Source organism: Passer domesticus, chromosome 3, assembly GCF_036417665.1.
Source record: "Passer domesticus isolate bPasDom1 chromosome 3, bPasDom1.hap1, whole genome shotgun sequence".
Lineage (NCBI taxonomy): Eukaryota > Metazoa > Chordata > Aves > Passeriformes > Passeridae > Passer > Passer domesticus.
This window is the reverse complement of record NC_087476.1, coordinates 33,649,138-33,721,226: the sequence shown is the minus strand read 5'-3', so window position 1 is coordinate 33,721,226 and position 72,089 is coordinate 33,649,138. Positions and strand designations below refer to the sequence as shown.

At 38.3% G+C, this 72,089-nt stretch overlaps 3 long non-coding RNA genes across 4 annotated transcripts; all 3 read right to left on the bottom strand.

Annotated features, from left to right (window-relative positions):
* Positions 1-25,503: 25,503 nt before the first annotated feature.
* LOC135298002 (uncharacterized) lies at positions 25,504-53,884 on the bottom strand. 2 transcript variants are annotated; one of them, XR_010359960.1, is made up of 5 exons: positions 53,464-53,884; positions 52,268-52,355; positions 29,702-29,911; positions 28,297-28,386; positions 25,504-25,956 (listed from the first exon to the last, which is right to left on the bottom strand). It is a non-coding gene; the product is annotated as an uncharacterized LOC135298002 (long non-coding RNA). The 2 variants fall into 2 exon arrangements; XR_010359961.1 differs by having other exon boundaries at positions 29,702-29,908.
* On the bottom strand, positions 34,048-37,298 carry LOC135298003 (uncharacterized). Its single transcript, XR_010359962.1, has 2 exons — positions 37,189-37,298; positions 34,048-35,394 (listed from the first exon to the last, which is right to left on the bottom strand). It is a non-coding gene; the product is annotated as an uncharacterized LOC135298003 (long non-coding RNA).
* Positions 53,885-64,011: 10,127 nt separating the features above from the next.
* On the bottom strand, positions 64,012-70,941 carry LOC135296317 (uncharacterized). The gene is made up of 3 exons (XR_010358386.1): positions 69,115-70,941; positions 66,342-66,493; positions 64,012-65,294 (listed from the first exon to the last, which is right to left on the bottom strand). It is a non-coding gene; the product is annotated as an uncharacterized LOC135296317 (long non-coding RNA).
* Positions 70,942-72,089: the final 1,148 nt, after the last annotated feature.

The following is a 72,089-nucleotide window of genomic DNA, read 5'->3' as shown; positions in this document are numbered from 1 at the left end:
AATCTGTCTCCTCACAGTTGTCTCTGGCCCCTCACCATCTCTTTAACAGACTGCTGCAGCCAGGTCTGCCTGTATTTGAAATGTGTGAGTCTCTCACTTCTCCCACATCACTGGCTCCAGTGCATGGCTTCTGCTAAACTTAATAATTGGAATATCATAGGTTCCTGAGTGAATTAATCAATGCAAAAAATAAAGTAGATTAGTCTCTATTCAAGAATACAACGGAGGAAACATAACTTTCCAAAACTGGATTGTGGTCTCCAGCCCACAGCCAGAAAAGAGGAGGGTGCCAGGAAGAACCCTCTCAATCACATCAGGACTCACCACAAAGTGCAGGACTATTTGTGCTTTTCACAGACAAAGAGTTAGAAGAAACACACTAAACTGAGAAGGAAGAGGCAAAATTATCATTTAGAGGGGGAAGGGAAGTGCTTCTGTGTGAACTTTACCTTCAAAACAATGTGTCCGTAAGCACAAAAAGCCACTCTCATCAGATGATAAAAACTTCACAAATCTCTAGAAGCACGAATCTAGTTTTGCTCACTTCTGTGTGAAGTGAGCAATGTACAAATGCAATTTTAATGAAAGCACAGCACAGTTCTACATGTAACATAGTCTTGAGCTGCTGTTAATCTTTAGGGATATAAAAGTGAAACATATGTTTTCCCATAAAGAAATTGCCACAGAAATACTGAGCACCTCAGCAGCTGGATTAAGACACAATGAGCAGTGTGTCTACATTGCAAAAAGAGAGAATATCACCTTCCAATAATATTTACATAAAATCCCATAACATCTTTAACTAAAAGCTGAGAAAATAATACCTGAGATTTTCTAGTGCCATTTTTAAGAGCAATTTAATTTAGCTTCATTTATGTTCATGTTCCTTTTGGAATTTATTTTGACAATATGCAAGTGATTGCATTTCGTGTTCATGGAAAATGGATTTCAAAATAATTTCAAAAGCCACATTTAAATGTAAGGTTAGAAGGCATTGAGACTGGAAGTCTGTGCCTATTTGTATATCAGGGAACAGGACAAATACCTTATGTCTTATCAGCACTGCCATGTAATTTAAGCAGCATCATTTCAGTTTGTAAAGTTATGGTCCATCAGTAAAGTAACATAGTAGGGATCATTATAGAATAGACTTGAATTACAGATAATTTAGAGAGAAATCTGTTCACCTAAAACAAAGCTAGATTCTTTAGAAACACTTAATCAAAAAATTATTCATTTGCTTCCTCTGAGAATGGAATATGGTCAAATCCAGCTATACTTCCCTGTGTAATATAAATATCTATAAACATTGAATTAAATGTCAGCTAGAAGAAATCCCTCTTGCATTAAACTGATATAGAAGCTTGATATAAACTCTTGTTTAAAACAGTTTATTTTTAATAAGACAAAACCTTAAATCTGGACTGACGTCTCAGATTTAGGCAGGGGATTTCTGCAAATCCGAATGTTAGTTCAGTGCCATAGTCATTTTTATTTGGCATCAGACCAGCTCTTGTTTCTACTATTTTTGAAATCACAGGCAAAACCACAGGCAACTGGATCTCTCCTAGGAAAGAATTGGATAAACAGCAAAAAGACTATAATATTCTTCCATCTTTTAGTCACAAAAGAGTATTATTTTAATTTCTGTTCTCCTCATTTTCACTGTTCAATGGTTAAAGTACTTGAAATAAAAATAAATGAAATATATGTTTTTACTACTTAAAGATAGTATTGTTCTAAATACTCAACATATTGTAACAATATCAGAACTGTTGATAAAAAGCCAAATAAAGCAGCACCCCTCTTGTCGCTTTTAAAGATGAAGAAAATGCTCTTTGAAAGAGGGTAATATTGGGAAGAATCCCTCATTAAGCAAGTGTCAGAGGAAAATTCTGAGACAATTGGAGTTGAAAATGTAGCTAAGGGAACATGCTTGTCATAGTCTCCTAAACTGTTTTTCACTCAATTATGTTCCCATACCCCAATCACTGCTTTTAATCCAAAGTGTGTTAACACTCTTTTTGCAAATAATTATGGTCCTCACATCTTTCAGCTCTACTAAATTAATAAAATACCTTGTAGGAGTATGAATGACTGAGTAAACTGGACTTAGTCTGGAAAAGAGAGCTAGGGAGGTGGGGGATGGATAGAACTCTCCAAAATTATGATGATACAGGCAAGGTGGATAGGGCTTGACTATTCCTTCTGTTTTGCAATAGAAAAAAAAATACAGCATAGGAAAGAAAAGAAGAAGTGAGATTCAAGGAGGAAAAAAAGTCTGACACCAGACACCTGGCCATAAGAACTCTTTGCCAAAGGATGCTGTGGGTGCAAAGTTTAGGGACAGCAGAGGACAGTCTGAAGAAACAGATGGAAAAGACATTCACTGATGGTCACTGAAGCCCCAAAAAACACATATAGCTCAGGAAATTCACAGAACCAAAAATAACTGAAGTTTAGGAGAGAATTATTTGATACTTTTCTTTACCCTCCACTTGCACAGCTGGAGTCTGCTGCTGGCAATATTTACTGGGCTACCTGTACAGTTACTGACATGGTATGGGCCTGACTATTTTCTCTATGAGTAATGGTATGTTTATTGATAATGAGTGGCTTTATTTACTTTGTCCACAACATTTTTTAAACTTAATTTTTTGCAGATTAAAAAAAAAAACCAAAAAAAAAAACTCTAGATTTCAAGGCATTCATTTGGATGTGAAATTATATTTAAAACATGGCATGATCCACAGAACTAGGGTCCAGAAATGTAAAATTTGCATTTGTTTTTAAATGAATGTATGAATGCATGAATGAATAGTTTACATTAACTGCTTCTTCAAATCTAACCAGGGCACAAAGTAAATTTTACAAGGTTAAGCAGAATAATCCTGTGCTTTGAACAGATTCTGAAGTCAGACTCTTAAGGGACTATGCTGGTTTTAAAACCAGCAGGGAAATTAAACTCCAATTAAGCCCCCACCCTTCCCCTGTCCCTTCCAGTTAGGGAGGGACAATAACTGAGAGATTATGAGTTGAAAGAACAATTTCCTAATAGCACAGATCAATGAATGAACTCACAAGGTCTCCAGACAAAGTCAATATGGCAGCCATTCCTGTACCTACACCACCTGGTATTCAGAAAATTGAGAATTTCCAGTTCTGGCATTCCTTGTTTCCAGATGAATCCTGCTCCCCAGCAATGATGTACAGGTACAAACAACTTGGTCACACCCACACAGCACTAAAAACTCCACACAGTTTCCCTGTAACCAGGACAGAGACTTATTTCCATTGATCCATTGAAACAAGAAATCCTATGAAAATGTTGATGCCTATCACTTAGTGAAAATCAGAAATAAACTGCTTGATACTTGAAACTTAAAAACTGACCTCCAAAGAATTTCCAGTATTAATAACACCTGAAAAGTACCTTATATGAGTCTCACCAAATACAGATGGATAAAAATAATAATTGACACATTCTAAAGGTCATGCCCAAATATCCACATCTAACTTTTTATCAATCTTCTGTGTTGGATCACATAGCTTGATCACATATGAAGACTGGTAGGGTGTCCAAATGAGGAATGGTCTTTTCAACCTCTCTCAAGCTGCTGCTGTTCACACTGACTCATTAACTTGAAAAGCTACTGACATCTCTCTGCCTGGTGTTTCCATTGCTGGTGCTAAAACACATTAAAATAAAGTTGCTTTGTTTTGATTTCTGACTATTAAAGTCTCATTGAGACTATAGACCTGATTAACCTGTCAAGAAGTGCCAAGCTGGCATGATTATAAATAGCCTCAGACCAATGATTTAAACACTAAAGTATATCTAGATCCATCACAAAACAAAGGAAATTTCCCCTGGGTAAATCAGAGCTAAACCTGTCAAGTGGTCAGATTCCTTCTTATCAACTCATGTCCCCTATTTTTGCTTTCCAAATTCATAGATTTCTCCTTCGTATACATCTGCCACCATGCCATTCACCTTTGTGCCTTACACCCCAGGTTTGTCTTGTAGTTTCTGTAGCCTAGACTGGGTGAAAAAAAAGTCTTGGAAAGAGTGGAAATTTCTCCATTGTTCAGGTGTTCATCCCTTCGAATGAATGCAATAATGATCCCACTTTATACAACAATGATCCCACATTTCCAATTATAAATGATGTGCTACATCATCAGAGCTACATGTAGATTTAAGTAATTGTTTCTACATGTATTAGAAACTGTGCTATAGTCCCTGATCTTTTATTATTACTACAGTATGCTCACATCTCTGCTATATTATCCACTAGCTATACGCCTTTGTCGATATATATATTTGGAACTTATTGGATTTGACATTTACAACAAAGTGTTAGATTATAAAGGAAATGCCCAAAAGCAGAACTTGAGCAGTATTTAGTTATCTGAATCTCAAACCACTGTTATAAAAACTTCTGCTCAGGCAGTGATTCTACTAACTATGCCAGTCCTTTAGATGCATACACTTGATAGCTCTCCTTCCCTTTGAGAGTGATTTCTTAGCTCATACCCATGCTCAGATCTACCAAAGTGTGAGCAACCTACGACTTACCTCCTTAGCCAGTCACTATTCAAAGACCAGGCCTCCTTTTGCATGAGTGGGACCTTGTCTCATAGGGGCAGACCCTAAAATTCTGTGAGGAACTCCTCTTTGTTTTGCAATAGGACTTTAGGAGGAGATTGGTGGATGTGAAGCAACTTAATATTTTAGCTTAGTAATTACAGTACCCATACAGGAAAAAAATGCCTGGTGGGATTCAGATCTCCATGCCTTAAGTCATTATTTTGAAAGCAGAGCACTATCTGGGTTTTTCCTGTAAAAGCTGGTGCACTTTGAAGATCAGATGTTGATAAATAGAGAGGACTGTTAAAATCAGTGGTCACAGCCATTTCTTTTGGGAAGGTATGTGGATTTCTGGTCTTTGTTCCCATTGCTCTTTTAGTCCTATTTTTCAAAACTGCCTAATATGAAATACCTTAAAAGCCTTAAATTCTAAAACCAGGATCTAGGTTTCATCAATCCAGCCTTGATGCCCCATGCTGCATTGTGTCTTTTTAGCCCAATCAGTCTTGAAAGTAGTCAGAACTACCTTAATAATTCAGCTTGAGGAAAAGGCATAATTTCTGGAGATAAAAAGAGTGAATTCTTCTACACTCTGTTAGCAGTGATGTAGTTGTCTAATGTTTGAGGTGTCTGAAATCTCTCTGCTTTCCAAGGGTGTTAAGTTCAAAGTGGCTGTGGGAGAATGCACATGCACATATCTGAAAAAGGTCAGTGTCACTCTTCTTGATGAATCTCCCAAAGCTTCCCCCTTGTCTTTATTTCTGTTTCCATCTACTCCTACCAGAGGAATCAAGTTCCTAAATGGAAAAAGGATGCCTGCTCTTCTGGGGCTGGCAGGTGGTGGCTGTCCACTCCTGCAGCCTGCAGGCCTGTGTGCCCAGGAGGTGCCAGCACCTCCCCACAGCCCTCAGTGGGATACTTGATCCATATTTGCCCACATCACCAGTACCTGGGTTCCCCACTGGATGATTTCAGAAATCTTTCTGCTCAAGATGGTGACGTCTTAAACATCTCCAGCGCTCTGGCTGGAAGTGAATCTTCTCAAGTGGACATTATTTGGCTTTTAAACTTTTGTTGCATGTTCACGGGGGTTGTGCACAGAACCAAAATAATGTTAACTTTATGGGACAGATTTTTTTAGATTTATACAATAGTTTGTTTCTATTCTTAAGAGGCTTGAAGAATACTTGTAACCACAATAAGTGGTTTACCTCATTGATTAAAGAAAGAGAGCCAGGAAAAGATTCAAGTCTGATGTTAAGATTGAAGATGCATTTTAGTCTGTCTTATCCCAACTGAGTAAGAACTCAGAGGACAGAAACCAGAAGCATGTAACCAGAATCATCACAAAAAAGTCTCATATGAGGTACTGGGTACAGTCATAAACCCTATTGTCCACAAATGTCCTTTCCTGTTGCATTGTGGCTGATGAGCAGCTTATCCATTTGACATATTATGAGCAGGTGCAAGATGGCTTTAACTTACATTGCAAACATTTGGCTGTTTTTAGCACTGAATAAAAAAGCCCCAAGGCATGCTATCTCATCTCTGCAAACATGGGTTTATTCCATTAGGGTCAGGGATAAGTTCCATTACACTAACAGATCATTCCGTTTAAGCTGATTGTACTGTAATACATAGCTGTAAATACATATTTCAAAAAGAAATAACATTCCAAAAGGTACGGTCTCTTAAAGACACCCTAAAGACAGAAATTCATCTTTCCTTTGGCAATATCATCTGATGGTCAGCTGATATCCATTGTCAAGCTGAAATGTCAAAGCATAATTGTTCATTTGTGCACAGTTTCTTATTAATGACAGCAGAGTCAGAAACTACTGCAGGATATGTCCAAAGAATTATGAAGAGATACAAAGTTCAAGGCAAACATTCCACTTCTGATCTTCACCATTAAAACTTACTAAAGCAATTACCTTGATAAAATTTAAAATTACAAGTAAAAATTTAAAAAGGGGAACCAAAACCCAGCTTTGAGCTGAATGTCACACATAGTGTTTACTATCTTATAATGACATTTCCTTAATTTTTTTGAAGACTAACTGGGAGATAACTTAGATCAGAGCCTCCAGACCCAGTTGTAAAACAAGTCAAATGTATTTAGGATTATATATATTCTAAGGAGCATATGATCTATTAGTTAAGCATTTCAGTTTCTTATGCTTAATCTTTGATATTCCTACACAATTATAAATATTTAAACATTCATTTATGTAAATAGATCAATATCATTCCTGTGATATCCTCTCCTGAGGCGCTTGCTGTATGGGCTGCATTAAAATACTTTCAAGGCTACATCTTTGAAAGAGCACATTCTATGAACTGACATCTAGGTCAAAGCCAAAAGAAGATTGTTACAAAGAAAACAAACCAATCATTTCAATCACTGAAAAAGGAAGGAGCAGACCTAAGTATCTGGCCTTCATGGGGAGCTGACAGGAATTGCATTATGTTACATCACAAATTGCAGTGCTAGGAAGGGGAAAGATGCCTGAAAATTCTTCTCCCATTATGGGCCACCTCGCTTGTGCAAGAAGGGGAGCTGCATGTAGATGGAAGTAAGGAAACAAAGAAGCTTTTCTCCTTCCAAAAATACATTCTGCAAGAAAATACCAGCTGAGGTCCTGTGTAATTAAATCTCATAGAGGAAAATCACAGTATTATTTCTGTTTACTCTAACTCATCACCCTATTCAACACAGTGAGTCAGATTCCCAATCTGCATAAATCAGAGAAAGTCGATGTTCTATTGATTCACACAAGCTTATTTTCTAATCCAGTAGTATTTCAGACCATATAACTACGATTTAAAATAGAGCATGATCTGTTATATATTCCTAAAAGGAAAAGAAGGCAAGGCAATACAATGAATCAGAGTAAACTGAAATATGTGTAACCACATAACCACACTAGCCAAAAGTAACACTTCATTATTGCAGTTGGCGTTACATTTATTGAGTTTGTTCTCTTTCCTGTTTCTTTTTAAATTTTTCAATAATATGACAATAAGGTTCTCTTGGAGAATCAGGCATGCAGAGAACATAAGCCTTCCCACATGTCCCAGTCTGGAACACAACACATTTTGATACAAAAACCCCAGCTGCAAAATTTGAGGGAAGTAGAGCTAAGACTTCTGAATTCTTTCCTCTTGTGTCTCTTTCTGTCAATACAAATCCAAAACTATAAAAAATTTTAATGCTTTGAAATACCTACAGCTGTGTATAATTAGTCCATTTGGGTTTAATACATTCTCTTTCCTTAGTTCCATGCTTTTTAATATTCAAGTTAAAACAACATTCTGTTGAAAAATATGGGTTTCACTGAGAAAGCTGGTTAAAATGTACACGTGAAATTGAGTACCAAAATATGGATTCATCCAGAAGAATATGTCTGAATAATAGTAGGGAATTATTTACTAAATGGAAAGAAAATATTGTCAATTTTCCCCAAGCTATATTGCCTGCCTGTTACTTTTTAATGTGTTTGACCCAAAAATGTAATCATAAGCTCTTAAAAATATATAAACCTATAGATATTCCATAAAATAATCCATTATCATGGGATAACTTTTATCTGTCCTACTGAGACTGTGTTAAAAACTCACATTGCAAATAATGGAGTAACTTCATATTGTGAGGGTCCAATTTTCTGAAGGCTAAATGAAATAGGGCACACTACACAAAGCAAGAAATTGTATTAAGCCAAGGCTCTGCAGGTAGCACAATGAAAGATAAAGAACCAATGATCTAATAAAAGAAACTTCGGAGCAGAGTAATGAAGTGAATGGTATCAAATAAGATACCAGGTGGAATTTGTCCAAAAATTCAGGAAAAGACCTTGTATGTGGAACTGGTGAACTAGTAACCACAGCATGTAACCTATAGCTTAAATCACTAGAAGAATCAAAGCAGAAATAGCAACAACAATCCTTTAAAAAACTTAGGCATGATCCTGGAAACTATGAGCCAGCCAGATAAGTTAGGTAAACTGGTAAAAAAAATTATAAACCAATAAATAATAGCAATAGTAGCTCATTAGATCTATTCAGTCTTTAACCTCTAGAAGAAAATAATACCTAACAGGGCATCTTTGAAGGAGCCACGAGAAAAACATTGATAAAACCCCTTGGATAACATAAAATTATCTGTAAAGACCTTCATTAAACTATTAAAAATATGCAGCTGCTGTTGGATAAGAACTAAGGTGAGTCTCAAATTAAAAAATAGATTTGGAATAAGTAATTTAATATTGCAGGCAAATCTGCGGAGGTATCTGTGATGATACTACTTGTGGCTATAGTGAGGTGCAGATACTGCTGGTGAGTCACCAGTGGGGGAGTCAAACCTGAAGAATTTTGCAAACCACTGAAAAATGTACAATATTGCCAATATAAATGATAAATGGCAGATGACATTCAGTGTTGGTGTACATGGAGTCATGGATAAGGCAGAAAAGTCACCTCAAACTACATACACATTGATGGACTCTTATTTAACAGCTCCAGTCAGCAGAAGTATCTTTGAGACACCATCCACAGCTCTCTGAACATCCTGCCTCAGCAGTGATCAGAAAATTAAAAAAGAAAAGTTAGATTATTGGAGAGGAATGAAGAATAAAGCATAGGATGCTAGCTTCACTATACATATCCATGTCTGGCCAACCTCTGAGCGATGCATGCAGTTATAATGGTCCAGTTTCAAAAGGGGTCTAACACAATAGAAAGACTTTTAAAATGGTGACAAAAATGACCTGAGGAATAAAGCACTTCCTGTTCAAAGAGATAAAACGCAGATTAGTACTCAGACTGGAAAAGTAACCATTTGGGGCAGAGGAGGAGTGTAATGCAGTCATAAAGGAAAGGAAGGCAGTTGACCAGGGAATCATGATTCATTATTTCTCATGGTCACATCTGGCCCACTGATTGCTCACTGAGATTGTTGTGTAGTAAGAGAAAGGGGGAACAAAAGGAATGGAAAGAATGGATGGTGAGATGTTACTTAGTCTTCTCCCAGATTTTATTCTCCTTCCTTGATGGAGCCGGTGTTGCGGGCTTGATTGATCTTCAGTTTGATCTGAGCAGGCAGTATTTACAGCCTTATATTCCATGTGTCCCAGCAATTCCAGAAGGTAGCTGGATATAGCAACAAAGAAGAATATGTAAATCTGCTTTCAGAAAAGTCTGGAAACAAACAGGTTAAATTCTGTTGCAGCTTTCATCTTTATAACAAAACCCTTCCCCGTCACAGAATTATTTATTCAACAGTACATTTTGTCACATTGTCTTTTTCCTATATTGTACATGTGAATGTAATTTTCACCCTCAGTGCATTTATAATGTAATTTTTCTAATGAATATTTTTGTGTATTTGATTAATAGTGTTCCATCATCTGTCTTAAAAATTGTGTCAAGATCATTAAAATACCAAAATGGAAAACGGAAATTGGATTGTTGTTTGTCTTCTGTCCTAAAAATGAAATATCCATTCCACTACATAATCATTTCCACAAAATAAATTTACTATGTTTTATATTCCCATAGTACTACTATTGCAATCTTAAATTCTGTTAGTTCAGTTAATGTCATGTATTCTTCGAACTGTAAATTATTGTCACATTTTGTGGTTGTATTGCACCACTCTGCAAAAGCATTTTTCTGACAAGTGCCAAAACTCTTCCTACCCCTAAAAAGGATTACCAGTGGACTATATAATCTTAAGGAGAGCTAATGTTAAAAGCCACCCTTTTCAATGATATACCAAAAAGACATATTTGGACATCACTGTGCCTCCAATTTAAAACATTTTTCTAAATCTGTGTGACCAAGATGTTCCAAAGGATTTATCCTGAACTTTGAATACATAAGAACAAAAGTAATTCAGTTGCTCCAGTAGATGCAACCATACACCCTGTGCTAGGCTGCAGAATCCCACCAACAGCATTGAAATTTGGAAAATTTCTCTATTTGCATTGGAATATGCTTTCAGATACAACCATAAACAAATAGAGCAAATCAGAAATGTCCCTGGAATTAGCTGTCATCCTGCAACATATTTAAGCATGACCTCAGTTTTATAATGCAAATAATCCCCTTTTTACAAAAGACAATGCATGTATATAATACGAGAGTTGTGTTTGTGTGTTTTGATGCTCTGGAACATCACCAAATAACAGTTAGTGGAACTATGTATGATTTTAGGTTTTAGGATTTTAGGTAAAAGGATTGCATTTAAGTCAGTAATTAAATTAATTGTTGAACAGAAATATTAACTGTAGTGTTTTGCCTCCAAATTATATCATGCATTCCGACTAAACATTGAAAAAGTGTGGAAAACCATGATGGGGTGGTAAATGTGCATTACTTTCTTAAACATGTAAGTGGAACTGCTATTCTGTTAACCCCTTCAAGGAGACACAAACTAGCTTGTGCCTTTGCCTTGAGTAGGGTAACAGAAATATTAATGCAACTAACACTGCAAGTGGAAAATATTTTCCACATGTTTGAAATGAGGTAGAATAATAAAGTCAACATTTCTTTAAATGCCTCAGCAGAACTCCTGCTGTGGGACATTATAATCTGGTGAAAGAGTTCATTTTCTCCACCTTCTCTTAATTAAATTCTGATAATAATGGTCAAAGCAAGTGACAGTAGAATTTATTCATCACCAGACAAAAGCATAACTAGAGGTATTGTGCCTGATGGTATATAATACATGGGCTTAGCTTTTCTCAGTTTTGTTTCCCTTTGTCATTTTCAGTATTAAAGAACAATAAAATCCAATAATGTGTTCTTTCGTCTTAGCACTTTCACTGCAGGAAAAGAACAATTCCTGAATAACATTTTCAAGCGAGTGAACTTGCCTCAGAAAAGAAAGAAATAAAAAGTCTTAAATCAATGAGGTTATAAAAGTAAATTTAATCCATTCTTAATGGCCCATGGACATGGTTCACTAAGGTTCCTGCCAGCAATTTTCTGCTGTTCCTTTGGAAAAAGAAAGGTAATTAATGAAACAAGTTGAAACTTGTTGTGTAATCCTCTCTTGAAAGTTGTATTCGTACATTTTTCAATAAGAATCAGCAGCTGATTAAAAATGTACATGTCTGAATGCTTAATGCTGTTGGAACAGAAACTGCTGCTGGATATTAGGTTTATTAATACTGCATTAGACTTTTTTCTTTCTTTTCCTTTTTTCTCTCCCACTTGTGATAGAACATGATCTGTTTCAGTGAAGACACCCTTGGATAAACTAAAGGTCCTTAGAAAACAAATGTGTCTCAGTGAAATCTATTAAATGTAATTACAGACAGAGGGTTTAGATCTAGTTTGGATCCAAGTTTTCAAAGAATAGAAATCTCTCTTCTGGGAGACATGGACATGAATCCTTCAATCCAAGGAAACAACTGATGCCAGAGATCCCACTTGAATTGCAGGTATATTGGTTGAAAAGTCACAGTAACTCAATATATGCCCACTGTCCCCTGCCAGGTTACCCACAGAATTTTGAAAAATGGCAGCCCCTCTGCCTCCTCCACTCATGGGGAGGGGGAGACACATCTGGAAGTGCAGAAAAGCACTGAGTGCAAAGCTGAGACCTGTGCTTCTGATGCCTCAGCTCCTCATCCTGCTGCCTGGATAAGCCAAGCCTTGGCATTGCCCTCTCTCCTGCCACACTTAAAAGAGCAAAAACAATTTCTTTTTTGAAAGAAATTTGACATTATCTACCCACAGAAGACAAGCATAGCCTCTTGATTCAAAAGGAACAGACCTATCACCAACACCTCTGAGTCATATTTTTAGAGCCTTGGAGTAGAGGAAGAATTTAATATGTGCAGGATCTGAGTCCCTGTATGTTTGTAATCTAATATTGTAATTAAGCCCCTTGGGAGCCAGAGAGCTGTGCTAATAGTTCTACAGGGAGACTGAGCTATGTACATTTTGTTTGCTTGTTAAATTAAATAAATACAATGCCAGCAAAAAGAGACATTATTTCAGTAATGTTTTTCCTTGTATCCCACTGTCTTAAACATCCTTAAAATGAGAAGATTGGTGCTGACAGAACTATGGCAGGAACATTTTAAAAGGACAGAAATGCAAACACAGGTTGAGAATTGACATATATGACTCAAGCTGACTTTTTTCCACCTTTTCTAGTGCTAGGAAGTACTTGTTTCTAGCACCAGCTGCCTTGTCAAAACCTTCTGCAAAATTCTTCTCTCTGATCCATTCAGCTTCCTTCTCAGGATTCAGTTCTTGATTTCCACAATGCACTGTTTTATTTTACATGAAAGACTTAATGGGGGAAAAGAATTCAGAAATCCCTTCCAAAGTACTTGAGGCTGTTGATCATCTGTGAAGATTCATATATTCCAGGTCATCATTAAATCTTGTACCAAGAGTTTCTGGAAACATGAAAAAGCCAAAAACTCAGCAGGGATTTTTTCCCTCTGCCCCCCTGCTCCCAGAACCTACTCACTCTGCACTAGAATAATTTCCCTCCTTCTTTTAATGACCTCAGCATAAGTGCCATGGATACGTAAACCTCTCTGTCAATGCTGGTATAAGCAGTAGCACAATATTGACAAGGAGAGACATATAGAATTGATTTAGGGCTTGGTTTTGCAGCTGCACAAGTTTGAAACTACCACAGCCATAAAGAGGGAGTGGCTACAAATTCAGGCCCAAAGAAAGCAGTAGCACAGACATGCAGCCAAATTCTCCCTCCTCCCCATGACCTGACCTGACCCTGTTCAGGGGATCCAGGCAGAAGAAACAAATGGTGGCTGGAAGGAGAATTACTGGAGATGGAGTTTGTCAGCCACCTCCCTATGACACCAGTAGCACCACAGACTATAAGGACAGAACCAAAGACTGAAGAGACAGCTGGGTAATGGAATAAACTTTTACTCCAGCTTTGGTAATTATGAGGCATTAGAAATTTAGGTCATGTCCTTTTTCTCTCTCTCACCTCCAGTCATTTCTTGTTTGTCTCTTTCTGCAGTTATTTTATAGTCCAGTTAAGATTCTGGAATGTACAAATTTCAAAGGGCATCAAATATAAGACTAATAAAAACACAACAAATGCACTGAGAATTCATAGAGTGTGACTCCTTTAAGGTTTTTTCTTCATGTATTGCAAACATGCTGTGGTAATTTCAGGGCTTGGACAAACAGGGATTCATGTTAGAAAAGGTTCTGTATTGTTGCTGAGTTTAGATTCTGTTATGACTCCAGTGTTGATACTGGTAATGTACAGGGTTGTCACAATGCAGATAAAGCATTGCAAAATTCATCGTGCACCTTTTTTGGCTTACAAAATTGACCCTGGTTTTTTTCAAAATGTTAATAGAGCTCTGCAATGAAACTCATAGCTGTGCTTCAAACATGCCAGGACATGGTGTGTTATAGAGAGTGGTGCTTGTGTGTAAAACTTCAACCCAGAGATTTACTCACTGTCTTCCACAAGATTCATAATTTTCAACATTCTGTCAGTTCTCTGTGTTCATCCCTCTGCTGAAAACTGCAGCTTAACTCCTATCAAGCACATCCTCCCTAAAGTATATCAAGACATCCTCAAATATTTCAATCTGGATTTTCTCCCCTTTGCTGTACCCCTTAATAGGAATAAAGAATGTTAAAAAGCACTGATCAAAAGCAGAAAGTCCTCTGTAAACCCAGCATTACTGCCTTCTCTAGACGTCTTCATGAAGAGATTTCTGCCAGTCTGACCTCTTAAGAGAACTCAATAGCAACACCCTGTAATAGGGTAGTTTATATTTAGCAAGGCTGTACATGTAATTGGACTGCTTTGCTGTGTGTCATAGATCTTCAAGAAGCAAAACCAAAAAAAAAAAGGCTTCTAGGGAAAATATCCTGGGTTGTTGCAGCAAGACAGATATAATAATGATAAATTAAATACATGGTTGAAAAATGTAGCAAATTTAATTTCACTTTCTAACTGAATTTTTTTCAACTGGTTTACAGTATTTTTTAAAAAATATTTCTGTGATCAAATTTCATCCTATCAGTTGTGAATAAACTATCTGTAATTTTTTCACATTCACCTGAGCTGTTCTGTTGGTCACTCAAAATCCACAGAGCTTCACAGATTTACGTCTGCTGAGAATTTAGCAGATTGTTTAATTTGAGTTTCCTGACAGATGGCCTAAAATCCCTCTTTTAATAAATAAACTACTTCCATTTCTGCCCAGAACTAATTTATTTTTCTCATGAAGTAAATTTGATTTCCAGATTAACCAATGCTTGCTCACAGGCTTAACTTCACAAGCATTTATACAAATATTTTTATAAAAGTTCTTCAAAAGCAAAGCTGTTTATATCAAAGAATGGCCAAAGTGGAGATTTCCATAGCAGCTTTTCAACCAATCATAAGTCATTTTCTTACTGTACACAAATTTCAATCCCCTCTGTGCTCAGCTGGTGGCTTTCCATGGACTTCAGGGGGAACTGAAGTGGATTATATGAGTCTAGTCACAACAAACTGTAAAATCTCAGGAGACCATGCACTTTTTTCTTGAGGGCTTTTGTCTATATTTTTTATATACCATGTTCATACCTGAATTGCCAGTGGGTTCAGCTCACCTCTGAGGCAGCTGTTTCTCCTTTGCATTAGGTAATTCCATATCCAGACATTAGAATTTGAATTTGCCCAGCTGTGGCCACCCTAGCACAGTTGGGTCTTCCACCCCTTTCATGGAGGAGGAAAATCGAGGGGCTCCCAGGAAGGACTGCACACCACTTCCCTGGCACCAGACTCCAGGTGCTGGCTTTCCACGCTGCCTCCAGCCTCCCATAGCTCCCCTCTGCCCACCCCTCCACCCCAGCCTTGTGGAATGACTCCAAGCTGGTTTTTCCTGCTTTAAGCCATGGCTCTTTGCTACCATCCCAGACAGAAGTTCTGTACTAAGCAGGTGTCTGGAGCCTGGTGTGGCTCCTGCAGGCCATGCAGTGGCTGTCCCCAGGCACGGAGCTGTGGCCACACTGCTCTGACCTGGGCAGTGGCCAGCACCTCACTGCAAACGCACACGTCCCTTCCCTTGCCCGGGCGACAGCAGAAAAGCAGAGATGAACACAGATTATTCTCTTTTTAGGCCTTTTTTTTTGAGGATTTACTTTTCACCTGAAATTGTGATCAGTACCAGCTGTCATCCTATGCGATGCAGAAAGAATTTCCTCCCATCCAGCCAAGTGATGCATGTCAATATGTTCTTAACAGCAGTCTGTTTTGCATTAAATATTCAAAGAGGTGTAAAGCTGAAAGGAATGAATAAAGACAGGAAAGCACTGTATTTGTAGGTCTGAATACGTCTTTAATTGAACAAACTATATAAGACAACAGTTTTTTACTGTCATAAATTAATTATTTACTCTTATTTACACAGGTTAACTATAATTAAATTATGTCTGTTTTGAATTTTTTTTTCTGTAGCAGGCCTTAATTTAATTTAATGCTGTGTTTTAATTTAAAACTGCTTTAATGTAATAGAAAACAAGTTGGCATGACAAATAAAGAGCTAATGTGCAGATATGATTCATTTGCTCATAAATCAGTTAATCTCTTTTAATGGAACTCCTTTAAATAATGCCTTTTTTCAATCAGCTGTATTTCTGCTCTTTATACGCCTGTTGTTAAGGAACCAGCATTTTCCCAATGACGCACCAATACTGGCAGGAAGCACATCCTAAGTGTATTTTGTGACTCATTTCAATTTTCCCTTTGGTGCATTCACAGTTTGCTCATTAACATCAGCATTGGTGGCTAATGGATACTCAGTAGGAAGTTGGGTTTTTTCATGAATGTTTAATGGAGCAACAGAAGTGAAGGTGAGGAAGGATTTCGCTGGTGACAAAGTGAGATTGTGGCTGGACAGTGGCCATGACCCAGTGGATGAGCACCACTGCCTCTCATGCCAGGAGCCCCACCATGGCTGGTACCTGCCATGCTCCCCACCTCTCCCCTGTACACAGCTCATGTGCCTCACCAGCAAAAAAAGGGGAAGGATCTATAGGCTGAGGGAAAATTATATCTTTATATACTGGTTCTTGTCATTGCTTCACAATTGAGTTCTCTGAATGCCATGGTTGCTATAAACCTGAATACAGAACACACTTGGTTCTGTAATTTGCTATACTGTGCTCAGTTCATTTTTTCATTAGCTTTTTTTAAAAGACACTATTTTTTGTCTAACCTGTTCAACACAGAAACCTCTAATCATTTTTTGCCCAGGTCTTCTGTTTCTGTTTGAGACAAAATGCAGGGGGAAAAAAAATCGTTCCCTTCCTCCCATACACACACACAAAAAAAAAAAAAAAAAACAAAAACAAAAAAAAAAAAAAAACAATCTGAAGGTGTAGCTCATTCTTTGTCAAGAATTCCCCTTAGGTGAACGGGTCATAGTGTTCAGCAATGAATGAGTTCAGGATTCTGACAGATTCTACCTCTTGAAAAGCCTCTTAAAGACAAACATTTTCTCTATCTTTCTTCAGCTGGAGTCCTGAACAGCATCCATAATCTGTTTGCATGAATTGGACTGCTGCTACAAGTATGATCATTTCCCCTACTCAGAACACTCCATTAGGGCATTCCAGTGACCCAAATACATGTCCATAGGCTCAGGTTCCTGCAGAGCATGCAGCACATGAAAACACACATAAAATATATAGTGAGTGGCCCAGGAGGAAGCCTGAAGCTCAGAGGGGGAGATGTCAAAGGCAGACTCAGGAAACCTCTGAAGTGTCCCTTTGTGCACACCAGGAGCCATACACAACCAGGCCAGCAAGTTTACCAGAATTCTCAAGAAAAGCAGAGGTTTACATTACAGTTAGCATTATTGATTTTGTCATACCAGGAGCAATAACAAAGTCAGTATGTAGTTCAAAGGAGCACAGTGGTCTTTATTATGCTCTCATATGGTTTTCCTAGCCTCAAGTTGTTTCCTCAGCTTTAAAAACAGTGATGTCACCGCAGGGAGCAAAAAGGAGTGCATTATACTGGGTAGCAGGAGAAAAAAACCTCTGCAGGCCAAAGGCAGAGGATGAGCCAAGTGCACAAAAGGTATATATACAAGAACTCACGTCATGAATGCTCCACTGTTTGACACATTTAATATTCATTCCAAAACAGTTGCATGGTTGTTTAAAAACAAAAAGCAGATGCTGAAGAAAATGTGAAGAAACAGTCAGGTGCCACTGATAAAATCAGAATACTCCATATCCTGTTCAATTCTTTCCTAACAAACACACATAAAGAAGAGGAAACTTCTGACCATATGTGTAGGATAACTGACCTTATACAGAAAAGAAAACACAGGAAGAATAGGGACATGAGACCTCAAAGAATATTTGGATAAACCAGTATCATGACCTGATACGATTTACCCCAAAGTAATTAAAACTTGAAGAATAACATGAAGTGATTATGAAACTGCTGGTCATAGAGAACAAATGGCATCCCAAAGAACTGAAGGGGAAAGAGTACAATATGTACTCTTACAGACAAAAGACAAAACACAGGGTGATAAGTGCAGTCAGTCCAGTGTGGGTAAGGTAACTTGTGCTAGAAAATCTTTGAAAACTCCAAGAGGAAGCTTCAGTCAAGCTCAAAGAACATGTGTTAGTAACATGCTATGAAACTGGCTGGGCAGGTGAAGTAGTGTCCTAGAGGAGTCCACTATAATAAACACACTGCTAAGCAATCTTCTTGGTTAGATACTGAAACAGAAGTTGCTTGTGCAATTAAGATGTAAAATCAGCACATCAAAGCAACTTGAGAAAGCCTGAATGTATTTTTTGTCAGGAGTGAAATTCAAAGTGCCCTGACCCTTTGGAAAAAAAATTGTCTTCTGAAAGGTGGGCAATGAAAGTGAAGGACAGAAACATAAGGACCAAAGTTGAATGCTTGTGTAAAAATCAGGTAATAATGGCTCCAAAGAATGTATACGTTTTCATTGGGTTTGCATGGCAAGGTTTTCATAGAAGAGGTGCTAAAAATCCCTTACTTTTGTGTAGTTTTAAGAAAATACAGTCAAATATCTGGTGAGAGACAGAACCTGGTTCTATCTCAGACTGACAAGGAAGCTCCATCACTGCTACGATTTTGCCAGCCCTCGGGCTTCACAGATGTGGTAATTTTTCACCTTGTGGTACCTTGTTCACTTTTTTTACCAGTTCAAATACAGAGAAACTCAGTGAATAATCATGGCTTTAGCAGACCGTCAGGTATGTTTTTCTCCCTTCTTGTTTCAGTATCACAGGATATGTTACAACACATTTTCCACAGGTCTTGCTTCTGCCTCAGCTTGCTTTATGATGTTCAGCTCTGTACACATGTCCTGGCAGCACAAATTCCTGATATAATGTAGTGATGCACTTGTGTCCCAGTGAAACTGTTAGACCACAGTTTTCTTCTGGGTGACAGCAACTTGTAAGCTCATCTTCCCCAGGCTGCATTTCCAGAACAGGACACATCTCCAAACAGATTTAATCCTGAAGCAAATACCAATGGTCTGGAAAGGAAGACTGTTCTCTTACTAGAGAGCAGAGTCAACAGAAAGAGCAGCATTCTCTAGCTAGTGAAAAATGGAAAAATATTTGCTTAGAAAGGGAACCAATTATTCATTTGAAAGTTCATTCTGCTTCTTTCCCAGCCTCTGTAGGAATTACTACACACTCGCCTTAACAGCTACAACAGATCCATAGCTAATCATTGAAGGCAACATGGTGCCCTTCCTTGTACAACTTAACCAGTCTTCAACAGAATGGATGTGCCACATTTAAAAGCCATTACCATCCTTGTCTTATTCCAGCAGATTATTCTTACCACCTAAGCATGAGACAGGAGAAATGCTGGACTAATTTCATGCCCTAAAATTTTTGCTGTGTTCACCCTATCCAGGCTAATGAGAGCCCCATTATCTCACTCTCAAAACTTCTTACACAGCTGAAGAATCGTGTGCCAAATCAGTAGAAAATACTGAATTTTGATAGTAGCATGGCAGTACTAATTGCTAAAATCCTAAAATTCTAGGTTTTCTCTCCAGGATGTTCACTTTTAACCCCTTTTTAAATGGCTATTTTAAATATAAATTTTAAAAGAGACATGAAGGAATTTACCATTTACTCATCTTTTTTTTTTCACCAGTAATAATAAAAAAATGAAGTGCTCTTTACCCACCTGTCTTAATATGGAAACACTTTCCTCTGAATCTGCAGCAGTACTTAACTTCTGGAAGCATATTGCTTTTAAAGTGAAATTGTCCATACAGGTGCAGATGAAAAAACAAGGAAAGAAAAAAAAAGAGGAGTTTTTCTGGTTTCTTTTCCTCTGGGCTGTCACATCTCTCTCATTATTCATTTCATTAGTAATATATTGTACAATATCATGTTCTTGTGGCATTGATTTGAATTAGGTTTAGCATGGACAGGTGCTGTTTAAATGTTCATTGCACGCACAAAACTCTGCCAAAAAACACTGATCCTTATCTGGAGCATCCTTCTGCTTTGCAGCTCACGGCAAACCCTGGAGTAGAAATCATCAATGCAACTAAAATTTATTATAAAATTTGATTATTAGGTTTTCTAAACTAGTGATTAATGGAGATTGTCCTACAAAATTCATCCATTTTCTATGGTGCCAGTCATGGACTTCCATTAAGCTTCTTTTTCTGCCAAATGCTTTTGTCAGGATCCTGTAAATGTCACATTGGCAAAACTATCAGAGTCAGTTTGATAGTCAGCACCTACACAGATAATCCTTTTCCATGTTTTTTTTTTTTTTCACTATTGGATGAATAGACATTTCTAGGAAGGAGATAATCTTGTCATACAGAGGTCTGAAACAGACTGACAGGTCTTGCATCAAAATACCTGCTGAGGTCTATTGCCTACCAAGAGCTTCCTCTAGAATTTTTTTCAGACTGTGATCAGAAGTTCTACTTTTTTGAATGTGAATTTTAAGTTCCAAGACCAGTTCTAGCCTTCTGGGATGCACAGAATTAGAGCTATGATTCTCCCTCTTTGCATCTTGCAAAGTCATTGAAAGATTGCCTACAGGTAAAACTTAATGTGACACCAAAAATCTAAAGAGATTTCTTGAATCTAGTATTTAGTATGTACACTGTGAACTGTATTAATCAGCTGCCTATGAGTTTGATAAGGTCAGCTGAGATGTCCCATTGGGCTAAGCAGAGGCAGCCTCTGAAATTCAGTGACTGAAATCCTGCTGCTATGTCTACAGCACAGTCACTTTTTTTCCAGCACCTGCAGTGAACTACAGCCCTGACTCAGACTGGGACAGCCCTTTAAAAGCACAGGAATCCACTGCCAGTCTTCTGTGTAACTGCGTAAAGCTACAGACATTTACTGTTTGCTCTTGATATTTATGATATTGACTGAAGAGGTGGACAAGCTTATGGAAATGATAAATAAAACAGTGAGGTAGACTTGTCTTCCGTGGAATATTTTCCAGTTTAGTCAAATGGGGCACCCTGCCTCTTCTTGGCATCTGTCACAAATTTATAAGCCAGGGTAAATTGCAACTCTGGTTTAGCACTTCATTGTGATGCATCATTTAAAAGGTATGACAGCTTTGCAGTTTTCCAGTAATACCAGGAAAATGGAGAAAGTTTATACTTAGGCTTTGCAAAGAGGATTTTGGTTTACCATTTGTTCTCCAAACCAAAACAGAAAAAAAAGACAAGAAATTTTGAGTGGCACCCATGTAGGAAACTGTTTAGTTTCTACAGATGATTTTCAGGTGGCATGTCCTAGAGCAATATGAAGAGCAGAGGGGAAGAAGTGAAGAAAAATAAGCTATTTACTATTGTGTAAGACCAAAATCACTGAAAAAACCCTTAAAACATAAGAAAAAATCTAGCACTCCTACACGGAGACCCAAGAGAGCTCAGCAGAGCCTCTTGCAGCAACGATGCTCATTCTCACTCTGGAGATCATCAGCATCCATGTGAGAGGCAGGTAATAGTAACAGCTGAGTTATCAAATGAAGAAGCAGAGAAGAAGCTTAGTGAAGAAGCAGAGAAGCAAAGCAGAAATCCTTCCCTTCACCCATTAGAGGACCTAAAGTACTCTTTGGAAGGTGTTGGATTCAACGTGCTCAGTCACCAGTACACTTCTACCACACACAAACATCCATCCCACAGACAGGTGCGTCCTCAGAGAGCGACACAGCTGGAGGCTCATCTCACAGGGAGAAACACAAACCCACAGACCCTGGGTAAGGAGCACCTCAAGGCTCATTAGGGCAAAAGAAGTAGATCTGAAACCTGTCTGAGACTTGCACAAAATGTCCCAGTGGACTCTATTTGGCACCCGGGATAAGGTTTGCCACTGTGGTCATCACTTTCTCGTGCATATTCTCACTGGTAGGTCCAAGGCTTATAGAGAACCCTGAGTTCCCTTGTTTCAAAAAATGTTGTACAAATGAAACATTACATTGCCTACAGAGACACAGATTTAATAATAACATAAAAATCCAGTTTTAATAGATATATAAACTTCAATTAAATGTTTAATAGTTTTCATTAGACTAATAAATAATTCAAGAGAGAGTTCATAGTTTCACTTACTTAATGAACAAAGTGTACTTTCATTGTGACACATAGCCTACTTCATCATACCAGGCAAATGGGACCAAGCATTCCAACTTTCCTTCAAAGAATGACATTTTTATGTAGAAGAACATAGATAATAAATTAAGGTCCTTTGACTCCCATTTCACTGATGCATTTAATTTGAATTTCTCCTCTTCTTATTTTGGGTCCCACAGAAGCCCTTCCCTCTCTGTTTACTCAGCTTTGCTGCCTGCCATGATGGGGATGTCTCTACTAAACAAATATTAGGCTTGATGCCCAACTTTCTGCAACCATGCTGTTCTCCATTAACAGCCATTAACTCCATCGATGGCATGCCCTGGCTTAGATTGTTTGCCATGTCAAAGCTTCCTCCTTATTCATCTCCTGGTTCCACCATAAAGACTATGAGAAACTACTCTATTTTCACTTATGAGAAAGTAATTTAAGGTCAGAATTTATCACTATAATTTTTTTATGTTTGAAAAACCCACCAAATAGGATGAATGGCCTAGAGAGATTAATATATTCATTTTAAAAATATACAATTTGCAGCTGTTCATTGAGCAAGCACACTTCTAAGGTATGTGAATATTTAACTCAAGTTTGAAAACCTCTCTAGACCCATACAACCATTTGGATACTGCACTAGGATGCCAGGAGATGCTGCCTATCCTTCTGCAATACCATTTTCAGTCGCCTTCTCTTTGACCTAAGGAAAACAGTTGCCATTAATTCATTTGACAGCTGACAAACAAAGTCTGAATTGGTTTAGTTAATTGAAACATGCATAATCCATTAACAAAGTCTACTTGTTTCTGGGATATCACTCTCATTCAGTTCCCTAAGTGTCTTCCAGCTGATTTCAGTAAATAATGGATTCTGGTTGCAAACTGGAACTGCACACATTTTGATTATTAAACAACAAAGCACATGGTATATCCATAATATTTTTATGTGATAAAACTGCTAGGTAGAGCATAAGATAAGTAGTGAACTAACATCCTGCAATTGGGGTCCTTTAATTCAATAAACTTTAATGTGAATTTTTTTAATTTAATAATGTAAGTGATTATATGTGTCTTGTTTTCAAGAAATTGACCGTCTATAGAGCCAATTAATCTTAGCAGTATTTTCAAGGCAGAAGATTTCTCAGATTAATCTGAGTTAATAACCACTGACATATAGTTTCCTCTCTTGTTGGGAATAAGTGTTTAAATAAGGCACATTGTGAGAATAACAGGTGTCTGTTCAATTTCTCAGCGACCAGCTTAGAATTTTTTTTTAATTATTGAGTGGGTCAAACTTTCATGCTAAACTGGTTATGACAGTTATCTCACAAAAATGAAGTGTCAATGAGATTCACTGTTCTCCATTCAGAAAATCATCACACTTTGTCTTTTCCCAGTGGCTCACTGTGCCAAATTTACTATGGTTAACTGACAGCAGATCTTTTCAGGTTCCAGACTCCACTTTACAACTCATTCATTGTATTTGGGATGCTCATTTTTATCCCAAAGAATTGTGCATTCACTTTCTATTCTTAATTAATTCTATCTCTCTCCTTTTTTTCTTTTTTTTAATATCTTGCAACTTACTAAATATAAGGTATTAAAACAAGAGAATTAAGACAAAATTAACATTATCTTTGTGGATGGTGAAAAGAGAAATGTGATTTCCTATGTGACTTCCTGGATATGCACAATTTCTATAGAACTCAGATAGGACAGATAAAGAAAAATGGTATTTATTTGCAGTGACATGGGAAAGATTCTGGGATATATTTGTGTAAACTTCTGTGGTTAGATTTATCCCATAGGCAGTGGGAAATTAGATTCAAAGTTGTCATAGTTTATGAAAGAGTAGCAGTCAGTTTTTTAAGGAGACAGAAAACATTACTATTGATAACAATAGTATATCTATGGTGTCCCTTTGAGTGACATGCATGTCTCCTGCTTTAGCTATCAGAAACTAATTTAAGAAAGGCTAGGCTTCTGCCCAAATTTCTAGAGGCACTCCAAACAGCAATTCATGCCATACAAATATACAGGGGAACAAGTATCAATTGGCTGTGTTAATTTTTTTCTGTACTATTGAGGGAACTTGGACAATTAAGTTTGTCCATGTCCATGTTTGTCCATGTCCATGTTTATCTCACCTAACATCAACTATGTTACATTTGTGCATCTGTCCTGCTATAATCATCTACCTCCATTTATAGTCACAGCAGAAAGATAAAATGCATTCAGCAGATTACTCATCTCATCCTAAATTAAGCGCCTGAAACAGATGAGACAAATCCACCTCTGGAATTGCCTATTTCTCTCAGTTGTGAAGAGAGGAAACACAGAAGACCCCTCTCAACTCAGAGACCTAACTTTTAAATGGCAGAAGTTACATAAATGTAACCCTGCTCCCAGGAACAAACAGTACATTTATACAACAAGGTAATGACCCTAGACAATGAAACAGAAGAACTTGAACATCAGGTACAGAATATGAAAGGGGATGGGATAGGAATGACAGAAGCTGGGAAATAGCAGCCACTGTTGCAGCACAGCGCTTGGGCATACAGGGCCTGCATGAAACACAGGTCATGAAGCAGCAATAGATGTTGGTGATTCACTACGACTAGGATTATGAGAGATAGCACGAGAAAAACAGGAATTGCTTTGCTCAAAATCTCGTATGAATCTTAAAGAAATTATGCAAGGTCTTATTACTAGACAACCCCATGGATGGAAGTAACCATCCACTTACCTGCACAGGAAACTTTGATGCTACTACAGAATTGTCTAATGAGTACTTTAAAAACCATGAGGTTATGGGAAACATTATCTTTCCAGATACGAGACAGGAAACAAATGTTCATCCTGATAGAGGTCCAGTTACTGTGACAGCCAGTAAGTTTCTAGGCCAAATCATAGAGAGCAATATTCATGCAACTTACTCTGGCACTTCAACAAACTCCCCTTCTATTGCAGCATCTCCGTTCAAGAGTGAAATGCGCAATTAAGCACACTTCTACCCACAGCTTCCAAAAACTTACTGCCCTTCCAAGTCAGTGAAAGAAACCAGTTGTGAAGTCAGACAATTTGTTGTCAAAGCCAAAAACTCACTGTGGTCTTACTCAGATTTTGCATCTGCACTGCTTCCAGGTCCGAGTCTAGCTGATTTGTTATTAACAAATTAGGGTCTACCACTTACTTTCCCTTTATCCAAAAATAAAAAATTAAAATCTGTGGATTTTGCAACAAGGATGAAAATGAGATAAATCATCATTTGGGCAGGTAATCAAGATTCTGGATACAGGTCTTTGTTCCTAATTTCTACATTCAAACCTGGCCTAGGCCAACAGTGACTGGAACTCACTCCTACTGGCACCTCTTTGGCAATCCCTAAGGAAAGATAAGGTGGTCTCAATCAGGTTCTTCATGGACTATTGTCCCTGTACAGAGAAACCATAACTACAGCAAAAATTACCTGAGGTCATTTTGGATAGTTCTTGGTGGCAAACAGGAGGCTGAATAGGTGCTGACATGGAAATCTACCTGTCTTTGTTAGGACAGTCCTTCCATACTTCCTCCATGCACATGGATAAGGTAGATCAAACTACTAGTTCTCATTAGGGACGTCATCATCATCATCACCATCAAATTTTAGACATGCAGTGGTGGGGTAATAAAAAGGTTCATTGCTGGTACTCTTTCCTAAGTAAGCTGAAGTCTGCTTCTAACTAAAGGTGACCTGTGACAGGCAATAAAACAAATAAAAATTTAAGCAAACAGCAACAACAAAGAAAACAACACAACTCTAGAAGTCATTTTTATTGTATATGCAAACAGATATATACATACATATATATATATATATATAAAACACTGCTGTAGGCAGTCAGGCCACTGCCTAGAGGTGCCAGTATTAAATCTGGTTGTTGGTTTTTGCCACTGTGTGTCTGAAAAACTTTTCTATTTTTATTTTGCCTAGTGCAACAGATCTTCTATTACAGCTACACCAAAAATTTCTTTGGTATAATTCCTGGGTTTGTAGCTTTGAAAGGAAAGCTGCCATTCCTTTAATGGGAAATCTCCACAGGAGAAAAAGAAACAAATCAGTGGGATTGTTCCTCTTTGGCTGAATTAAGCATTCCAAGAGCATCTGAAAATTCATCCTTATCTAAAGATCTAGAGCAGAACCTATAAAAAAATATGCTTCAGTCAAAATATCATTTCTTCACAAGAACACTAAATGTAAGGTCTATGAAATAAAATAGATCTGTCTGAAACTGTTTGAATTTGGACCTGATGTGCTCATAGAAGAGTTGTAAACTAATTACTTTAAGCATTGAAAAATAGATTGAGATATAGATTAGAAACTTCAGTAGTCGAAAGTAAAAAAAAAAAAAATTTCCATTTCCCCATCTCTTAGTAAACATAGATAAATTTTGCACAGTCATCCAAACTCTCTCTGGTTTACAGTTTGGTCTGTGATTGTGGTAATTGTTCTGAGAAATTGGGATGTACACTTAGATTATAGGAACAAGACCCAAAATGGAGTATGGCACACTTAATCTACTAATTTAGGCATCACCACCTGAAACTGAAGCCCAAGGCTCCCTTTACAGCTGATTCTGTCTCTGCTTTAGGATTACCTGAACCACCTTCAATATTATTTATTTGATTCACTTATTTTGAAAGTATACAGGGGCTTCAGCATACTGGGAGAAGAGTTTGGCCACTACAAAAGGCAAATTCCATTAATTTACAGGGAAAATAATTGTAGTCACTAAAAAGGTGAATGAAAAATTTTATGTGACCAATCATCATTCATTTCTCTGCCCCCTTTTTTTCCCTCAAAGGTTATTCACAAATTTCTTTTATTCATTTATTTAGCACTTTCTCTTTGAACATTAATTTGTGCATTCCTTAATACCAACCATGACAAATTTAGGCAGGATTAAAGATAATACTGATGTTCTTTCTTTATTAAATCGTGTGGCCCTGACTGTCTCCAAACAAAGCCAAATAAAAGTTAGCTATTCTAGAGGAGGTGGCCAAGCACTGACTAACTCACATAATGAAGAGATGTTATTTTTCCTCTTGTTGTTATCATGTTTCCTCCAAATGTAATTAAAAATGGATATAAGCATGTAATCCAATATGACTTAGTAGACTACTTTCTCAAACAGAGCAGCTGAGAGTTTGAGGAAAGAGCATTCATATTAATTAATAAAACAAATGCTTTTAGCTTTACATAAGATGTTTTCATTTCATTAAAAATGGCCTGCCTGCTGAGTAGTCAAGAAATGCTGTATTTTCCCTCCACCAGAAAAGATTTGGTACTAATTGCTCAAAAGTGTATTGCTGGGAGTAAAATTCATCACATTTGAACAAGAAGTATACACCATTTAACATCCAAAAAGCATAAGATGGTATTAGTTTCTAACATAAAACAGATATATATAAGTGTATACTATACTTATTCTTACTGATATTATGAAAAAAAAAAATTCTCCATTGCAACAGAACATGAAATTTATAGGCTGGTAACTTGTAAAACACAGTGGTAATGTTTTCATTGAAGAAATTATTTAATTTAACCTAAAGTGGATAGGTAGAAATCATATATAGAATTTTTTCTTTTCCCCAAGGAGTCTGTGCTACTAGCATGTTTAAATAGATCAGTTTCATCTTAGTACAGGGAAATTCAAGCAACATGGGGAGAACTGGGACAAAACAGACATACAATAGAGAGATCCATTAACTGAGCTTCACAGGTTAGTTATTTATATGATATTTTCTGAGAATCACATAGTTCCCACATAAATACTAGTCCTTTCCTACTTTGCAAACACTCAGAAACACTCAAAGCCATAGGCCACAGGCCACATGCAGGCTGTGACTAGACAACCTGAAGAAAGAAGAGAAAAACACATTTGGTAAATTCAGATGTTTGTTGGTATTAAAAGTTATATTAAAAGTGATTATCAATCAGTCTGCTGACAAAGAATAGTGATTTTTAGGTATCATTATAAAAGGAGTATGTAAGGAAACATTTAAATGAGAAAAAAATAATAAATACACACACTTTTTATTGAGAGCTCCTCCCAAACATAGCAAACAGGTGGTTTGCACATGACTGGTCTCCAGGTGCCCACCAAAGCTGCTCCCTCCTCATCTGTGCAGGGAAGAGAGAAATACAATGAACAGCTTGTGGGCCAAGATAAGGGCAGGGAGCGATCACTCAGTGGTTACAGCCTCATCAAACACAGACTGAACATGGACAATTAGTTACATTTTTAGTTTGAATTGATTGGTAATGAGAAAAATTAAAATTAAATCTTAAAACATCTTCGCCCTGCTTCTTCGTTCTTGACAGATTCAACTTCACTCCTGATTTTCAATACCACCTGCACTCCAGTGGCTCCTGACCAGTTAGTAAAACAAGGCAATCCTAAATTCGCAGCTTAATCAAATTCTCACAAAGCAAAAAAACATTCTTTAGCCTTACAACATGAGAATATGTTACCTGAGAGCCTGGGGTGTTCCAAGGAGTTTCTTGTCTCATGGGGTTTTTTTTCTTTTATGGAAATGACTCCAAATTAATTCCATCTAATCTTCTTATTTATTAATTATTCTGCCTAGTGCAATATTTCTCTACTTCCTTTAATCTGTTATTCTTATATTAGTTCTAAGAGATTCTCAGACAATGGGCTAAACTCAGATTTTTATTAGTCTTTGAGCATAAATGTTTTACTTCACATGGCAGGATTAAAAAGAAGTGGTTCTCTCCTTCATAATCCTTGTCCTTAAAATGCTCAGTGAACTGAACTTGCAAGTTTATTAACACACATAAATTGGGTCCTTCTAAGCTAACATCAAAGCAAAAGTGGAAGATCTGGAAGTGGTGCTGCTTATGTTCATAGCTGTGTAGAAGCCCAGTCTCTAAAGTTCTTCTGGGTCACATAATTCAGGGTGGCTCCTGAGGTACACCTAAATCACACAGCTGTAAATTACTCTACATCCCATATGAGATACTGACACCAGTACAAGAGCTGAGTGGACCCTCTTTCTTCAATGCATTCTGGTTCCTACCTGAAATAAAACTAGACACGAACAGTGAAGTAGATCTGTAACTCAAATGGAACCTTGCCTATGTGTCCTGAAGACGAAGAGTGCTGGGTTCTTTTTTGTTTTATAAAAAATATTCAGAAATATCAAGACTTAGTTTTACCTGGTCACATTCTGAAGTGCTGTGCAGCAAATATTTTTCCTTTACTCATTTGTTGTTAGGATAAGCATTTAGGATCTTTCTCAGACAGAAAAAAAAAAACAAAAAACACCAAAACAAAAAAAAAAAAAAAAAAAAAAAGAGAGCTTTGAAAGAAAAGCCAAACAGACTACCAGTATAGCTGAGGGATGATTAAATATTTTATGAAATATCCTGTCTTATTTTCTGTCCATAAAAGCCTGTAAGAACAGCACATCCTTACCCATGATATCCTGGCAACTACAGTCTCTGACGTTTCCTCATTAACAATCAGTAGTCTTCTACAAAGCTGTTATTTACAAGGAATATTTCCAGTAGGACTTGAAGGAAGCCACAAGAGCTGACAGTCCTCCATGCCTTCATGTTATTTGATAGAGCTGGCTGGGCAAACTCAACACTGTTGTAGTGTCCAGTGTAAATAGTTCCCCAGCTGCTGTGGAAATTCAAGAATTAAAAACTATAGAACAAACTGGCTTGGAAGAAAACACAACAAATAAAATAATTAAGATTTTTCCACGTAAAAATCTGAAGCATGAGATATTTTTGGGAAATTGTGACCAGATCTGTTTCTCAGTCAGCCTTTGTTTGTCTCAAAGCCACTATTGTCTCAAAGACCAAGGAAGAAGTTCCACTGACTGACACCAGTACATTCTGCTGCTATTGAAGGGACCTGTATTGCCACAAGTAAAGCACCCATAAAATTCAGGTGCTTACATACATTTTAAAAATACACATTCTGGTCTTTATATCATACTCCCAACACCAGCAGCTGAAGCAATTTTGCTTAAGATGTCTCTTTCTTAATTTTTTTTTTCCCTTAAGCAAATCTGCAGTTCACATGTTTGTTTTGGGAAATGGACCTTGTCAGTGTAGGGCAGAGAAGTACAGCAGCAGCAGGTATTAGCACACCATTGCAACAGCAATATCTCTCTGCAAGGAAACTTCTGCTAGAGCTTCTCACAAAGGGAAGAGCAGCCCATGTGAACAAGACATCACACAGGAACAGCAGCTGTATCCTAAGTTTGGAAGGAAGGGGAGTTAGGTTTGCTTTCAGTCAGCCCTCAAGGAACTAAGCACATTGGGCAGACTTGAGTCCTGTTACAAACTGATGCCTCCTGCAGCCAAGTTTCCTCATGCCTCATTTAGATTTCTCCCCACAAACCAGGAAAGTATAGCTCTGGAAAGTGTGCCAGGCAATCAGACCACTATATGGTATGGAAAGAGCACCACTTTTGCTTACAGCATGCTTTTCAGTAATAGAAACAGCAACAGGATAAATCTGAGTCTGTTATTATGTCTCTATTTAAAGAGAAAGCTAAGGTAACCAGGATAATGGGCTGAGAAAAGAGAAATGGAAGTAAAGTAATTCTGTTGTGAAAATCACAATAAAGGAGTATCTCATGAAAGGCGGGTGTAGCTGGGATTGTATCTCTACTTTAACTTAACAGTGATTTCCTGCAAAACTCTCTCTTGCTGATAAAGGAGGAAATACCTGTGGAAATATGAAATATATATTTCATTATCAACCAAGTCTGTACTAAATTAAAAGTGATCTATCTCAAGCAGTGAAAACTAAGTAAATCAGACTTCGTGCAGATCATAATTTAGTAACAGAAGTTAAAAATGTTTTGAAAGATAGATAATAACAGCCCCCGCAAAAATATGGGCAAAACTTAAAATATTTTCTAACGATATCTGAACAGAAAAGTCCCAGTTTTAGGGTCCACTAAAGCCTAGCTCATTAAAAGACAAAAGTCAACCTTTATGCTAATTTCTTTTGGAGTATTTATTGCCCCAGGGAGGTTTGCAGGCCCAGGAAAAGTGAAAGCCCATGCAGAGAACCCCTGCTGTTTACCCTTGTTTACTGGTGGGCAGACAGGCAGAGGCCCAGCTTTACCCCTGCCCTGCTGAGGAGCTACAGCTTCTCTGATAACCCCAGGTGGACACAAGTATTCCTGTATTCTTCCTTCCTAATTGCCAGTGGCCAAATCCTGCTGAGGTTTGGAGGAGCTGGGAAAAGAGGACTTAGGGGGACCTTATTTGTGATCCCGGCTTCTGTCCTCACCCCCTCTAACAGAGGCATGGGCTGGCCAATAGATTTGGGCTTGAGCTGCTCCTCTCATTTCTCTTTCTAAATGTCTTCCTTTTCCTAAATGTCACCATTTCTCACTAGAGTAAATAGCAAAGTCTAAATTAATGCCTCATTGAGAAAGGCAGTGTTGTTTTTCAATTAGGGAAATATTCTGGCCCCATCACTACATCACTAGTAGTTTTACCATCTAGGTTTATTCTTCTAAAAGTGTTCAGTGGAGTACCTGTTTGTCCATTTCTTTTCCATTTTTAACAAAAAAAAGCTTGTCTGGAAAGGCAGTATCCTCTAACAAAAAAAAAAAAAAAAAAAAAAAAAAAAAAAAAAAAAACCACACCTCCATCTGGTTTGCTAGAGGTTATTCTTCCTTATCTCACTCATGCCTGTGAGTTTCCTCATTTGCAAATCCCAGTAGCACTACAACTTCTCGGTTTAGGCAGTCCTGTGATTCTTACATTTTTAAAAACAGCCATTTCCAGTGGAGGGAGGAGCACTCCTCAAAGATTTTTCCCCGCAAGACTACTTTGGGAGTTTGAAGTAGCCTCTTTAATAGCCAACATAACATATCTTCCTCTGTCCCCTAACCTCCACAAAATAAGGGAGAGGTTGAGGAAATAAAGGAAAAAGTTATGGACATAGTTGGCTTCATTTGAACATTATGACACTGGAAATTAATAAATATGGAGGAGAGAAGTTTATTTAGTCCATTTCAGCTTTCTAAAACATATTACCCTATTTGATTTTATTCTGATAGGGTTCTTTTCAAACCAGTTTGGATTCACAAGGAGAAAACATGATACCCTTGAAGAAAGGTTTTGTGGGTTTTGTATCAGTTTAGATGAGTGTTGTTGACTGGGCTTTGGAAAAAGACAATTTGTTTCCAGTCTGGAGAAGTTTCAGCTCTCCAAATGCAAGTGGTCTGGGATAGCTCTCTTGATTTACAACACACAGGAAAAAACAATGAAATGTAATGTCAGAAGCGAGCGAAATAAAAGCACGGCAAGGGGGATCATAGTGATGTCAGAATTCTTCCCCTGCTTCCCAGTTTCTTAACTTGTAAACTAAATTTAGTCCTGGACTGAATAAAGGTAACACCCACTACAGTCAGCAGGACATCTGCCATTTATACCAGGACTCTGCTGACAGTTTATGCTTCTTGTCATTTGCATTCGTCACCTGCAGTAGATTAAAAGGAAAGGAAATGAAAGGAAAAGTGTAGGGGGAAGAGGGTAAAATGACAAGTATAATACAAAGCTATAAAATTTGAGTAGACAAAAACATACAATTTTGTAGAGAACAGGAGAACTTGGGAAAACACTGAAATAGGCTAGTAATATTAATTATTTAAAAATGCATGTTCTCAAAGCAACTTCTGGCAGGGTTCCATGAACTCTGCTTACCTGTGTGACTTTTTACTTGCTACTACTAAATCATCTTTCCATTTACTAAACCCCACTCAGTTTATACTGGAGTCCTACAGTGCTCAAGAATTTCCTGAGTAGCATGATCAGATCTTATTTCTTCATTACACAAGCCTACACTCCACTTGGCTGTAGTTCTTCATCACAGATTGGTCAAATTAAAAGAGAGGAAAGCATGCTGAAAAAAATAATTAGAATTTTAATTGCAAATTTATCCCTTACCAGAGGAACAGAGGAGTTCTGTTATTTTCATTTTATTTCCACTACCAACAAATATGTAATTTGTTTATTATTTTGAGGAAAAATTCTGCATATCAAATTTGGGGTTTGGATGTGATTTTCTATTCTTGCCAGAAAATTGGAGGAGGGAATTCCTTAACCTTCAGCGTTTTTTGCCACAGGAATTCTCATTTCCTTATAGTTTTGAAGTCCAATATAAAATCCCATTTAAAAAGTACACCATCAATACTAAAAACTTGAGGAAATCTAAGACTTCTAAAATTTTAGCGGTATAGTGCATATTTATAGCCAGGCTAGAGCTTCACTTCTCAGGAAGGAATACTGATAAACAAAATGTGTTATCACCTCAGGAAAAAATTCTCAAACAACAGAAAACCAGTTTGGACTGGAAAAGAAAGATTTCCTTCTTTGCTTTCTCATGGGAAAAAGCTGTACCACAAACTACTACTTGACTCTGAATTCCTGAAAGCAATGAGCAGAACTTGTCCCTCCAACGCCCAATACAGGCTTGCAGTTGTTGATTTCATAATTATGAATTGCAAGAAGAAAAAAACAAAGTATGGAGAAAGCAAGGACAGCTTTTGTGCCACTGTGAACTCATAGAGAGCACAGGGGCCACCCAAATATCTTTAATCCACTCCCATACTTCCAGCCAGGGTCTGTCATGAGGCCAGGGCTGTCTGTGACCACTTACAGTTCCCCTACACAGTTCATCTGTAATACTTCTCCAGTTAGCATATTCCTGCCATACAAGGAAAAAGACCTAAACAAACCAACAAAAAAACACCCCACCAAAGCCAAAACTAAACAAAAAACAAGTTTACAAAGACTAAGTTTATTGGATTTTTTATAGTATGCCAAGACCTGCATGTAATTTTCATAAGGGAAAAACAAATACAAAAGGCAGAAAATTTAGGGGTTTTTTTATACCTGAAAATAAGTCCAAGGAAGCTTCTTTCCTTTGTTTAATAGGCACATGCTATTTACGTCTGTGATGGCATATTGACACTGTGGCAAATTTAGATCAATGTTGGTTTCATATGAACTGGAGATTTTGATGCTCCACCTCTGCTAGTTTTGATTGCTTCACTTCACAACTGCCTTGAAAATATGGCATGCAAATTGAAAAATAAGTAAAGAAAATCTGCTAATGGGTGATCCCAAAGGCAAAAGCCAAAATTTCTTTGTTCTTGCTCATTTATGGATTTATCTTTTAAGTTCTATTGTTTTACCAACTAGAAGATACTGTGTTGCTTTGAGTTTCAGTAAAAGTAAGTACAAGTGCATAATACATAGTTCATCTTATGATGCATTATTTTTGGACTACTCCCAGAGAGGAGGGAGAAGAGTTAGTACAGTAGCAAAGTTATTTTTTCTTTCTGAATAAAAATATCATTCCACTGCCACCAGGCTTATAAAAAATATTTTGCAAAAGAAAAGCTTTGCCAAAATAACATACAAGTGAAAGTTTTACAATGATGACATTGAATAAACTCCTAAACCTAAGCAGAGCACAAAAATCTCCCACAGTCAATCATATTTCAGTAGAAATGCATTTTGGTCCACTCAGGACCAAATGTACTCAAGACAACTTCATTCACTAAGAGGTTAAGTGATAAACTTAAGGTCCCAGGCATGTGTTACTTTATTTTTTTAAAAAGCCACCATGCTCAGCCAAGCTCCATGCTCTCCACCCAGGGTGGATCTCCCTGGGTGCATTTGAGAGCATGCCATATAATACAGGATAATGCTATATTATTACAGTGCTTACTATATACAGCCAGACAAATCAAATTACAAATGTATCTATCCATACCACATTTTCTAGTAAACCATGCAACCAATTCCTTATATGTCTGAAATTTGAAGGAAAACAGCGTGAGAAGGTGGTACACAACAGACAGACACTTTGTACTGCATATTGAGCCAAATTTTTAAGGAGCTCAGATCTTTTAAAGCCTGATTTTTTTTTTCCACTTTTCCGAACCATTTCAGGTATGTCTGGTTGCCAGATGGGTAGTAGATATGAAACACAGGCATCCATCTGGGGGAGGTTTTCTCATAGTTTTGTCAAAAAAATCCGAATAATAAAACATCCAGATTCAAGTGTGTGCAATTGACTGTTCCTTCCAGACTTTTTCTGGAGTCTCTCAGAGATTACTAGAGCTGAAAAGAGAAAAATTAGTCTTGAGCATCATTGCACAAGATATTAGACATGCACAAGATATTAGACATACACAAGAAAGAAATTTGACTGGAGCATGCTGGGAAGTAAAATTATAAAGAAGAATGAGCCAGAACAGCATTCTGGCGGTTTTATATTTTTTATAAAATATATGCAATCTTAGGGAATGCATATTTCAAGTATATTTTCCATTCCTGGCCAAATATCTTTCCCAGTAATGAACAACAGCTAGACTTCTGGACAGGTAATAATCAAGGCTTATATTCATAACAACTTTTAAACTTCCACAATCAGAATCTCACAGTCCCAGTCTGGGGCTTTTCACAGCACTTCACCAGCCTCTGCTGTTTCCATATGGGTCTTGATTCCCTCTCAGAAGGTACTTATTTGCAGGGCTCCAATACCTAACAAGTGTCCCATATTCCCAGTGAAACACTGTAAAGACCAGAAACATTCCTTCATTGGTTCTTCTTCTTAGATAGATTTACCACAATAAGTAGTGTTTGTCTCATTATTATTTGGGTTCTAACTGTGCTTACTCTGTAATTTTCAGAATGGATGAATTGTTGTGGGCTCTTTTCTACTTTATTTTTTTTAATATATCCTGAAGTCAGTCTGTGTGAATTATCCTCTAGTTTTGTCAAATTTCTAACTGGTTTACTGTCTTTTCTTTTCTCCAGCTTTATATGTTATAAGATAACCTCAAATGGATCAAAGGCTGGCCTTTCTGATGGAAACTTTAGATTGAAGTCATGTTACCCTTTCTGTGTCTTAGTACCTTCAGCTTCAAAGTGTTCTGTCAAGTTAATGAAGCAGTTTTCTCTTTCTGAAAATAAAGTACCTAGTCCATCTTCAAACACTGCTTTTACAAATGTTTCTCCATTTGAGGTCCTTAAAACCCTTCCTACACTCTTTGTGTATATCAACTAGCCTCTATCACATAGAGGCTCCTACAATTATATGCTCCTACAATTTTGAAGGTTGTCTAGTTCTTATGACCAGTACTCAGGAATGTTCCCTAAACTTACTGAACTTTTGAAAATATCTGTGAAAACATTTGCTCTTTCTGTTTCCACTTCCCTAAGATCTCAGCAATATTTCCTTTGACAGAACACCTCATCAAATTTACAGACTTAAAACATTCATAAGGACTTTTTCTGCTGTTCTCCCCACAGTTTTGAATCCCTCATCCCAGGGGAAAAAAAGAAAAAAAAAAAAAGAAAAGAAAAAAAGAAGAAAAAAAAACCAAAAAAAAACCCAAAACACCCTCATAGAATTATGCGAACAATCATTCTTCCCTGCAAAATCAGATTATTCTTGCCATGAATTTCTTCTTCTTGCCTTCCAATCTCCATTTCTCTATTTTCAACCTTGAAAGTGATGGTGCTCTTTACCAACTGTATATTTTATTTATTTTTTTTTAGTTATTTAGAAATAAAGAGTAAGATATCCAAGTCCAGCTTGCATGTGGTTTTTTACACCTTTTTTGTTTTGTTTCAGCTTTCTTAATAATCTCCTCATTCACATATACAAAGACCTTTCCACTTTTAATTCACCTCATCATTTGTGTTTGATCCATAAAATAATGGAATGTTGTTTTTCTGTTTTCATTTTCTATTAAAAAGCATTCAACAGAAAATAGCATTTAGTGATGCCTGTGAAAGCAAAAGGGTCCTGATTTTTCAATCAAGTCCACAAATGCTGTCACTGTCACGGACTAGAAGAAACAACGCAATTATCACCTAATCTCACCTCCTAACAAAGAACTAACTCACCTATTTCTGAAAATGTTTCCTCCTTCCACTATATCATACCTTATTAAAAAAGAAAGAGGAAGATATTTCTCCATCTAGAAAGAGACAGATAACTTGATTTAAAAGCAGTGAATACACCATGTTTCAGGGCACAATTTTTTTCAGAACATGTTCACCTTGACTTCCAAATTTACCTTCAGTCTGTAGTATGTGGATCATGTTAAGCTGTATTCCAAGGAAATCAATATTCTGTTATTATCAGAAAATACTGCCTTGTGTAGCTCTTTGTAAATTATGATCATATTATTCCATAAGGTATGTTAGAAGAAACAGGCAGCTTCTTAGGAGCTTTAATATATAGGCGTATCCACTGAATCCTGTCAACTGCCTCTGTATCTCTTGAGAAGGGTGGACACCAGAACAAAGTAGGACATTTATATATGCCAAAGCTCCATTTTGGCTCTGTTCCTGTTTCACAGTGGAGCTCTGGTCCCTCAGAGCTTGGAACTCAACAGATGTTTGTTCATTGCTGTGCAATGAGCTGCAGAGAACCCCAAACTGCTGTTCTGAGGGAATCTAGAATGATGGGAAGAGCTTCATTTTGTCCAGACTGAAGAGCCTACAAACATCACAGCTACAGAGTGCTAAAGTTTGCTTCTTCTAGTCAGGACAGTCCTCCAAAACCACCTAAGCAGACTCTCACACATTAAACCATCACACTGTGCTGCTGTTTGAGAACAGAGCCTCTGAAAGAGAGTTTAAAAGAAAAATTAATCTGGGCTATGAAGGCTGGGCATCTGAGCTTTTCCTTATTTTGCAACAAATTCAAATGATGAGAAAAAAACCCAAAAAACCTAAAACTCTGTAGAACTGAAAGTAACAGCATGAGATACACCAGAAATGATCATTGTAGTCAATATCTGTAGGGAAACCATCCCAGACCCAGCCTCCTGATCGCCAAAAGACACCATGAAGACAACACCAGGAAAATAAGGTCCTGAGACACACCTTTATACAGCTGCATTTGTATCTTTAGCCTATCACATAACTCTTGAAGGGGTTAATATGATATCACCGCAGTCAAACTGGCACCAGATGCCCAAGGAGCACACATTCGCTGCACATCCAGAGAAGCAATGGTTCATTTGTTCTATTTTACCTCCTGCCCTCCCTCTACCCCTGGTGTACACTTTCCCTTCCCTCCCGCATTGGAGTACCACCTTCACCCAGTCTCAACACGTGGTAACAGAAAGCTGCAGACTCTGCACTGAAACACATCTTTCATGGTAAACACAAGCTATTTTCTCCCCTCTCTTCAGCTGTTATACAAACTGACAGGATTTCCTTCTTCCCATAATATCCCACAGAGATTCCCAGAATAGAAAGGATGCCACTGGCATGCCATCTCCTGTAATGTTTGGGACATTTACTGCTAGCAGGTGTGTTCTGAGCTACCTTCTGGGAATATAGTCTGCCACAGAATGAGGTTAGTCCAAGTGTCTTATATCAAACCTGTGTAGCCTTGGGATACCGTCAAGCAACACTGAATATTATGTTTTCCAAAAATCACTGTGTGCTGTAGCACTTGCTAAATCAGTCTCCAGACATACCCCTGAGGAGTAAGACATTTTTTAGCACCTGCCAAGACTAACACCCGCTGGTCAGCCCAGTGGCTGCAGCAGATTGTTTGGCAGAGGACACTAGAGGCAGTTCTGGACGAGCTGCCCTGCAGTCATTTACCCAGGAAAAGAGCAGGGATGGTATGAAAAGGGCAGCTCCACTGTGGGCTGCAGAGCAGGCACCTCTGTGCTGTTACTATTAGAGTAGTTCCACTGCTTCCCTCCATCTGCAATTCTCCTGTGCTGCCCTGACCTTCTCTCCAAGCCATCTGCCTTTGCAGGCTTTGGCACTGGTAAAATGCATATTGTGCATAGGAGCTCATGAGACAAAAACCTGTAAGGAAGCAAATGTGCCCTTTGCCATTCGTTTTTGAACAGCTTTCAATTAATTTTATGTGTTGCTAAGCCTCTGGTAGGAATATAATTGTGGTTAAATGAAACCTCTTACAGGAGTCTCCAGTTAGCTGCATATGCTTGCCTGAATATGGAAGTTTAAGTTATCGTGCTGTCCTTCACATTTTCCAACTCCAGGAAGTGATATATCTTAAATTTTAAGCCAAACTTTAGCTCATATCTGGAATGAGCTAAAAGAATGCAAATTATTTTCAAGCAAGATGATCACCTAAGTTAATTGAGACAAAAAATTGAGCTTTTCTTTTAAAATCTGTTTTATACACTGTTATTTCAGTCTCACTTGTAATAGCCTCATAAAAAAACTTTATCTCAAAAAAATTTACAGAGATTAATTATCTATGCTGTGACCATTTAGTTTCTTTTTTTATTTGATTCTATTACTACTTTTCTGTAATGGCATCAAAGGCAAACATCAAGTTTTCTATTTTATATGGATGATATCCTTTTCCTGTCATACATAAAGACACACCATGAGCCTCCTTTTCCACAGGCTAAACACTCCCACCTCCCTCAACCACCCTTCACAGGACTCATGCTCCAGAACCTTCATTGGCTCCACTGATCTTCTTTGGGAGTGCCCCTGGACTTTACCTTGAAATGTTGATCTAGTGGCTCTAATTTCAATTTGATTTATATCAGAGTCACACTACTGTAAATGCATTGGCTCTTCTGATTTTGGCCCTATCTGAACAGGCATTAAAAGAAAAATAGCTTTGAATTCCTGTTTGCTTTCCCTCAGCCCATCTTACCTCTGCAGATAACAACAATTTTATCACTGTTAATAACGCAAATCCAATACACACAGGAATAAACAATTGGCATGTTATTCTGCTTCATGTATTATTGAAAAAATTGTCAGTCAAATTTCTTGTTAGAGGTTATTTATCGTAAGCAATGGAGGTAATAAGAAGCTTATGGTTTTATTCCATTTCCTCAAGTGGACATTGTAGTTCTATTAGTAGGAAGAGTATTAAATTTTAAATTGGGAATTCAACACAAGTTATAAACTCAATCCTCCATTGTTTTTCACAGCTCAAAATGGATCTAAATTTGTCAACATGATGATTTATTGGTGTTTTATATGCTTCTTGCATGCAGATCTCTAGTTATATAAAGACAGCATACATAATTATTAGAATATATTTGTATATTTATGTATTTGCATTTCTTTGTAAGTATCTGCATTCACGTGATTTGAGATGCATGTCAGAACAAAGTCAGCTGAAATTCTTAGCTTTTTCTCTAGATTTTCTTCTCATCTGAGAATCAATGCAGCTGTTCTACAGTAATACATAACTATATGCATGATAATGTATTAAAATATTATCTATTTACAAAATTAACAAAAATTGGAGACTTTTCACCTCTACAAAAAAAGTAAAAACAGGAAAAGTTCAAACAGCCTGTTTGCTTCTCACCCTGCTTCTTACTTTCATATTTCAGTCTTTGGTCCAGTTTTCCCAACTGGTTTGGGAAACCAGTTTTTCCAAACTGGTTTCCCAGTTTGGAAACTCTTTTTCAGTTTCCAAACTGGGAAACCTTTAGACTGCATTCATGTTCCACGTTTTCAGCAAATATAAAGCTGTCCAACACTTGATTTTTTGATCCCGTCAAAAAGCATTTTATCAGGCTTCAGGGCAGGTGTATTTCTTGTAATTGTTTCTATAAAAGAAACGATGGTTTTTAGGACAGGTTAAGGGGCTGAGTTCCTCAGACCACCAAATGACTTCGCATTTATACCTGTGTTAAGCTATTATGAAGTGAGTGCAAGATGTCATGAGTCATCAACCACTACTTTGGGAGACTGCTGGACTAAAAATCAGAAGACATAAAACAGAACTGGTGGCTGGTACTGTTACTCCATCAACCAGAAGTGTCAGGCAAATGCATCATCCTGCCTCCAAGAGGTAGCAGATAGTTTTTCCTGGTTAAAATAAAGGAGCAGTCACTCCATAACCTGGCTGCACAAAGCCCAAATCATCCTCTAATACAGCATAAATTTCATCTGCTTTTGCCCAAGAATGTTTTGATGCCATGTACTCTTTGAAGGTGTCCATTTTTGTGGACTAGGAGAAAAAGATTTTCAGATAAACAAAACCTTTTCCCTCGTTTATATATTTTTCTTTAAATTGTAATGCAGACACCTGAAGTAAATAAGACATTTGTTAATTTAAAGTCTTTATCCTCACCCTTTACTTGTGCTATCTGATCTATGGCCAAGTCCTGCTCAAGTTGTTGCAGAGATGCTTTCAGTTAAATCCTCAGAATAAAGATTTCATACTGTTGTTTGAAGTGGCTGATGTCACTGTTAACCAACTTCCAGTAAGTGCAGCAAACTATATTTTACTGTATATTACTGTATATAAATATTGCTATATTAAACTGTATATTACAGACTGAGGGGTTTTTTTGTTTTTTATTTTGTTGGGGTTTTTTGGTTTTGGGTTTGGTTTTGGGGTTTTTCACAAAACCTGTTGTCACTCACCTAAAATGAAATAATTTTTTAAAAACCTCCCATAAGGTTAAAAAATGGCATATTCAAGGGGACAAGACTACCCTGTTTGCCGGGCATCCTTCTTCTTTAAAGTATCTAATCAGATGGGTTGTTACTAATAAGCACAATGAGGGAAAAAATTAACTTTAGTTCGTTCTTTAAAGAAATGTCATCATTGATTTAGAGGGACTAATGCAGAAGAATTACCATATACTTTTTTTCTGTATTTCACTGTTTCACACATGCTGAGAACTGTTAAAAAGAGGACACGGGACCCTTCACTACTAATTTTTAGAGGTACTCATGTGTTTTTATGTTTCTTTCTAAATTTTTAATTAAACTTTCAATTTCATTCCTACTGTATCCTCTTATTACAGAATCTGGCAAACAACCGTTTCCAACACACAGTGCCCCTGTATTTGACCCCACTTAAAGTTGAGTAAATCTGAGGATTTGAACCTAGTTCACAGCAATAGATGTAAGAAGAGAAATGGGTTTTGCTATTACTTTTGATCTAGCTGTGATCTAACTTTCTGACTGAACCCCATTTCAGTATAAAATATGACTTTTTCAGCATGTTGAAACAGCATTGTAGTGACTGGAGAGCCATGAAGAGAAGCCACATGTTGGTTAGAGGAAGGCTGTTGGTACAGGACAGGAGGAAAAATTATTATAATGCTTAATTAACATATACTGACACTGCATTAGAAAAGGAGAAACATGCTCTTGTCTCCAAACAAAACTGCAAGCAATAGCACACATTAAAATTGCCAGAGAGCGTGCTTAGAAAACAAAGGTTAAATGCTACCAACTGACATGAATGGAAAAATCACTATTTCAGCTTAAACCTCTTTTGGGGGATCAGATGGATGTTTCTGGCTTCAGTGGGCCCAGGTGGAGATGCCCCACAGTACACCCCAGGGGCTGCCTACCACAGCCCAAGCTGTCCAGAGCTCCCTCCCACACTGCTCAGGATGCTGCTGATGCTGATGCTGCTCTTGCTCAGGTTGTTCTGGTGCTGCTGCAGAGTCTCATAGCTCTGGGTTAGTGCAGACAGATGACAGGCAGCCTGATCACCACCTCACTTTTATATACAGTGAGTTCCCCACTTTTTTTGAGCTCACCGGAATATGGCTGCACACAGAGTTACAGAAATGGCTAAGAAAAGACTGTGCCCTAAGGTTTTACTGATCATCAGAGGAGAAATACATCTCCACAGGATCATCAAGTTAATCTTAAAATAGGGAGAGTTAGTCACCCTGGAAAAGCTGCTTTCATTCAGCATGCTGTTAGACACTGTGCCAAAGTTCTGCCATCTGCAGGAGGCCATGACCTATTTCCAGCTACAGCTGGAATAAAATCAACCCTAGTAACAAGATTTTACTTTAAAGCAAGATGCAAAAACCTATATGCCTTTGTGTCCAGATTTTTTACTGCTCATCTTTCTAAAAAGCAGCTTATTCAGTTATTTTCTTGTCCCTCCAGCAGCAAGAATGCAATGTGTCCTCTAGAAAACTATCTTTCAGTTTAAAACTGCAGTACACTTTTATCATATGTTCTGAAAAATTATTAAGTCAGTAATGTTTTCTTTGCTACCTTTATTTAATTTCATACAAATCAAAATGCTGTAGTCAGAGGCTGATGTATATCATTAGTTGTTAATTACCTCACTATGTATTGTGCAAAAACATTGTTTAACATGTATGCATTGAGTTATTTCAATAGATGTTCACTGGGTATAGTCTAATTTACTACAGCTTTCACATGTAAAATTGTTCTAACTCTTGTGGGAACAAAAACTGTAGAAGACAGTATCTTTAAATGTGTGTGGCAACAATTCAGGGGTTGGCTGCACACATTTTATAGCTGATAACCAACAGTTTTTTAGCTTGAGGACTCATGAAAATCTGTAGGTGAAGCAATTTTGCTAGACATAAAAATTCAACAGTTGTTTTACTATAGCAAATTTTATTCTATAATTAAGGTAGAGTGAGATCCTGGAGTAGTAAGGTGAACATACATCAGTGTTCAAAACAGAAGAGGTTGTTTTATGGCTTTTGCAAATAGTAAACATCCTTGCATCAAATAATTATTTGTTATATTTAATAAATCTTGGCTTTAGGAACTTTTCATGTCTACTTAAATTTTTCTCTGTTCCTTTTGTTCTATTATTATCAGGTGAACTGAACTGTATGGAGCTGCATGAATGAAAACAGCTAAAACAAACAAAAGTTGATAAGAGTCCATAAAGGTTATTCCAATGGAAAATTTTCATCTATTTAAAAATACCGAGATCCCTTTCATAGCTGAATAACACTCGGAAATATAACCAGTTGCTAATCACCCCTTTGAATGGGGGGCTGTTACTAAAGGAAAAGGCAGAGAAAAGGAAAACATTTCTTGTGCTGTGTTTGGCATTTCTTGGGCCAGGCCATGTTTTCATTTAGGGATGGACATTTTTTTTTCATGAGGGTAAGATCACAGAAAACAGAAGCTCCAAAACATGAATTCTAGAGTCAAGGATGAGAAAGTCTTTATTACGGTAACTTATTTATTTTGTTGTTGGTAAATACCACTATGCTGGGTATAAGACAGTGCAGAAGAATGACCTTGCTGTTATCTGCCAAAGCAGCTTGATTTCAGATCCAAAATTGCAAAGAACTGAACCAATCTCTACTATGGAAACTATATATCATGAAAACACTTTTTTTTTTGGCAATAGCATGTGACAAAGTAATATTACATGATAGTAACTGATCATGAACAAGAGGCAAGTTCCTTTTGATTACAGAGCAATAAGCCAAAGGAAGAAATCTTAAAGACTCAGGCAAAGCTGAAGTCAATACATGACTGAAAACAGCTTGTTCAAAGGCACTGCAATGGATGCAGTGTAATTTTCACTAGTGTAATTCTAAAAACCTTATTTTCATAGTCATCATTTAACCTTAGTATTTATTGGTTGTATTTCACCAAACACCATCTAGGACCTTCTGTCTTAGATTTAATAAGTTAGGGACACTATCCAAAACCTGATGGAGCTCAACTAGATCTGAAAGGTGAGTTTAAAAACAGAGGACATGAAGATGTGTGTGACTGAAACTGAAATCAGACAGCCTACAAGACAGAGATGGGCTGGGCTCTCTACCTGCTTCTCTCCTTTGGCCCCATAAGGGAGCGGGGTCTAGCACAACTGGCAGGTGCATGGCCTAAGGCACTCATGGCTCCAACCCATTTCTGGGTGCTAAATCAGACACCTCCAGATACTTTGCATCTGGCCTACTTTTTGGCAGCTCTACCAAACCAGTTCTTTCCTTTATTTGTCACATGGCAAGTTTCTTTATGTGAGTTCAGTTCCAATTCAAACAGGAACAAGTTTCAGTGTTCAGACTCTTACATTGTCAGACTCTCAGGGACAGATGAATGAGCCAAAAAATGATCAAAAAAAGTGTAGGATATTGAAAACAGCATGAGATCCAGACAGTTTTGTAAGTGATCCCATGTGGTTAAGCGTATCACATACATGTTCCTATGCTGAAAGGAAATTTCTACTTCAAAGAAAATTTTGCAGAAATGCTTTGTTCAGGACATGGATGTGATAAAACTATTTTAACACTCTCATCCAGCTCAGTAGACTTGCTTTTCATTGCAAACTATTTCTTTAACATTGAAAGTTATTTTTCTCTTTTATTTGCAGTACAGAAGAGCAGTTCTGTGGCTTTCCTGAACTATATGAATGCGTTGAGTCATTTCTGACTCTGATGAAGTATGAAGGTAATATGTGAAGAAGCAGCGCACTGAATAGAAATTCATCCTTGCTATGAATGATTCATGAAGATTCTCTTCTAGAATAAAAGTATGAAGCTACTTTAAAGCCTCTTCTTAATACTAGAGTAAGTTTAAACATTTTTAAAGGCATCTTTCATATTTTCTTTCATTATTACTAGTCAAGATATTAATTCTCCCCCTTTTGAAAGTTATTATATGTCATTATGGATAAAGCATAATGGTTTTTTTTCTCTCCAGCGTTCTCAGATAAAGTATAATCCAAAACTAAAGAAAATCAGTTATTTTCTTTCCAGCAGAAAATGGATAGCAACAAAAAAATCACACTGATATGTGGGTCATGAATGAAGTAATTTTCAACAAATTTATTTCCTTCCAGATAATATAAAACTCACACCCAGAAAAAAGCTAATACAAGATCCAAAGACTCTCAGTTTCTGTATTTTTTGACATTATATCCAAAAATAGTTTAAGATTATCTCAGATGTCAGTACAAATAAACACTGATCTGTTACTTTTAGCCTTTTCCACTCCCTGTCTTTGCCATGCTGATTAATTAAAAAAATCCAACAAAAATATCTGCAGCTCGCAGATGCAGAGTAACGAGGACAATTTAAAAATGTGATCAGACTTTATGTTTCCAGACACAGAGAAATCACCAGCATGTTCCCTGACACAGACAACATGAAGATTAATATTAGGAGAAAATAAATAGGCCAGAACAAGTGGTTTTCCAGCTCCCTGCAACAACTGAAAGTGGGGATTAGGAAAACCTCTTGAGATGTTCCAGCCATTAAGAGATGTTGTCCCTGATCTTAGGTGCTCTCAGCCAGCTCTTTTCCATGCAAAAACCTACCCATTCTGCTGGTCCCAATACTCACGTTAACTATTTGCTATTTCAATTCATGATCCAGGTGAAGCCCTCTGGAAATTTCCTTCTTTAGGGTTAACAGTTGCAACAAGCCCCTGCTCTAAATATTCACAATATGAAATTATGAGTAGGATTCTCCTATCAAATACATCCTTCCTCACACAGATATTTCTGAATAAGTCATTCATCCTATATTGGTAGCAAACATACGGCTAAATGTATTCCAAATCCAAAAAAAAAGAAGGCTCAAGCAAGAAATGTGAGGGAAGCCCTGCTGTGAGCCAGTGCAACACATAAGGCATTGCTGCTTGACTGAACAAGTCCCACTGGCCCACTGAGGCTCCCCTGCAGCACAGAGACCTGGAAAACCCCATGAGTTATGTCACATTAGGCTCAACCTTCTGCCAGATCTCAAAAATTCCACCCCTTTTGAGACGAGGGTTGCTAGCACAACTGGGGCAAGCATGTAACTACTCAGAGCGCAGTGGGTGACATCAGGTCAGAAATATTCTTCGTCTTGTTACCCTGACCCAAAAATAATTAAGCTTTCTGTTTCTGGCAGAAATAAGTCTCTATAGCCTCGAGGGTTCAATGTCTGTCTAGGTCAGCTTCTGCCAGGGCAGCCCGGACTGTGCTGCGAGGCAGAGCAGTGATAACAGCAGGAGGGAGTGGGGGCTTTTGTCTGGGACCAGCCTGACATTAACATTCACATCAAATGGCAGTGGGCAAGGCAGTCCTCATCTGAGATAACAGGCTTTTTCCAGTGATTGCACCTTGTCACTTAGAAGCACTTCAATCCCAGAGTTTGCTGCCACAGGCTGTCATGTCATATATTCCCTTCCCTGGGCTCTATTTTGTAAGAAATAGTTAATGTCTACTTCTTCTACCAGCAGGCTGCTCCAGAACCTCACCATGATGGTGAGAAAATTGCTTGTCTTCCACGTTAAATTTATTCATTATTAGTTTATAACCATTTCCTCCTGAGCCAATATTGTCCTTCAGCTTAACCAGCTCTTTTTCCTTCCTGATGTTTATCCTCCTAATGTGTTTACACAGGACAGATGTATCTCCTGTTAGCCTTTGAGGCAAGCTTTGGCACTCATGGGATTAACCAAAGCACTTCTCCTCCCACCCAGCACTCAGCTTTGTCAAAGACTTGTCTATTTGCTGTTCTGTATCTCCTGTTCTTAAGGCAGGTAGTGCCATCCCTGTCTTGACAGAATTATTGCAGTCTGGATACTAGCTCACCTTCATCTGATTCAATCTTCTTTTAATTCTCCCAAAATACAGGTATTCTACTATAGGGATGAATTAGTTTGGGAAATCAGTGCATGGTACTGAGATGGTACATGCACATCACTGCATGAAACCTAGAGCCCAGAAATTCATGTCCGTATGTGTGGCACCCCAGGAAAAGCAGAAACCGAGAATCTTTGGATAATAATTTCGTAGTCTTGAAGTTTCCTTGTTTCTCCTAATACTCTTCAGGTTTATGTGTAGCCTTTAGTGTCTGAATAACTCGCCAGTGTGACAAAAAGAATAAATAATCATGGGTCTTTTTATCTGGCGAAGAAATGTTGCGACATATTGAATGCATTTTCACACTACATATTTTTTTCGCTTTATCCATATTTCCCTTTGTTTTCATCCCACATACTCTGGGGTTTCAAATTCAGCCTCCTTCTTTCAAACATAAAATCACCTCTACTTACTGGGATTCTGGTTTCTGTCTGAACTGAGCCTGTAGAGTTCAACAAATGGAGTAATTTTCAGCTCTGCAAATCTCCTTCTCCCACTCCTAGTCACAGGACATGGGACCTGCCAGGATTTCAGCTCCAAACTGGCTTATTCTGTCTGGCTTGGTAAAACAGTGAGGACATATCGGGTGAGACTACTCCTGCTCTTGCTATCTAGACTTCTTTCTGTGTCTCCCTTGGAAAGCTTGGTTGTCAGGCAGGATAGCAGCTGTGCTTTGCCTGCATTGTTTGGCATTCACCTTTGCCACAGTTTTGCTGCCACTGTTTGTCCAAAGGAAAGGTAAAGCAATGTTAACATTCTGTCTGGAAGAATAAAAATAGGGAATGAAATGCCTGGGTTTGTTGAGAGATGCTTCAGAAAACATTTGCCTGTTACTTGTGATGCTTCACCAGAATTCCTTTATAATCTCCACAGCTGAAGCATTTCAATGTCAGAAGACCCAGAAAAGTGCCAAACTGAGGCACATCTTCCTTCTTTCCTGCTCACTGTGGTTACAGGAACTTCAGCCCTTTCATTAGCTGTTTAATTGTCCTGCAAAGGCCTTGAGTCAATATTTTTATTTCCTGATTTTACCTGCCAGTGGTGAACAATCTGCTCCTCTTTTCAGAACTTCTAGCTAAATTTAACAGGCGGGACAAGGAGGAGCACTCCCATGCCTGCTGGATTGGAAAATTGTAAGTATATTTAACAATTTTAGGTATGCATGAAGACCTTGAAAACAACCACTTTATTCTGAATAGGACTACTGTCCTGGAAAGAAATTTTATGTTGTGAAGTAAAAAGGTTTGGATTATATTGAAAATCTGTAAGGACAAGAATGCTGCAGCTCCATGGATAGACTAAAAGACTACAATTAATTTGGTGAGGTATTAAAATGAATAGCGGGAGGGTATCTTTTATTTTGTAGATTCTGTAGTGTGAAATAAAATTGGTTCTCAGCTGCTGGTCAATGACAACTGGAGTTAAGTGAGGAGGGTTTTAATTCTATCTTTCATTCTTTTTCATATAACCCACAAAAAGTTGATCTGAACTAGGGACTCATCCAAAAAATCCTTTCACAAGTCCCATCAACTCCTATGAGGGTGAAGAGATCTCCATTTAGGATGATCATCCCTCAAAATTTCATAATACAAAAAGTACAATGCAGCAGAGCAATATCAAAACTATCACGCACTTCATGTGATGTCCAGGAAATATCCACCCATTTGCATTTGGACTATCCAACAGGATCTATGAAAAGGCAAGCTTGACATCCTGTCTGGAACAATATATTTTAGGTAGTGTTAGTTTCATTTGATACAAAACCAAAACAAACTTCAGAACTTTTCCTTAAACCTCATAGTCCAAAAATTAAGTGGGGAACAAATTTTTGGGAGAGGGTTGTTGACATTGTTATTAGTGCAGAATGGGAAAGAAAAAATGCTAGAATATCCTGATTCAACAGTCCTATCAAAAAAATCAGGGTTTTTTTAGTTTTGGGGGTTTTTTTTGGAAACTGAGCCTTTTAAAAATACTGCAGAAAACAGCTGGATTTATACTCAAAGAAAAAAAGAAAAGGTGATTTACTGTATCTTTGTTTTGGAGGGTTTAGAGGAATTCAATGGGCAAGCTCTGTGATTCCATAAGGAGAAGCCAGTCTGACCAATTCTGAATTAAACCCAACAAAAATGGGGGCTGTACATCTTAGTAAGACAGCCATTGTATAAAAATACATGTGAGATTGGTTTCCTTTGATATACCTCCAATTCCAGCAATCCAAATTTTTTATTGTTGTTATTTCAAAAATCCCAGCTGCACAGTGATTTCAGGAAAAGGGGAACAGACACAGCAGAAACAGGTAAGTCTGAATCCTTTGCCTCTTTAAATCTTGTCCGTGGTGTGTCAGCACCGCCTCACTGTACTGCTACACAGATTTATATTTTATGGAACTGCTGGAAGCTCCTTTCTATAATCCAAGAAAGACAGAAGGGATTCTGCTGACCCTCAAATATGCCAGTAGTGGACAAAATCTGGAACTTGGATGTTCAGATGTGGAAATGTGTTCTAAGGGACTGAACCCTGCACTGGATTGGAGTACAAATACTGCTTGAGGAGTGCTTGTCTGACTGCTGTTTGCCACTGAGCCAGGAAAAACACTATCAGAAAATTACAAAACTGATGAACATGCTCCTACTTTTTTTTTTTTTAACATATAAAAGAAAAGCTGCCTTACCCAGCCACATCTGTTTCTTTGATTTAACTCCTGCTCATTCCTGTCAGCAATGGATGAGTGGCTTGGCAAGTGCATTGCAGCCCACTTCACTGAAGAGAAGGAATTCCTAGTGAAATAAACCCCTTTATCAGACTTTGATACTAGCACATTTAGTGAATTAGTTTAAAAATCTCTCCTCCTCTTCAGTCGCTGTACTCTGGCATGGAGCACAAACCTTTCATTAAGGGACCTGTTTTTTCACAAATTCATTGAAGAGGCGACATCTCTCTCCAGTCAGCCTAGCTGCACTCACAGCAGGACTGTGACTATTCATGAGGTTCTTGCAGAGGAGTAGCAGATATATCCTGCTGATTTGTAATGTAATTCTAGTGCAAGAGGTAAGGCTGCAATGTAACCCAGAGGCAGAGAGAAAATGAGAGTTTCAAAACAAGACACTATTAACTTGGAGCAAAAAACCATAGCTAAAAGTAGAATAACTGTACACAGAGTGCAGTTATGGGTTTTAAGGAGAGATTAAACAGATCACAAGAGCAGTTTATAAACTTTGCTTTTATCCAGTTCTCATGACCTGTGTATATTAGTCCATCAGCTAATGGCTAAAGGTATGCAGCATCTTTCACAACATTTTGATGCTAAATTGACTGTTACCAAAAAACCTCTAACACCCAAATTGCTGTCTGCATGTTAAATTTTAACACACACTTCAGAGAGTTACTATTTGAACACACGCTTCATTTTCAAGAATACACCTACAGCATCAAGTACAGGGCAGTGGGAGGATTAAAACAAAAGTGGCTGTGATCAATATCTCAGGAAATGCTCAGCCAAACCCTCTCCTGATGAGCCAGCAGCCAGGCCCCACTGCTCTGTGCTCAGCCACCAGAACTGTGCTGGACTGTGAGAAAATAAAGCATGCAAAAATAGGGCAGGCAATTATCATAAATTCACACTGGTACAGGCTAACGAGAGTACCATCCTATCTGAACACTAGGGGGAATTCAGTTTTGGAAGCAGAAACAGGGAATCCCACAAATATGCCTATAAATATGATGTGGGTCGGGGAACTGGTTTAAACACACTTTATGGCTTGAGGTGTCATCCAGTCAGATATCAAAAACAAATGGCAAATAGCAGGCCCCTGAGCTTGAAAAATGTAAGACTTGTGAAGCATTGAGATCTTCAAAATGGGATTTATACAGAATTTGAATGACATGCAGGCCTTGAGCCAGAGTTTCTGTGTAAAAACATCCTATGTTCCTCAAAAGCTAACACTAATACTCAAAACCAAACTCCTGTGGAACAATCTCCGGCAAAGGAAAATTCCAAAAGATAGATAAATAGCTAGATAGATAGACAGACAGAAAGGAACAGCCAACTAAACACTGGAGTTGATCACATCAAGACTTGAGTTTAAAACATCCTTTCCTGGCATTCCACTCCTTAGTCACCCTTTCCTTTTATTCCCTGATTAAATTCTTCCTTCCCCTTCTTGTCACCAGCACTCACTGATGTGGAAGATCAGACAAAATACAGGGCACCGGACCTTCAGCATTACACAGCCCTTCAAATTTCCTTTTTTTCCTTGAATCATGGAGTTCTGTCTTCCCCTCTGTTCTGCCACTGAGGATCGAACCCTGGCATCCCTCTGCTCTTTTATCTTGAGTCCACCTTTTTTTCAGTCCTTCTTTTAGAAAGTGCTTTCTCCCACTGGCAACTCATCCTCTTTGTCTGCCTTGCAGTTCATTTAAAACACCCTTCCTTTTATTCAAATGCTTTCTTTGCCTTCAAATTTCTCTTTAAACCCGGGAATGCTGCCTATCTGCAGCTCCTCACTGGTGATTATCTGAAGTATACTTACAGTATAAACTTTCTGGCAGTAGACAGCATGCAGATATACACAGCAGTACAAATAAATTATGTAGAAAAACAGGTCCAATGCAAAGTCTTACCTTTTTCCTGGTTTTGTAAACCAAGGGATACTTTGAGTCTTCATTGTGCTGCTACTCTCTTTCTGGTTTAAATTATCCAAGGGCATTACTGAAAATGAAGAAAGTTAAGCCTTAACAGAGGAGAAATTTTACTTTAATATATCATTTCATCAGGTCATTGCTGGAACTAGCATCCTGTTCCAAGAAACCTCATCTTCATATTCTAACAACTTACTCCACAAATTCACTGATTTTTCAAGCTCATGTTAGAATCATATTTTTCCAAGTACCCACCCACTGATACTCTCCTCCTTGGCACTTTTCTTTTCTCCCCTAATATAAAAAAATATTGACAGCCAGACTCTAGGTCTGTGGTTGTCAAGGGATTTGGAAAGCTCTCAGTGAGGATGTTCTGAAAATCTTATTTTTATTAATGAATTGATGCTAGCAACTACTTCTAGGATGCTGTCCATTAAAAATTGCACAGATTCTAGTTTTCTTGAACATAGCAGGAATCAAGGAGAAGGTAATCACTATTTTCAGTTACTGGTCTCCCTCCAACTTGCATGTTGCTCTGAGAGTTTTCTTTCTCTCTCACACAGATACCAGGTTTTCTAGTTGCTTCCAACTCTCTGTTTCCTGTCTGTCTCTGTTATTAACACATGCACACACTATTTTTCATTTCCAGACAAAGGAGATATTTAGATTAAATATTAGGCAGAAATTCTTTGTTGTGAGGGTGGTAAGGCACTGGAAAAGGTTAGCCAGAGAAGCTGTGGATGCCTCATTCTGGTGAGTGTTCAGGGCCAGGTTGGACAAGACTTTGAGCAACCTAGTCTAGTAAAAGCTGCCCCTGTCCGTGGCAGGGGTTGGAACCAGATGATCTTTAAAGTCCCTTCCAACCCAATCCACTTTATAATTCCATGACTCTGTGACTCTCCAGCTGTGCTCCTTGTTGTCCTGTGCTCATTTTTACCTTTGCCCAGGGACATGGCTGACGCCTGAGTGAGCAGAGCAGCTCAGCAGGCAGCAGTCTGTATTTCCAGAGCTGGCAGTGACTCATGTGTGATGCTGGCTGACACCCATGCCGTCTGCATGGATGCTGCCATGGGTCGTTACACAGCAATAAACCACAATGTCTTGTTCAAAACCTGTCTCATTTTATCTGGATCCCCCCTGACTTTGCTGGCACTGATCCATACCTGGTGTTTACTGACCTTTTAGAGGAGCACTCTTGGCTGTAGGAATAAAAATAATTTCTTGTGGAGGTTGTGCACAGACAAAGAAGTTGTAGGGTGTGTGCTCGGCCCCATGCACAGCAGCCTCACGCCCAGCTGCAGGCCTTGGGCCAGGACCAGAAAGACTGTCCAGCACTTTTCTTGCTGGAGCTCTTGCCTTTTTTTTGAGTGATGACCCCACCCCAAACATCTAGGTGCTGATAATACACTTTCTGGTCCCACATGGCAATGTGCAATGTCTGCTCAGCTTTCAAGCAATAGTGCTTCCAAGCTGAGCCTGTGCTATGAGACAGAGGCAATCCTACAGTATTCCCTGCAGTCCTGTCCCAAAAACTCCTGCTGAGGGTGTCCATAGGGCCACAGTGAGCCTTCCCCTGCTGCTCTCTGTCTCAGGGGAAGCAGTGGGGCACACCAGAGGAAGCTGCTCATGGTACTTACAGAGCTAGACCAAGCCCAGTTTGCCTGAGTAGGTGCAGAAAGTGCCCCTGTGTACACACAGCCCCTGAGAATCCCCCTGGGGCCTTTGAAGACATGTTGGGTGCTGCAATAAAGGAAAACTAGAACAAATTTTCTGAGCCACCAGGCTGTTACAGTGTTTGTTGGGCAGAATAATTTAGAAGCCAAGTAGTCAAAATCCCATAGGAAGGGAAAATGTGATTTTCCAAACCCCAAAGTTTGGGGGTTTTCATCCCTCAGGTTAGGAAGGTTTTGTGGTGCTGACAGAGGAGAAGGCTTTGGCTTCACTGGGCATCTTCCTCAAGCTGGCTCAGATGAAAAGTGAAAAGTTGAGGGATCTCAACTCAGTCAATATATTTGCACCATTGTTGTTTTTCTTTTAATGTGATTGTGGCGTGCTGTTTATGTACTCCAGCTTTCAAATAAAGCATTTTTTTAGTATTAGCAAGATTTCTATCTGGACATGGCAGGCCTGAATATCGCAGAGTTTGCCAATAGTCTCTGCAGAGGCACAGGGACACTACTGAGGCAGTGGCCAGGACACACACAGAGTTAGATTTAACTAAAACAAAACAAGGCAAGCCCTGTGCTTCTATGCAAGAACACAGCTATTACCTTGGTAGTTTATGATGGTCAGTCTATCTCAGAGAGTGAGTTGCAGTGTCTGGGCCACATTTTCTAGTTTGTGCTGAAAAGCCAAGCTAACAGGGGATTAACAGGAAGATAGTTCCAGGATGGATTATCCCTGAGTGCGATGGTAAAGAAATTTCAGTGCAACAACACGTACTGACACCACATTTGGAAGTCTGCCTCTGGCAGTGCACTCTTAGGGTTAGCACAGTTGTATCCTTCCAGGCCTGAAAAAACTTGCATGGGATTTTATCCCAGGTGTCAAATGCCTTTTCTGACCTGCTTGTGTTTTTGCAGCCTCAGCAAAACTTCACAAATTCTCTTAGTTTCAGAAGCTGGTTTTACCTCTTGAAAATCCATAACAGCTTCAAGGGACACTTCAACACTATTTCTGTAAGATTTGGCTGGTTCATAGTACCCCCACTCTATACCACTTGTCAGGAGCGTTGACCTGATAGTGTCTGACAGAGAAACAGACAGATAGCAAGAATAAACATAGATAAATTTAATTGTTTGAGACATTTAAGACATGTGTGGTATTTAATTTATTCGTACCATGGAACACGACAAAATAAATTAGAAGCTACCTAGTGTCACTATAGGGTGAATGTTTTTGTGTTTTATCAAAGCCCTTCCAGATAGATATATGAGTAGAAGGGAATGTCCATTATAGCTGTACACTTAATTCTCTGTATTCAGTATACCAGTAAATTTAATGCCTTTCTTTAAATTCTTCTAACACTTTTATCAAAGCAACAGTTTTTGTAGATTTTTGTCCTCTTTTAAAGAACATGGTATCTGCTTTAGGCACATTGCTTAGGGTTTTTTTTCCCTTCAGAGGTGCAAAATATGTTCCTGTTTCTGCAATTATCAGGAAAAAGTGAAAAGACAAGAACCTAGCGCTTGTATTCCTTTCTCAGTTAAATACTGTGATACAAAAAGGAGAGAGTAAAATATAGAAAGAAACCAACACTATGACCACAGAATTCTGGTGTTTATTCCTCCATCAAGAGACCTATATACAGTAACTGAAATTCCTAAATTCCTATTTCTGATTCAAAAGGGAGTTCTGCATTTTGGTGATCAAATACTGTAAAGGAAGTTACATGTTTTTCAGCTGGTTATAAGCAAGCCACAGGAGGAATGAGATGCACTAGAAAGAGGAACTGACTGATGAGTAACCTGTTTTCACTGTAACTGTGCTGTATGGAGTGAATAAAGAAATGTTTCTCCATCTCTCCCTCTGTGAATGAATGAAAATGTTTATTTATATTTGTGCACTGGATTCAGTAAAGACATGTTCACTTGTGTCCCACCAGACAGTTTTCTTTCAGAGGCAGTCCAATTTTTGCTGCTACATTGCCTGAAGTCTAGAGGAACTATATTTCTTTCTCCACTCTCTTTAGTGGATGAACTTTATTTTTGCTCCCTGAACAGCAGCACAGAAAGTGTTATCCATGACTGAGTTCCTTCCCCCAAATTGCAGGTTATTATGCTTTATTTATCCGCTGGACTTGACTGGGATATTTAAATTACAAGATTTCTACATACTCAGAGAAAAGTTAACCAAGGTCTAAGAGACATGAATAGGATGATAAATAGCACTCTTTTTCAACAGTGACACAGTTGCTGGAAGAGTTAACCACCTTTACTGCATTAATTCCTCTTACAGTAACCTATATAGGTAGACAGAAATATTATATGGACACTTGTCAATAGAGAGTGCCACCCAGCTAATCAGGAGTACTGTGTTAAGATTCAGATTTGTATACTTGCCACAAAATCACCACTCAAAGGTAAGTAAAACACTGTTCTTCTACTTCAGTGTCAAATATAACATGGTGGTGCAGGAAGATAGAATAGCTTGATAATATTCGTCAACACATTTCAAAGGAATTATAAAGTCATAGACTTTTGTTACTGACTCTGCTGGTACCTCTCCCATCTTTTCATTTTCAACATCATCTGCTGTATTTACACAAACTGTACTGGCTGACTGGTCTCCCCCTCCAGCCTTGACACACACCCTGAAGGGGAGAAAACAGTATCACAGACATATTTTAACCTGGGCTCATAGAGTTTATTTAATTGCATTTTGAGCTAAACAAGAACATTTTCAAGAGCATCTCAACAGTCTGTGCAGAGAACATTACCAGTGCCAAGCAGTTTCAGCCAAGGCTGCTGTCTGCAGCATACATATTCCCCCACATTCAGGCCCAAAAACTCTGCCTTGGCATTTCATTGGGTAAAATGAAAATGTGCAAGGACATTCCAGCAGGTGGTCTGAATGCTGGGGAGGAAACTGTCCTGTCCCTTAGGAGGGATATAAATATACACCAGGATCTTTCTGTGTTAATTTTTCTTGACAGAAACTGTTCAAAGGGCACACAGTGAGCTCTGTGGGGACTACAGCTTACTGGGAGATGGTTGCACTAAAAGTGGCTGGAGTCTATTCTCCTGCACAGTGACTTTCTAATTCTACCTAAGATAGACCTCCACACAAATTGCAAACCAGTCTGAACTCATTGCCTGTCACAGAGTTACTGTGTCCTGGCTAAGAAATTTTACTCATCATCACAACATAGGTTTCCAAAAATCATGTAAAATATTTCTACAGATCAAAGAGGGATAAGTTTTGAAGAAGCTATGCATGGAAAAGGTCCAGCCATTTACCATACTGGTAGACATTTAAAGAGGTTGGCGACGATAACTGCTGTGCTTGCTCCCCCAAAAGTACCTGCACCCAGCAAATAAATGGCAGAATTTCCTGGGTCTTATGCCAGTATAAGCATGAGGAGATGGCAGGACCTCTCTGCAGAACACAATGATTTCTCTCAAAATTGTAGCATGGCACAGGCAGAATGTTAATGATAATATCAGAAGAAACGACAAAAAAAAGTTTAGAAACCCAGGGGAAAGCAAAGGAAAACACCAGACAGGACAAAGAAAACTCCAGTGGCAGAGCAGCTCCATCAAGATCTTGGGCTTCACACCATACCCAGCATAACTGCAACAAGGAAACCAAGATAACACAGAAACAGGAAAGGATTTATCTCCAAAGAAACAAGGAGAGGAGAAACAAGTTTCTGGGAAGCTGGGGAACCACCAAGGAAAATGGTGGTTTGATCCTGATGATAAATCAGCTTTGCCAAAATGGATGAGCCGTTTGGACCCATTCCCTGTCATTTAAGAATTTGTCCTTGAAGTGATGAGCATGTGTGAAAACCCACATAAGCACTGAGAAAGGGAAGGCAGATGACATCAGGTTTGAATTCAGATTAGAAAAATGAGCATGAAAGAGCAGAAAAATAACCCAAAACAACCTCATACTGCAGCATAGGAAAGTCTGGTGTTCCTTTTCTGCCCCCCTCCAGATGGGATTTTCGGCTCCAAAAGAGGGACACCATGTTTTGTTATGGATCATCTGCCTCTCTGGGGATCACCGTCTTGCAGGAAGGTTGAAACCAGTTTGTAGGATTGGTGCTCCACAGAGCTTCATGTGGCAGCAGCAGCTGCCCTTGTGCTCAGCTGCTGCTCTGGCTCCCCCAAATAGACCATGGCAGTAATTTCCTGGGCATTCATGGGAGATGCAGAAAATCAAGATTGCTGGTGCTGTTTCATGCAGGAAAGAAAGTAGGACCTCCAAAACATGTAAATGATCTTGAGACTCTTCAAAATATTTGCTTTCAGACATAATTGCTTACAGTTTAATTTCTCTACTAAGAAGTGTGAGTTGCAAAGCCTGTACTCTCCAGGGCCATCTTTACCCAAAAAGGAATTTGCAAAATTAACATCAAAACAGGTACAAACCATGTAATTTACCATGTTAGCCCCTGACATTTTTCAGCATCTGACGTATGCCATTTTTATTGTCACAAACATACCTAAAATTGTATTTAAAGGTTCACACAGCCTTTTAAAAACTTACTTCAGTAATTTTAAATACTCCATCAAAATAATTGCAATATTTTCAATACAAGACCATAATATTTTTACTTTTTTGGTCTAATATCATTGCTATATACGATACACATAACAGGGAATTTTTGTTTCAGCTTTGTAGCATGCACAGTTTTCTTCTGATGGAATTTAAAAAAATAATCCAGTTCTGATTTTGCAGCTTATTTTGGATGGTTTGATGCTTCCAGTTATTAAATGCATGAGCTGTAATGGCAACACTGCATGCTTTCTAACTAGAAAGGATATAGAAGACAATATGCTGAGATTATAGCCAGTATGCATCCAAATCTCCCCACTCCAGAGAGAGAGAACTAAAGAGAACTAAAATGTACCCATGTGCAAATACAGTCACTTCCTTGTCATAATTTTAATTTCCAAAAGTCAGTGGGGTAATGACATCAGAATACATACAATGCAATATTCCAAATGTTGCAGTACTATTAAATAAGCAGAGTGCTCTTTTGTGGTATACTGAATGTTCAGCTTCTCAAACAATTCATCTAAAGCTTGAACACGCATGACTACTGAAAATATGGATCAGCAAGGATACACAGGGGGAGGAGGAGGTTTGAGGAGTCCCCTGTGCCTCCACAGATGCTGCACCACAACCAGCTCCAAGTCTGCCAGGACAAGGATGCTGACAGCTGATTTAGGCCCATAGGTTTTCTGCAAAATCTGGATGCAGAAAAAAAACTTTGTCTGTTTATTAAACAGAATGATTTTATTTTTTTTTTAATGATGGGTCTCTCAATTGGTTTGCATTTCAATGTTTAGATATCACTGATTTCTACAGGAAATCTATCATAAAAATGAGAACCTGAAGCAGGCCAGATTGCTCACTGTTGAAGGTTACAGAACTGTGGGTTGAAGCTCATATAGCTAAAGAAAAGAAATTCATGAGTTGGGTTTTTTAAATTTTATTTTATTCTAAATTTTGTGCCCATATAATTTAAAACATATACAGTTTTAAAAAGACATGTCTATCTAATCCTAAAATAATTAATATCCTGTAAAACTTATCTGTCCTTACAGATCCTGACCCCTAAAGTTATGCTTTCATTATCTTAGACACTATGAAGACTGGCTGTCAAACAAGTGAAGAGTGGGCATGAGCAAAGATCATAATGAAATCTTGAAGATCTGCAAATTAGGGTAAATTAGTGAAGTTTTGTAAATTATTTCACTTTGCACAGCAAAGAAATCTGGCCTTTTTTGCATATACTGTATTAAAAACAGATTTTTCAGTTACCCCAGAACACTGTGCAAGTAGATAGCCAGGCTTTTAAAAAGAACACATATAAAGCAAAACCTCAAACTTAGCCCCTGTGGACTCCACTGTGGTGGCCTACTGCATAGATTTACATTGGCAATGCTGCAGAAGACAGACATGCTGGAATAATTCGTTTCTGAGTCGAATTTTTCTCTGTGGATTTTGTAATTTGATTAACATTTTTACGTTATCTTTTTACAGACTCTTTGAAGGTGGTGTAAATTACATCCAACTCTGATTAATGGTGAGATTCATGCTAGAAAATAAAATCTTCACTGTAGCTGGAATGTAAATGCAGCCTTTCAAGCTAGCACAGAGTTTTTAATAGAAACAGAATGAATTAGTTGAACCTGGAATCTTATACATGCATTCAAAAAATCAGATACCTACATAATTTCAGTTTGTCTCTTCTACAGTTTTTGAAAAACACAAAGGTTAAATCATTTTATTGTAGTGCCAAGATAATGCTCTTTTCTGAAAGTTACTTATAAAGTAGACAGTACTAGCACTGTGTCAGTACGGTGCAATCCAAGAGCCAGGCAGCCAGGTAAAGGCAATTTTCAGATCTGTAAATGGAAATCAGATGCCCAGCCATTGCTGGCTGAGTGCTCAACAGCTCCTTGTACCTTTACTACTGTAGAGGAAAACTCATTCATTCCCTTCTTTGAGGCAGACAACTCCCCTTGGAGTCACAGCAGTTACAGTGGAGTTGCAAGCCTGAAAAGTCAATTATTAACATGATTATTTGGGGTGACACAGTGGGAGAAGTGGGTGTTGCACCTGGAAGTCGAGTCACAATCTAACTGTGCTGTTATGCTGAGGAGTAGAAATGTTCTTTGACCACCCTAGAGCTGCTCCAAGTGTTGGGTGTGCCTGCATTTGTACTCAGCAAGAGACCAAGCACAGGATGGGTTATTCTCTTGTCTCACACCTCTCTGCCTCCATGCACTGCAAAAGCCTTTCTCCCCGGTGCACACAGGAGGGTAGTGTGGAGCCAGGCACACCTGAAGGGAAAGGGAAAGGGTGCTGTACCGTCCCATCCGTGGAGCTGGTGTAGCAATGGTCAGGGGAGTGTTTCCCGGAACACGAGCATCTTGTTACACATCAAAGCTCAAGTTTATTTTGTTGTATAGAAAACAGAAAATAAATTTAGTATTGAGTGAGAAAAAATATTGTTGTTGTAATGAACCAGATTAATTTCTGACACAAACACACAAAATTGTCACTGATTTTGGTGATTTATGACAGCAATTTACCCTCAGTGTGGGTCCACTGATTTTGCTGCAGTTACATGAGGTCTTGATTTAGCCTGCTATTTCTATCAAAGGGAGGAACACAATTAAAAGAGCACATGCCTTGATTTAGGTATTTGTTTTCTACCTTCCTGTTTTACACAAACTGCATTTCTTTAAGCTACGTATGCTCCAGCCTTCTGTTTTCTGATATTGCAATAGCCTCAGGGTGTTTTTACCTTCACCTACTATTTGCCTTTGGGCTTATTGACAAATTGTCACCTGTGATGTGTTTGCTGTCTTACAAGATTACAGATGACTGCTGTCTTGCACTGCTTCTCTTCTCCCTACATTTCTTGCATACTGAGTGGGTTGTTTTCTGGCCAGTGAACGCCACCAAAGAATTTATATTAAGCATTCTTTTAGGCATTCCTCCGTCTAGAACGTTTCTTCTTTTAATGACTTCACAGGTAATGCCCTGAATAAGTGCTGGGCAAAGATCTTCATATAAATTGTAAATTTCAAAATACCTGTTGTTCATACAATTATGGGTGGTAAAATCTCTCTTCTTTTAAAAAATTCCATTCTTCGGTCATTTGCAAAATTAATCATTAGAGCGAAGAGCAATACTCAAAATGGCAGCCATGTGCAAAGACACAAATATCTGTTCTCTCTGTTAGCCAGATTCTTGAAACCGATGTTGTTCCAAATCCAACAGCTTGGTTTTTTTTTTATCATATCTTCTTAATTCTTGTTCTGGGTATCCACTGGCACAAGTGTTTGAAAAAAAACCACTGATATTCTATTTCACAGCAATGACCCTGCTAGAAGTATCCCTGGGAAGCTCTTATTTTTGCCAGGTTGAGCATAGAGTCATTCAAGAAGTACCCAAAGCTACCAAAAATGTTGGCATGCTGTGTAGCTGACCTGATAGAGAAAGACAAACAAGAGAAGGCCCCTGAAAGCTCTTTAAAGATGCTCTGAAACTCTCCCTTCAAGCTTGTCAGAGCAATACCAGAACCTCTTAGATTGTGCCTACATACCAAGGCATCTCCAGAGAATCCTGCAATAAGGTTTCTACAGACCTAGAGCAAAGCACACAGACCCACATGAGAAAGTGAGAGCAACAAGCAAGCTCTGAGGCACTAAGAAGTCATCAGAAATGGGTGAATTCAACCTGCAGCCGTACCTGCTTATGGGATTTGTCTGTCCCCAAACACCCGGGTGTGTGGGCACTGTGTGGGCAGTATGCTACAGCACACACAAGAAATTAGAGCAAGACAGAAAACTACAGGCAGTGCTGAGGGGTAGGTGTGCATGCACACGTACCTGTGTTGGGCTGTTTGTTTTCTCTGTGTATTCATACTTCATTTCTGCCACAAAGGCCCTATTGCAGTAATTACCTGGGGTGTGACTACATTTTGATGTCTACATACACAAACAATCCCATTCAGTAAACATAATGAATCATCTGAAATCTTCCTCAAAGCCACATGATGAGACCTTGGGTAAAGCATGGTGAGGATTTGTATCACCCTCTCTGACAGGAGACCATCAAAAGGGTACACCATCTGTTCCTCTGGATCTGCTTACTCAGTGGAGGATTTTCAGACCTTTCTAATTATACTTGCATTTAGCAACCTTCTGCTGAGCTACTGTTCAAGAACCATCCACAACAAATAAATAAACAAACTCAGGGCTGCCAGTTCAGGCAGCCAGTGGGCTCATTCTGAGAACATCTGCCCTTTCCCTAGCATCAAGAGCACAGATTGCCTGCAGTAGTCTTTCAACACAGAGTAGTGTTCCTGCATTAGGCTTGTATGTCATTGGCCCCACAGAAAAAACCTTAGAGACTTCTTTGGGATTTCTCTTTCTTCTTTTTCTTTTTTCTTATTTATTGGGCTTTGCATAGGCTTGGAAAAATATCTGCAATATCTTTAATAAACATCATCTTTTATTAATGTACTGCAAGTCTGAAACAGCCCAGTTGTTTGGGTGCTTGGTAACGTCTGAGGTTAGCTCATTTATAAAGAGGAGCAATACTGGAAAGTGTTTCTCTTCAGAGAACCACGCTGATGAAAAGTTGCTTAGAACTCATCCAAAATTCTGTCTCACACCGGATCTTTAATATAGTTTCTTTTGGATGAACTTACACTACATGTGGTTTTTTTGGTTTTGTTTTTTTTTTCCTCTTATAACCACCAGTATATTTATATGCATTATTTTAATGCAGAGATTTTATTTTGATGTTATGTGAGAGATGTGGAAAGTGCACCTGGGAAATTTGGCTGGCATTTCAGTAGAAATAGTACAATAGTGTGACAGCTTAACCAAGTGGGTGCTGGTATTTAACTTGCTTTTCCTTTCATCCAGTAATTTAAAATGTAATTTGAAATATACATGAGACAGCAAGACAGTGACTCTTTAAAAGACACATCAGGTTCTGTAGAGTGAAATGCTGTGGAAATGAGAAGTATGTTTACAGGTTGTGCAGATCAAATAGAGCAGAGGCTAGAAGGGAAGGTCACACCACAAAACCATCACCTTTCTCTTTTCTCAGTGTGTGCATATGGCGAGGATTAGGATCGTCGTGTAATATTCAGGAGAGTTGCACGGGAAATACATTTCCCATAGCAACAACTCATTTAGACGTTAGAGAAAGATTAAAGAGAACCTATTTCATCTATCTATTGTTTTAAATGAATGGTTATCTGCCAAACCAGCAGGTCAAAACAGGCGCTTCTGTGAAGACAAATGTCTCTGCAAAAATTGTACTCTTTCTGTGGATTTGGTTTTCTTATCTGATAATGGGCAATCATGTGCCACACTCCAGGTCTTTATGTAATTTCTAATTCAACATTTCAGTCCTACATGGTTAGCCAAGAAGGCTCTTAGGTAAGTAAAAAGGAATGCAAAAATGGTAATACATTCAATATGTTAAACTTTTATTTGTACCTAATTCCGTTAATACATGCAGTTCAAATTAAAATGTAACATCAGACTTTCCAGTTTTCTTGGCTTTTAAAAATCCAGTAAAAGACAAGATTGTAATATAAAGATATTATAATCTAGTTATGCTCTTATCTCTAGCTCTGTTAAAACTTAGAAGCAAGTAATAATTTCTATTATCAAGCCATTATCAGAGATTACTATTTTTAAGTAGCATTCCAATTTTGTCAGCATTGAAACCAAATAGGCAAAGATTTGACTTTGATCCTTTTACAAAGACATTAGGCTGAAATCCTCAAAGAGTTTCATATTCAAGTCCTGTCAAGGCCCCAGGTTTATTTCATCTAACCAAAGGATCCTAAATTAGGAATCAGTCAATACAGACTCCCCCTAAAAATATCAAAGAAAAATGAGGGATGTCAGGCAATGACTCAGGCTCCCTAAAAGCCACATAGTCCTCTGGAGAATGCTGCCTCTTGATTTTGGGGTCCTTGCAGAAGACAATGCTCCTATTGAAATCTGATGAAGGCAAAATGCAGTCACCTCTGGAAGTGCAGGAGGTCATTAGAGGTTCAGTGGTCCAGTGCTTCTGCACAGCTGACAAGATGGACCTCCGTTGTATGGGATGTGCCAGGTGCCACCAATAAACAAGGGAAGGAACAGAGGGAAACTGAATAAATCCATTTATGGCAATGGACTGTGTACTCATGAATTTTTTGCATAGGCATGTCCTAATGGTATTTGCAAATTTATTAACTTATTTAAATTACTTACGTTAGTCATATTGTGTACTGTAGGCACCATGGAAGAAAGAGTTGTTTTTGAAGTAACTTAAATAAAGAGCAGATGGTGGCTTGGTGAGCAGTGCCTGGATTTGTGCTCAGTTACAAGTTCACAGTCACAACCTATTTGTGATATTCTAAATAAGAATGTATCATATTATAAGAGCCAATATTCACAAAATTCTTTATGGAAAAGATTACATTGGATAGTTGATAGTGTTTTGATTAATTTTTGATAGAAGGAACCTGAATGTTCTGGCTGCTTTGGCCATTGCATATCTGATTTATATCCCTTGGAAAAAAAGCAGTTATGGGGCCACACTGAGACAGCCTGAAGCTCTTGATTTAAAGCCTGTTATCTGGGAATGTTGGTGCAGGTTGTAGTCACTGATCTCTTTGGAGCACCAAGGAAATGGCATTGCTTCAGTCAGATTCACATTGTCCAAGGAAAAGCATTTGGCACAGCACAACGTGGGTTTAGCATGTGACATCCTCCCAAAAGCTGAGCTCAGGACCAGAGGTAGTGCCAGTCTGAAACACACAGGAAACAAAGAGAATTAAAGTCCCTTTGAAAGCTCGTCTGCTACAGCACATCTTCATGAACAGGTCAGAACTTCATGTCTGATTAGGATTTAGTGGAGCAGTGTTAAGTCATACGCTTGCACCAGTCCAGGGAGGGTACCTATATATTCACCACAAAAGCAGTCTGACTTGTTGAGGAATTCAGCATACTGAATTCCTCAGTCAGAGGGAGAAGTTGTTCAGTTTGTCTCTCAAGTTTGCAAAATCTCTCCCATCTCAAGGCAGAGGCTCATTACAGAGAGGGTTTTCCCTTCTCTCACTGAGCACTTTCAGTCATTTCAGCATGAGGTCTCCGTTTGGATCTCATTTGTTGCTCAGAAGGCATACCTTACTTGTAGCTGAAAAGCAATTGTTAGGAACAAAATCATTTATGTGTGTGGGAAAGGAATTAACACAAATAGCCTCATCTGCAAATGGACACTGCTTTGCTTTTCAAGTGACTCTGACCCCAGATGGTAAGACACAACTATATTCTGGCACTCTTTAAAGTGCTAAAATAAAGCCCCTTTGCAAGTACATTTGCCTCTAGAAATAGAAAAGTATCATCTATATTTATGTTATAATAGTGTTTGGGTTTGGAAGTTTTGCCAAATGTTGTCCGGAAATAAAAAAAAAAAAGGTTTTGCATGAATCATCTATGTTATGGTCTTCCTACATTTACATCATTACCAAAGTATGACCCAAATTGGTGTATGAATATCAGACTCAAAATACTGGTGGGAAGAGAAGGGTATGATATTATGTCAGAGTACAACTGGTACTAATATGATGGCAACACAATATCATCCTGCTAGTTTACAAAATTGTTGTGGTGATACTGTAAGACATATGCCTTTGATACCACTGCAGATGTGGTAATGCTCTATTTTACATACTATGCTGTACCTCCATCAGTCTGTGGCAATGTAACCTCAAACCATAAAAGAAAAATAAGACTGAACCCATAACTATTTTCATACTTATTATACTGTGCAGCATTGCAATGGTAATACTCACTACAGATCAGATTGAGGGAGCCTCTGAAGAGGAAGCTGCTGACGCACTGAGATTCTTACGATGACTTAAAATGAAGACTGATTTATTGAAGACAGTTGTATTTCTCTTTCAACAGCTATCTCATGGAATAGTTTATGTTGTTTTCATGATATCTATGTTATAAAGAGAAGATTTATGAACATTTGGTAGTGGACACATAAATTGTCATCCACAAAATTATGATGATGAGCCTATTCATTGCATTAACTCTTTTGTCTTTGCTTATTCACTATTAAACATAAGAAGGTCAAGACAGTCAATCATGGGAACAGAGAGATTGTGCACTCCCCAACCTTGGAGCTTTTCAGAACCTGTATAGATTAAGGCCCCAACAACCAGGTGTGATCTCATAGATGCCTTAGATTTGAGGCAGAAATGGTCTTTTTGAAGTCACTTTGCACCTGAATTATGCTATGATCATATGACCCTAATATTTGTTATTTACAGTTTCATAGCTGAAATAATCTGCACTAGATTCTCATCATTCAGCACTGCATTTACACCATAATAGTAACTGAACTGGACAGAAAGCTCTGATTTACAAACCCTGGACCTCAAGGCAGACTTTGACCTTCTTGACAGCTGCTGGAAGGAAAATGAGGTGGGACAACTTCTTGTCTCAGGTATACGATAGGCAACTAAGGCTGAGGCAAGGTTGGATCTACTATTTACTAGTAAGGAGAAGCTGATTGGAAATGTTACAATCAGTTTCAATGTTGGCTGCAGTGACTGAAACAATGGACTTTGAGATCCAGAGAGGAGCAAGGAAAGAGATAGTAGAGCATAAGAGAGCAGACCTCAGAGTATTCAAGAAACGGGTGACATCACTGCATCTCTGAAGGGTCTGCCAGGGAAGGTATTTGGGTGTTCCCAGCCGAGCCTGTGTGTATATTAACCCATTGAACTTTACATTTTGAGGGCTTCCCCAGCCCTAACAGATTAAAACTGCAAGCATCATACTGCAACCATACTTTGACCAGTATATACAAACAGAGGTCATTCAGCATCATTTCACTCTAATCCACCCCAAGGGATGTATTAACAAGAACCCCAGTTACCCTCACCTGCAGGGGCAGGTCACCACAACATCAAACTGGGGGACCAGTCAATATGCTCAAAGGCAGGGCTACCAGCCAGGGGGAGCCAGATGGGCTGGAAGGATGGGCCAACCTTTTGAAATTCAAAAGACTCCCCAGAAAAGAGTGACTGCAATCCACAGTGTGGCTGAAGAGACACAGAGGCTCAGGGCTGGCTCTTTCCTGCTTAGACAGGAGAAAGACCTCTGCTTTGTGCCCTTCCACATGCATGTAGTGAGAACAAGATCAAACTTTCCCCACCATATAGTAATGTTGCTGAAAACCTGCCAGTGCATTCTCACTGTCTTACTACATTTCAAGTCACTCCTTAATCTTTCCACAAATTATCAGTCTGAGAGCCTGATTCCGTAACTCATTGGTGTTGCTGCAAATCTTTCAGCAGACTGTAACAGACCTTGAATGAAGATCTTTGCAAGCTATGACTCTCCTTTGTGTCAGTACATTGATAACTTGCTTATACCTTGCAATATTTACACATTTGCATTTTTTCTTTTTTTTTTTTCCTGAGATTTTGTCCTTTTATCTGAGTCTAAGCTCAGGTCAATTATTTTGTCTTAGACCCTATTTTCATCACCCATCAGAACTTTGTAGCTAACCCTAGAGATGATCAGGAAGTGGAGACCTACTGAGGTCCTCTCACAACTGCATCATCCTATGAAGATATGAATTACACTTCACTGCTTGCTGAAGAGTTGAGGAGTTTTGTTTTCAGGCTGTTTTAAGAAACTAAATGCACCTGCAGCACTAGGTGGTCTACCTTTCTTCCACCTTCATCTTTCCCCCCACTCTTCTAATGGTTCATTAAGCATGTTTATGCTGCTTTCAGCTGATGAATTGTTTATGCAATCCTTCATGACATAACTGTGGCAAATGCTTTTCAAACAAACAGACAGACAAAGAATTTGGCTGTACTCATGAGGACTAGACTGTGGCTTTGTTCCAAGACCCATGCCCAGAGGGATAATCAGTTGTACTATGCTCAGCAGTAGAAAAAAAAGATCATCTTTCTAAAAGATTCACATTCAGCATACTATTGTTGTGAGAGAAAGAAGAAGAAGAAGGGGGGAATGGAAGCAGGAGCACATGACAGTTGTTACTCTCCTATGCCAGCATAAACTGACGTACATGTACACACCCTCTTGGATTCTCAACCATGACCTCTTTCAATTTTTTTCGACCTGATGGGGAAGAACAGGGGACAAGGAGGGGGACACATACATATAAATGAAATTAATCTCGCTCCTCAGATAAGATATTGCAATAGTAAACTCAGTCTTTAGTACTCAAACCAAATAGAGTCTAGGAGCTTTCTTAAGCATCCTCAGTAATTCACATTCCTCATACCAGGAGCTAAAAATGTTAAAGTCGTTGGCGCAGCAAACTGACATAACAGCTAAAACCTTTGGTCTGTTAAACATATTAAAATGGAGAAAAGCTATCCTACAGGCACTCTCAGTACGTTTAAACAGCTCTAGTGGAGTCTAAAGAAGGAATTTTAACATAAGAAAGATGCAAAATGTATTTTGAGTTCCTCAGACATAAAAGTTGCTTTACCTACCAAAATAAGAGGCAGGATGGAAGAGAAGCATGGAGGAATTTTACAGGATTCATAAAACATCTCCAAAATTTAAATATACCTGTAGTAGGAATCTTGCAGTTAGGAACTCATAGGAAGTAACCATGGACAGATTTCCAAGGGTAGGAAGATGTCTGTGAGCCAGGCTTGAGATCCTACAGAAAAAAGTCAACATAGAACCAGAAGAACTTCAGGAGCAGATGTAGGACCCAACTTAGGCAGAGGAGCTCAGGGAGCTGGAAGAAGGTGCTACCATTTCTTTCAGTTGAAGGTGTTTAAACTTTCATTAAATTATTTTAATTTCCTGCCCCTTCCAGCTAATGACACAACTTGTAGGATATGGACCTGCCAGCTACCTGTTCTTCCTCATGGACACAGGCCCAGTTCCATAAAGAGGAGTGCTCTAGAATGGGAAACGTGAGAGCATTATCACAGCTTCAGGTGTGCCAAGGAAGGGTTGGGAACTGGCTTTTGGACTGGGGTGTTGTCTTGAGTGTCACCACACTTTGAATCCTCTGGGTCTCCTACCTGCCAAGCAAGTTTTTCACCTGCAAGTCTAGACAGCCTCTTCTGTCAGCCAAATCCCAAAAGTAGCTCACTCATTTATGAAGTACCCTGCACATAAGAGAGCAATTTTCCAACATCTTGGTTAAGGTGGCACAGACAAGGACAGAGTACAAACATAACTTCTTTTCTTCCATGTTTCCCATTGTATTACTACTCAGCCATAACTCCACATGGGCTCAGATCACAGCTTGGATGCCAAAATCCCCCTGAAACCACACAGACAATATGAATCCCTGCAGATGAATTGATGCCTGAACACTCACCTTGCAAATCCAGCCTGAAGAGTGATTGAACCTTGGAAACTTTTTATAATACTCTTATTTTCATGTATCACAATAAAGTGAGCCCTGAAAATAGACAGGATCATTTCCTGGTAGTAAAGGCTTTAGATCGCTGAAGAAAATATGTGGGTAAAACATATTTTCATGGCAAATAGGGACAAAATTCCAATCTCTGTATAATTTAAAGAAGAAAGCTAAATTGGGTTACAGGGCAGGTCAGACAGATGTTCCACCCAAGGAGCCAAAGCATTACTAAGTATTATATTTGTGTTTTATTACAGAGCCTCAGAACCATAGTCATGGCCAGGACCCCACTGTCATGGATGATATATCAAAACAGAACTAATACCTTTCTTGACTTAAGCCTGAGAAACCCATTGGCTTTGGTGTGGTTACTCCCACTGCAAAGAGTAGCTGATTTGCCCTAATATACAAACCATTTATGCATTTTAAGTACAAGTAAAAACCCCAAACCCAAAACCAAGTACAAACAGGAAAGCATACAATATCTGGCTGTAAAACTTAGATTCACCATGAAAATGGAGAAATGTGTTTCTAACAAACAACAATGTGCCTTTCCTTCTTGTAAGAAAAGAACACCCCCTGTCTTGTTTTGGCATTGTTTTGTGTTGGTGATTCCCAAAGACTCAGGCTGGCCCCATACCTAGAGTAGCAAATGTAGTCAATGTAAAAGTTGATTGTAAAACTACTCGAATGAAACTTTGCATCTCTTGTTTGCAAGTATAATTAAATATTATATAAAAATCTGCTAGCACGTAACTCTCAAAATATGATTATGATTAAACTGAAGTGTTTGAATCTGTAGACAAGTTCTATTAGCCACACACACTAATTTATTTTACCGGTGACCATGACTGGGCTTTACCTAGGCACTGGCCAAAACATGCCACAAAATTGGAGATGTCTTAGAAGTTGAATGAGAAAACTACTTTCTTGCCTTCTTTCAATCTCAAATAAATAGCAGGGTACTGTGTGTGCTGAAAGGGAATCGTTTATGTTGGACTAAAACACAGAAGGAAAAAAAGATGCAAAGGCCAGAATAAAAGTAGGCTGGATGCCTGGAAATAAATATGAATATATTTGAAAAATATTTCAAGCTAAGGATGTGAAAGCCCAAACCAAAACTAGAGAAGGAACCTAATATAATTCAGTTTTAAGACTAAGAAGTGGAATAATACCAATCTCAAGCAGGGCAAAGCTGCTTCTGATCTGGAAAAATGGGAAATTTCCACTCCTTACATGCTGTGATGTGACTCTTGAACCATTCCTTTGTTTTCTACAGGTTTGCTCTGCAAATACTCCGTAATCTACAACTCCGGCAAAGGCAGCGGGATCATAATGCAACCTTCTTGTGAAAGAATAGCAATTACCTGTCAGTTGACCTGCAAGATTGCAGGTTTTGACTGTCTGAAGTGAAGCAGAATTTAGGCCAGCAAAAGTATGCTTTCACCTTCAGCAAGGGCTTTCACTGACAACAGCACAAGGTTTTTACGCTTTCACCAGAGGAATACTCTTCTCTGTCTGAGTTTGCCAGACAAACACCACCACCATCCGTGGCAAAGGCACAGGGAGAAAGACGACAGCATGTTCCAGATTGGGCTTAATAAAAACACTCTTTATTCACTTCCTGCCACAAAATCTGGGAAGCCCTTTTCTTCCATACCTTTACCATTGAGAAAATGAAGAAATATCAAACTAAACCTGTTAGCTGATACATAGGCAGAAGACCATAAGAGGCTAAATGCTGCTATGAAACCATGACCAAAATGAGTATCTCTCTGTTTTTCCCCTTTGTATTGCAATATATACTACAAGTTTTTGCTGGTTTTGTTGTTTCATGATGAGTAATATCTCTCTTGAGGGTGCAAAATAAAGAATTAGTTCACCATGTTTATTATCATGCACAAGAAGAATAATGGTCTCTTAAATACTATGGAGTCAGAAAAGGTTAGTGACAGAAGAACCAACAATCTTTATTAAAAATTATCAGTAAGGGCAAAAATAGAATGACTGCATAAAAAGATGAAAATCAAGAGCATGGACAAGAGGAACACAGAAAAGCCTAGGGAACATAAAATGTACTAATGTACTGTAGATACTGAACCAAGGAAAAGTTATCTACAAATTAAAAAGGAAGTGAAGGAGAGCCAACAAAAAATATTATAGA